The sequence below is a fragment of the Coregonus lavaretus genome (assembly GCF_964263955.1).
Source record: "Coregonus lavaretus genome assembly, chromosome: 7".
NCBI classification, from domain to species: domain Eukaryota; kingdom Metazoa; phylum Chordata; class Actinopteri; order Salmoniformes; family Salmonidae; genus Coregonus; species Coregonus lavaretus.
The window spans coordinates 34,999,808-35,071,896 of NC_139994.1; the positions used below are offsets into that span (position 1 = coordinate 34,999,808).

The 72,089-nt window shown below is 41.9% G+C and overlaps 2 protein-coding genes across 3 annotated transcripts; both read right to left on the reverse strand.

The window, feature by feature from the left end:
- Window positions 1-5,226: 5,226 nt before the first annotated feature.
- snx27a (sorting nexin 27a) lies at window positions 5,227-58,629 on the reverse strand. Its single transcript, XM_084165583.1, has 13 exons — window positions 58,305-58,629; window positions 46,338-46,569; window positions 37,308-37,500; window positions 26,464-26,528; window positions 26,274-26,378; window positions 23,187-23,265; window positions 22,687-22,850; window positions 20,764-20,853; window positions 11,069-11,218; window positions 10,757-10,885; window positions 8,976-9,035; window positions 5,952-6,000; window positions 5,227-5,378 (listed from the first exon to the last, which is right to left on the reverse strand). Exons 1-13 carry the CDS (start codon window positions 58,613-58,615, stop codon window positions 5,311-5,313), a joined length of 1,695 nt encoding a protein of 564 aa, XP_084021709.1. The 5' UTR covers window positions 58,616-58,629; the 3' UTR covers window positions 5,227-5,310.
- An 8,260-nt stretch (window positions 58,630-66,889) lies between these two features.
- LOC311132855 (ictacalcin-like) lies at window positions 66,890-70,081 on the reverse strand. Of its 2 annotated transcripts, none has more exons than XM_084166209.1 (3): window positions 70,001-70,081; window positions 68,812-68,954; window positions 66,890-68,135 (listed from the first exon to the last, which is right to left on the reverse strand). In XM_084166209.1, the coding sequence occupies exons 2-3, from the start codon at window positions 68,947-68,949 to the stop codon at window positions 67,995-67,997; spliced, it is 279 nt and encodes a 92-aa protein (XP_084022335.1). In that variant the 5' UTR covers window positions 68,950-68,954; window positions 70,001-70,081; the 3' UTR covers window positions 66,890-67,994. The 2 variants fall into 2 exon arrangements, with proteins under 2 accessions (XP_084022335.1, XP_084022336.1); XM_084166210.1 differs by having other exon boundaries at window positions 69,988-70,046.
- Between the last annotated feature and the right edge of the window lie 2,008 nt (window positions 70,082-72,089).

A 72,089-nucleotide genomic window follows, 5' to 3' on the forward strand; every position in this document is an offset into this window, starting at 1 on the left:
CGTTGTTGCGTTCAAAAGGGTGGCGTTTTCCACGCTTATGGTAATGTAGTGGTGGCTGAATCTACAACAACAGTGTCAAGCTGCTATCAGAGGAGGACACTGACCTTTTAATAATACCGCAACAAAAGGTAGAGGGGTGAAAGACCTTTTGAAATACATTCGATCGGGGAGACATGATTATTCTCTTAGAACGGACGTAAACTGACATTATAGAGATGCAGCAAAGTAAGCACAGGTGACTAGCGTTATTATAGCTCGGAGCAAATTAGTCACAAAGACAGCATCCCTGGCATCTCACTGGCTCCTACTCCCTGTAACCATGACGACGGACCGCTGACAACTAGGACACCCCACTCCACTCTACATACAAGTGTGTGCACCTGTGTATGTGAATTTGTATGCATGTGCCCCTGTATTTCCAGGGTATGAGAGCCAACAGACAGCACCTGCTACAGCCTAGGGACGTAGACTGTCAAATGCTTTTTCACAAGAACACATACCATCGCGACGACATCAAAACATTAAAGAACATTAACATGAATATGTTATAAAGGTGAGTGAGTCAGTTTTGTTACGTGGTCTGGGGCGAGGCTAGACTGGGCATGCTCAGACAGCGTGGTGCTGCTAAGGCAACCACATCTAGTCTGATGGCAGACCAATCTGGAGTGGAGGAACGGAACACTGGCACGCAGAACGGATGCACACACTTACACACACACACCTGCTCGTTGTCGCTCTCCCCTCTCTCAAAAACACACACGTTTTGGTAGAGCATCTGCTATCTTTAGGTCATCCATCTCTAAATTGGCTATTACTCTGGCTGTCAAAACGAATAGGCAGCACCTCAATTGCACATCTTCAGCATTTCTTTCAGAATGCAGCGGTGGTGTTTATAATGGAAATGCTAGTGTATCGTTTTGTCATTGGTCATTCTCTCGGGAGGCAAGCAGTGCAGAACCATGCAATTAAGAATGGTAATATCTTACACCTGTCAAACTTTAGTAATATCCTTCATTTCAACAGTTTCTGCTACAGAGAGGGAGGAGGAGAGAGCGGCTGAGGCATGGGAGGGGTGTGAGCTAACCTTACACAGCCTGAACAGGCTGCAAGGCAGCGCTCGCTAGGGGTGGGGAAATGCCTCCCATCAATCTATCTGCAAAGCTGTCACCCTGCACAACCCTCTCTAGGTTACGTTCCAAGTGGGACCCTATTGCCTATGTAGTGCACTACTTTTGACCGGAGCCCATAGTCAAAAGAAGTGCACTACATCAGGAATATATATATATATATATATATATATATATATATATATATATATATATATATATATATATATATATTACCAGTCAAAATTTGGGACACAGCTTCTCATTCCAGGGTTTTTCTTTATTTTTACTATTTCCTACATTGTAGAATAATAGTGAAGACATCAACACTATGAAATAACACATATATAAATCATATATTGAACAAAAAAGTGTTAAACAAATCAAAATATTTTTTATATTTGAGATTCTTCAAAATAGCCACCCTTTGCCTTGATGACAGCTTTGCACACTCTTGGCACTCTCAACCAGCTTCATGAGGTAGTCACCTGGAATGCATTTCAATTAACAGGTGTTCCTTCTTAAAAGTTAATTTGTGGAATTTATTTCCTTCTTAATGCGTTTCAGTCAATTAGTTGTGTTGTGACGAGGTAGGGGGGGTATACAGAAGATACCCCTATTTGGTAAAAGACCAAGTCCATATTTTGGCAAGAACAGCTCAAATAAGCAGAGACATTACTTTAAGACATGAAGGAACTTTGAACGTTTCTTCAAGTGCAGTCGCAAAAACCAGCAAGCGCTATGATGAAACTGCCTCTCATGAGAACCACCATAGGAATGGAAGACCCAGAGTTACCTCTGCTGCAGAGGATAAGTTCATTAGAGTTACCAGCCTCAGAAATTGCAGCCCAAATAAATGCTTCACAGAGTTCAAGTCGTAGACACATCTCAACATCAACTGTTCAGAGGGGACTGTGTGAATCAGGGCTTCATGGTCGAATTGCTGCAAAGAAACCACTACTAAAGGACACCAATAATAAGAAGAGACCTGCTTGGGCCAAGAAACATGAGCAATGGACGTGGTGGAAATGTGGCCTTTGGTCTGGAGTCCAAATTGGAGATTTTTGGTTCCAACCGCTGTGTCTTTGTGAGATGCGTTGTGGGTGAACGGATGCTCTCTGCATGTGTAGTTCCTACCGTGAAGGATGGAGGAGGAGGTGTTATGGTGTGGGGGTGCTTTGCTGGTGACACTGTCTGTGATCTATTTAGAATTCAAGGCACACTTAACCAGCATGGTTACCACAGCATTCTGCAGCGATACGCCATCCCATCTGGTTTGGGCTTAGTGGGACTATCATTAGTTTTTCAACAGGACAATGACCCAACACACCTCCAGGCTGTGTAAGGGCTATTTTACCAAGAAGGAGAGTGATGGAGTGCTGCATCAGATGACCTGGCCTCCACAATCCACCAACCTCAACCCAATTGAGATGGTTTGAAATGAGTCGGACCCCAGAGTGAAGGAAAAGCAGCCAATAAGTGCTCAGCATATGTGGGAACTCCTTCAAGACTGTTGGAAAATAATTCCAGGTGAAGCTGGTTGAGAGAATGCCAAGAGTGTGCCAAGCTGTCATCAAGGCAAAGTTTTTTTTTTTTTTAAGAATCTCAAATATAAAATATATTTTGATTTGTTTAACACTTTTTTGGTTACTACATGATTCCATGTGTTATTTAATAGTTTTGATGTCTTCACTATTATTCTACTATGTAGAAAATAGTGAAAATAAAGAAAAACCCTTGAATGAGTAGGTGTGTCCAAACATTTGACTGGTACGGTATATATATATATATATATATATATATATAAATAACAAATTCAGGTAGGTCCCTCCCAGTTTCATTCCGTTTGCGACAGGTTTTGCAACAGAATCGGCGTAATGAATATGCCCCTGGACACGCATGCTCACACCACCCTAATACTGGAGCAATGAGGGGCAGAGAGACAACCTGCATCATAACTGTGGCCATGGCCCCACTTATACGCACAGGTGCACACACACCATCTGTCCTCCTGACACGGTTAATAGACAAACTGTAGAGCAGTACTTAGTGGTTGATTTACAGAGCCCAGCTGAGCAATCTCTATGGAGTGTCCTGGAAGACCTCTTTCTCTATGTCTGCTCAATACTGACTCGACTCAGTAGTACAGTGTAGTACTCTAGTAGTACTCTACCGCTCTCTGCTGGCTGCGATAGGCACTGCACCCAAACACGCACAGCAACACACTGTACTTCCATTCCTGTCTGTATGTTGATCAATACTCAGAGTGGGGGAAATATTAGCTGGTTTCTAGTTTCTCTGAACGTTTAGTTCACAAGGTCAAGCCCCGACTTCATTCAATAGATGGCAACAACACTTTGACGAAAAACACAATTTTACCTCCGAACTTAGAGATTCTGCTGAATCACCACAAACATTTTAAGGGGATAAATGTTCACTCTTTCGGTGGTGAACTGCCAACAGACATCATTCTAGACAAGAGTGTGTTAGATAGGTTAGAAAATGTGAAAAATAGAGCAAGGATGAGAAGCCAAGGAAGCTTTCCACACAGTTAGAATAAGAAAGGAATTAGTTGAGCTCTTCTTATATTAATCTATCACTTCAGCAGGTTTTTCAAAAACATAGCCGTAATGTTTTTATGAACAAACACAATAACACCTTGCATCTCCAGTCAGTTTACTTTTGTTTCCTATGCTTTTGAAAAGCATGAGCTGGCGCAGACCCCAAAAAGTTAGTTAGCTGCTGACTAACAGCGAGTAAACTGTAGGCTATAAAAATAAAGACAGATGCACACATATACAGTGCTATGAAAAAGTATTTGCCCCCTTTCTAATTTTCTCTACTTTTGCATATTTGTGATACTGAATGTTATCAGATCTTCAACCAAAACCTAATATTAGATAAAGGGAACATAAGTGAACAAATAACAACAATTACATATTTATTTCATGAACAAAGTTATGCAACACCCAATTCCCCTGTGTGAAAAAGTAATTGCCCCCTTACACTCAATAACTGGTTGTGCCACCTTTAGCTGCAATGACTCCAACCAAATGCTTCCTGTAGTTGTTGATCAGTCGCTGTGGAGGAATTTTGGCCCACTCTTCCAGGCAGAACTGCTTGGAAGAGTGGGTTTTCAAGCATGAACTGCTCGTTTCAAGTCCTGCCACACCATTTGGTTGGAGTCATTGCAGCTAAAGGTGGCACAACCAGTTATTGAGTGTAAGGGGGCAATTACTTTTTCACACAGGGGAATTGGGTGTTGCATAACTTTGTTTATGAAATAAATATGTAATTGTTGTGTTATTTGTTCACTTATGTTCCCTTAATCTAATATTAGGTTTTGGTTGAAGATCTGATAACATTCAGTATCACAAATAGGCAAAAGTAGAGAAAATTAGAAAGGGGGCAAATACCTTTTCATAGCATCGTATAAGCTCCCAGTAATTTCTTAGGTAAACCACACAATTAATTACTGGGAGCTTATAGAGTGCAAAACAATTTTTTATAGCCTACAGCTTTTGACAGATAACCTTCTGTTTCTTAACCCCCTTACCCAGAAAACATAATCAATCTGATAATGTCCAGCATCAGAGAAAACCATGGTCTCTCCCATTTTAGAATTGCCAGTGACAATGGTGTCCCGCCCACCTATCTTGTTTCCCTGCATGTCAGCTTGCAGTTCAGTAGACCACAGGCACATTGAAGGCATTGGCCCGGGCCAAACGTGTTGCAGAACTGGCTGTCACAATCTCATCGCAGATGTCGGCTGGCTTCCTCGCTGGCGTTTCATCGGTTGATCGCGTCAAAGAGTTCCCTTCGTCCAATGGTGTCGCAGGCTGCTGTGAACCTTGACCAATCGAACTGTACTGTTCTGTTTCCTCAACCAGTGGGGTGGCAGAACTCAGCTAGTGTCCCGCCCCATGTCGGAGGGGTGATGCATGGAGGAAAAATTATATGCTATTCTATGAACATCTAGTAATGACAATGTTTTTTTCCTTCATTGCTCGTCGTCTATCTGAGAATTCCTGGGTTTGTGTGATTTTAAAATCAGTTTCCAGTTGTCATTTGGGGAGTGGATCACCTCAGTTATCTTTTTGTCAGCTTGTCGTTTTTAGTTTTTTTAGTTTCTTTTGCAGATGGCATTCTCGGTTGTGGCTGTGATGGCGTGAGTGGACCGATTCTTGTTCTGGTGGTGGAGTATTTAGGATGTGGCGATCTCGCCCCCTAGATGGCGCCATCCCTTCTGTGTCTCCAGAGCAGGGAGATATTCTAGAATAGAGAGGAGGTTCAAGACACCAAACTCAAACGCTTTCACTTCCTGACAGTGAAGACAGTGTCCACTCTACACTTCTGCTTTTGCTGGTTACTTGCCTTTGCTGCTCTTTACCTTTCCTGTTAATTTGCTGTTCACTTTCCTTTGCTATTCACATTATTTTGCTGTTCACTTGTCTTTACTGTTAATTTGCCTTTGCTGTATGACAGTCTCCCACAGGGTAAATACCTGTCAGTCTGTGTCTATTCAACTTTGTACCTGGGAAGGAAGTGACCTTGATGTGGATCACATGGCTGCTGTTCTTTTATGCTCATAAGAATACACCTGTATATGTGCTCCTGTACACCTCACCTCAGGAGATGATCAACTTTGTTCTGTTCTCACTCATTCTTACCTACTGGGAATGTTGGACGGGGGTGCTTTAAGCTTTCATGTCACTAAGTATAGTGGACTGTTACAACTCGTAAAATCAGTATTTCTCTCACATCCACTCTGTACTGGAAACAGCAGCATTGTGAAAGGTTCATGTGGTTTATGTTGGACAACAAGGCTTTCCAGAGCACACTTACCATTGTTACTGCAGTTCTGGTTGTCTTTGTCAGAGGCCTCCTCTTCAACCTAACATGTGGATAGGGAAAGGAGGAAGAGTGTGAGAAAAGAACCATCGGCGGAGAGAGAGGGAAATAGACAGTGTGCCTAATGTTGTAAAATCCATTGTCTAAAACTCTTACAATGGTGATGATATACAATGGTGAGGGCGGTAGGTAGCCAAGCAGTTAGAGCGTTAGGCCAGTAACTGTAAGGTTGCTGGTTCGAATACCTGAGCCGACAAGGTAAAAATCTGTCAATGTCTCCTTGAGCAAGGCACTTATCCCTAATTTGCTCCAGGGGCGCCATACTACTATGGCTGACTCTGTAAAACAACATTTCAACGCACCTATCCGGTGTATGACAATAAAACATTTATTATTATTTTATTTAACATTGTAAGACAATGGCACGCATCCTATTCAGGAATATTTCTGCCATTGTAATCTTTGGGTGGGTCGCTTAAGTCCCTTTTTTCAGGTTGCCTAAGTCTAAACAGTGTGAAAAAATTAAAAACTTTTTCAGTAAACTTAAACCAGATATAAAGTATGTAGAAAAGATAATGGACCTATAGATTTTTTTACACTAGAATCTTTGAGAACTAATAATCACCAACAAAAAAGCTACAGTCAGGGAGAATAATAAAAAATAACAATGAATTTAGCAGTATTAACTTTGTTATTATGTTTGATCAAAAGAACACTGCATTAGCCATGGCAAAATGCATAGAATTGCAGGAAACTAGCTTTAAAACTAGGGATACTAATGGTTGACCGGTCATGCTTATGGGTCTATATACAGTTGAAGTCGGAAGTTTACATACACTTAGGTTGGAGTCATTAAAACTAGTTTTTCAACCACTCCACAAATTTCTTGTTAACAAAAAGTTTTGGCAAGTCGTTTAGGACATCTACTTTGTGCATGACAAGTAATTTTTCCAACAATTGTTTACAGACAGATTATTTTCACTTATAATTCACTGTATCACAATTCCAGTGGGTCAGAAGTTTACATACACTAAGTTGACTGTGCCTTAAAACAGCTTGGAAAATTCCAGAAAATGATGTCATGGCTTTAGAAGCTTCTGATAGGCTAATTGACATCATTTGAGTCAATTGGAGGTGTACCTGTGGATGTATTTCAAGGCCTACCTTCAAACTCAGTGCCTCTTTGCTTTACATCATGGGAAAATCAAAAGAAATCAGCCAAGATCTAGTTCATCCTTGGGAGCAATTTCCAAATGCCTGAAGGTACCACGTTCATCTGTACAAACAATAGTACGCAAGTATAAACACCATGGGACCACGCAGCAGTCATACCGCTCAGGAAGGAGATGCGTTCTGTCTCCTAGAGATGAACGTACTTTGGTGCGAAAAGTGCAAATCAATCCCAGAACAACAGCAAAGGACCTTGTGAAGATGCTGGAGGAAACAGGTACAAAAGTATCTATATCCACAGTAAAACAAGTCCTATATCGAAATAACCTGAAAGGCCGCTCAGCAAGGAAGAAGCCACTGTTCCAAAACCGCCATAAAAAAATAGGTGGCATCATGAGGAAGGAAAATTATGTGGATATATTGAAGCAACATCTCAAGACATCAGTCAGGAAGTTAAAGCTTGGTCGCAAATGGGTCTTCCAAATGGACAATGACCCGGAGCATACTTCCAAAGTTGTGGCAAAATGGCTTAAGGACAACAAAGTCAAGGTATTGGAGTGGCCATCACAAAGCCCTGACCTCAATCCTATAGAAAATGTGTGGGCAGAACTGAAAAAGCGTATGCGAGCAAGGAGGCCTACAAACTTGACTCAGTTACACCAGCTCTGTCAGGAGGAATGGGCCAAAATTCACCCAACTTATTGTGGGAAGCTTGTGGAAGGCTACCCGAAACGTTTGACCCAAGTTAAACAATTTAAAGGCAATGCTACCAAATACTAATTGAGTATGTAAACTTCTTACCCCCTGGGAATGTGATGAAAGAAATAAAAGCTGAAATAAATAATTCTCTCTACTATTATTCTGACATTCCACATTCTTAAAATAAAGTGGCGATCCTAACTGGCCTAAGACAGGGATTTTTCACTAGGATTAAATGTCAGGAATTGTGAAAAACTGAGTTTAAATGTATTAGGCTAAGGTGTATATGTAAACTTCCGACTTCAACTGTAGGTACATTTGCATAATTTGTGGAATTAAATTGGTGCGTGTGTATTTTTGTTAGTCGTCATGCATCTTATTCATCACACGCACACAGCATACAGAGAGCCTAATTTGAGGAGTGGAATAGCTTACCACCAGTCAGCCAGCGTGAGAGCATCTCAAAAAGCTGGTACTGAAACATGCTTTTATAAACCCAGTCATTGTGCATTGCACAAAAAATAGTAATTGTAAATGCAATCGTGTGCAAAAATGTCTGGGGATGGCACGATTATAAATAGCTACTATTTTTATTCAACTCTTAATTCAAGCGCGCCTCCAATTCATTTATAAAGACACTACTGTTCTATTGGTTTTCATATCAACTTTCTCTTGTTGTCCAGAAGCAAAAAGGCACAATCCTAGTCATATTAGCAACTTATCCTAGGTGTTGCTATTAGATTCCCCAGCTTTCTAAGTTTCAAACTGTCACATATGGAACAGCTCACATTAGGTACGCTATTTAGAATTGCATTTTGGCAAATGTTTGAAAATGACGTTTTATTAGCTGCTTCATTACAGGAGTTGCATGTTCAATAATAGTCTATAGACTTTTGACTGTAAGACAATAGGCATGCTATTGTTGCATGTTTCCATTAAGCTCGTAATGAAAAAAATCTGTTCCTTGTATGCATGCATAGTATTTCCAGTTGGTCACATAATTCTACTGTTTGGAAAAAATTTAACCATTTGTTGACCGGTTAATGAGGGCCCTTGTCAAATGTAGTGCACTATAAAGAGAATAAGGTGCCATTTGAGATACAGCCAATTAGTTGTGTATTGGAGGAGAAGGAAGGGTGTGACTCTTACCTGTTTCCTCCACTTGAGCTCACAGAAGACCCTCTCGAAACACTCGTGCATGTAGTTGAACTGGGGAGAGACGACAAACACACTGTTAGAAGGAACTGTTCCAAATACACTGAACAAAAATATTAAAAACGCAACATTCAACAATTTCAAAGATTTTACTGAGTTACAGTTCATATAAGGAAATCCGTCAATTTAAATTAATTAATTAGGCCCTTATCTATGGATTTCACATTACTTAAAAAGGTATCTGTTAGTCACAGATACCTTTTTTTAAATGTAGGGGCGTGGATCAGAAAACCAGTCAGTATCTAGTGTGACCACCATTTGCCTCATGCAGCGCGACACATCTCCTTCGCATAGAGGCTGTTGATTGTGGCCTTTGGAATGTTGTCCCACTCCTCTTCAATGGCTGTGCGAAGTTGCTGGATATTGGCGGGAACTGGAACACACTGTCGTACAGGTCGATCCAGAGCACCCCAAACATGCTCAATGGGTGACATGCCTGGTGAGTATGCTGGCCATGGAAGAACTTGGACATTTTCAGCTTACAGAAATTGTGTACAGATCCTGCTGTGCATTATCATGCTGAAACATGAGGTGATGGCGGCGGAAGAATGGGACGACAATGGGCCTCAGGATCTCGTCACGGTATCTCTGTGCATTCAAATTGCATCGATAAAATGCAATTGTGTTTGTTGTCCGTAGCTTATGCCTGCCCATACCATGACCCCACCGCCACCATGGGGCACTCTGTTCACAACGTTGACATCAGCAAACCGCTCGCCCACACGACGCCATATACATACGCTGTCTGCCATCTGCCTGATACAGTTGAAACCGGGATTCATCCGTGAAGAGCACACTTCTCCAGCATGCCAGTGGCCATCGAAGGTGAGCATTTGCCCACTGAAGTCGGTTACAACATCTAACTGCAGTCAGGTTAAGACCCTGGTGAGGATGACGAGCACGCAGACGAGCTTCCCTGACAGTTTCTGACAGTTTGTGCTGAAATTCTTTGTTTGTTCAAACCCACAGTTTCATCAGCTGTCTGGGTGGCTGGTCTCAGATGGTCCTGCAGGTGAAGAAGCTGGATGTGGAGATCCTGGGCTGGCGTGGTTACACATGGTCTGCGGTTGTGATGTCGGTTGGACGTACTGCCAAATTCTCTAAAACAACGGAGGCGGCTTATGGTAGAGAAGTGAACATTAATTATCTCGCAACAGCTCGTGGACATTCCTTTAGTCGGCATGACAATTGCATGCTCCCTCAAAACTTGAGACATCTGTGGCATTGTGTTGTGAGACAAAACTGCAAATATTTTATTGTCCCCAGCACAAGGTGCACCTGTGTAATGATCATGCTGTTTAATTAGCTTCTTGATATGCCACTCCTGTCAGGTGGATGGATTAAATTGGCAAAGGAGAAATGCTCACGAACAGGGATGTAAACAAATTTGTGCACAACATTTGAGATAAATAAGCTTTATGTGCATATGGAACATTTCTGGGTAATTTTATTTAAGCTCATGATACATGGGACCAACACTTTACATGTTGCGTTTATATTTTTGTCAGTATAGATTTTTATCAACGATGTCTACGTCCAAAATGGCACCCTATTCCCAAAGCCCTGGTCAAAAGTAGTACGCCATTTGGGACAGACTCCACACCCTCAATTTCTACATCCTGTTATATTCCATTGATGGTTGGCTATCTTAACGCAGCGATCTATGTGAGCTGTCCTAGTGTGTTTTGTCTGTTTATTGTGTATTGTAGACTCACGTATGGTGTGAAGATCTTGACCCAGCGAGGTTTCTTCTCCCCCTTGGCATACTCAAAGCAAAACGCCATGCCTTCCTCGTCAGTGTCCCAGCGCTGCATCTCCACCCACTCAAATGCTATCACCTGGTTCTGATGGGGCGGGAGAGAGAATGGTCAGTACATGCACAGAGTATGAGCCAGCGTGTACACAGACACACACTCAAATAATTTTCCTTTTGTTCTGTATGTGAGAGAACCATGGGACACACACACACACACACACAGTAAAAGTCAGTGTACACACACACACACACACACTCCAATCTCACTCACCTCAAGCGTGCCATCCTCTGTGCAGGCGTGCAGTTTGAAGTGGTGCATGCTGATGGCCGTGATGACGTGGCCCTTCCTCCGGGAGTCACAGGCGCAGTGGGGGAACATGACCTCGTTGTAGCCCTCACAGGAGCGAAGCAGACTCAGGTACTGACAGACATGAGACAGACTGCCATCAACCACACAGGTAGGCACCAAAACAGGCACGCACACATTCAATATACACATTAATGTATTTTTTATTTATTTAACCCATATTTTAACTGGTAAATTGACTTGGAACACATTCTCATGTACAGCAACGACCTGGGGAATAGTTGAAGGGGTGAGGAGGGGGCTGAATGAGCCAATTGGAAGCTGGGGATGAATGATTAGGTGGCCATGATGGTATGAGCGCCAGATTGGGAATTTAGTCAGGACACTACTCTTACGATAAGTGCCATGGGATCTTTAGTGACCACAGAGAATCACGACACCCGTTTAACATCCCACCTCCCACCTGAAAGACGGCACCCTACACAGGGCAATGTCCCCAAGTGATCTGTTTTTAGACCAGAGGAAGAGAGTGTCTCCTACTGGCCCGCTAACACCACTTCCAGCAGCATCTGGTCTCCCATGCAGGGACCGACCAGGACCAACCCTGCTTAGCTACATATTATGTCTGCAATGGACAGATAACGGCGACAAGAAAGGCACGTACAATACACGGGTCAATGACGTGATGTGCATATTTTGGTGTCCAAATGAAATATTTTCCTAAATCAACAACCAATTTATACACATTTTATGTTATGTAACTATGCCCTTTCTCTTTTATTGAGTCCTAAAAGAGTTAATGATTAAATGTGAAAAATAACTCACTTTCGGTGCTGTAAAGTTTTTTTTAAAGTCATACGGAGCGACTGTCCAAAGACAAATGCAATCTATATAAATGTTAATAAAACATCTGAAATCATAACAAAACAGTCGAATAATTATTCTGGCATGATTTTTTAAAGGGTTTATTGCATTATACGTATGTATGGGTAAGACAGTTTAGGCAGAAAGGTTTTAAATACTTTTGCCTTGAAAAATTGCCTTCATGATTATCATTCGGTGCGACTGACAAAGTCACCATTTTGGATCAAATCGCATGATGGTACTCATGTGACAGAATGTGATATTATTAAGATGCCTGTGAGATACCCTTCGGTTAAGAATAAAAGGTTAGCAAGTCTCTCGTAAATGTTTGACAAGTTGACATTTCCACTGTCAGGTTTTACCTAAAAAAAATCGGATCATTCGGTGCGACTGCTAAAAACCAGTAGAAATATAGAATGATCTGAAAAGCTTATATTTTATTTCGATACTCTAGATACATACTTCATGTCAAAGTCAAGTGTTCACATGGGTACACAAGCAGTTGCCTCTAAAATATGTTTATATTAGAAAAGTCATACGGTGTAACCAACATGATCATTAGATATTCCGGTTACACCATTTGACTAAGAAGTTGTCCTAAATGATGTCAATATGTTTGTCTTTGTATTAAGTTATCTATTCATCTATATGTTTTAGTGTACACACAAATACATCATATCTAAACTCAGCAAAAAAAGAAACGTCCCTTTTTCAGGACCCGGTGAGTGCAATTAACTACCAGGTAGAAATAAAAAACAAGTGTTTCGGCCCTCCAGGACCGGAATTGAAGAACCCTGTTGTAAAGGGTTTAAACCAGGGGTGTCAAACTAATTTTAGCTCAGGGGCCACATGGAGGAAAATCTATTCCCAAGTGGGCCGGACCGGAAAAATCATGGTATATATATAACTTAAAAACAACAACTTCAGATTGTTTTCTTTGTTTTAATACGATCAACATACAACATAAAGCTGGAGCCTGAGGACAGTGTGTCCAAAATAGTACAAGCACAACATCACTATTAATCATAAAACACGTCAAGTTTATTTGAAAATTCTAAAGAAAAAGAACACACAAACACACAATGCCTCAGTGATTAACAGAACTGTTTCACAGATCACAGAACTATATCAGGGTGTCATTTCTCAGGCAGAAATGTAGATTAAAATAATGAAATCCTGTTCCCCAAACAAGTGCAAGAACCACAGAGTCAAGAATAGGTTAAATATACAAATAAAATAAAATCAATTAAAAACAATAGCACATCAACATAAAAACATATAAACATAAAGCTGGAGCCTGAGGACAGTGTCCAAAAGCACAACATCACTATTAATCATAAAACACCTCAAGTTATTTGAAAGTTCTGAGGACAAAGAACACACAAACACACAATGCCTCAGTGATTCACATAAGTATATCACAGATCACATAACTATATCAGGGTGTCATTTCTCAGGCAGAAATGTAGATAAAAATAATGAAATCCTGTTCCCCAAACAAGTGCAAGAACCACAGAGTCAAGAATAGGTTAAATATACAAATAAAATAAAATCAATTAAAAACAATAGCACATCAACATAAAAACATATAAACATAAATCTGAAAGCGTTGCTCAAACTCCCGTAACAGTCCAGTTATTTTATCTTTGAACCGCTTCATGTCTGCCACATGTTGGGTCGCGCACACATTTTTCAGACAGGGGAAGTGAGCTGCATCACCACCGGCAAGTTGCGTCTCCCACAATGACAGCTTCAACTTGAAAGAACGTATGCTGTCATAATACTGCGTGACAACTTTGTTGCGCCCTTGCAGCTGTTTGTTCAAGTTATTCAGGTGCTCTGTAACATCCACCATAAATGCATGGTCCGGCATCCATTCTGCGGAATGAAATTCTAACACTGGTTTGCCCTTTTCTTCCATGAACTGTTCAATTTCTTCTCGTAAATGAAAGAAACGCCTCAGCACAGCACCTCGGCTTAACCATCTTACCTCAGTGTGGTATGGCAGGCCATAGATGTGGTCTTTCTCTCTGAGAAGGCTGTCAAACTGACGGTGATTCAGGCTTCTGGATCGGATGAAATTAACAGTTTGGATGACCACCTTCATGACGTTATCCATCTTTAATGACTTGCAACACAAAGCCTCCTGGTGCAAAATACAGTGAAAAGTCAAAAAAATCACGTCCTCCATTTGCAGATTGCACTTTCTCTCTGAACTTTGTCACAACGCCTGCTTTTTTCCCGATCATTGAGGGCGCACCATCTGTAGCCAGGCTGACAGCGCGGGACCAGTCCACTCCGACCCTGTCCAGCGCGCCGACGAGTGCGGTAAAAATATCAGCTGCTGTCGTTGTATCTGTCATCGGCACCAACTCCACGAACTCCTCGGTGACGGTCAATGTGTCATCAACTCCGCGGATGAAAAAATGGCCAGTTGTGCAACATCTGTAATGTCCGTGCTTTCATCAATTGCAACCGAAAACGCAATAAATTACTTTACTTTTTGCTTCAACTGGCTGTCCAAATCCACTGAAAGATCGGAAATCCTGTCTGCAACTGTGTTTCTTGTCAGGCTGATATTTGTAAAAGCCTGCCGCTTTTCAGGGCACACAATCTCCGCTGCCTTCATCATGCATGTTTTTACAAATTCACCCTCACTAAATGGTTTTGAAGCCACTGCGATTTCATTAGCAATGAGGTAGCTAGCTTTCACTGCAGCGTCACTGATGTCTCGGCTGTGAGTAAACACAGACTGCTGTTTCTTCAGACCCGCCAACAGTTCATTCTTCTTCTCTCATCTCCGCTGTCCTTGAAAGTTGTCATATTTGTCGGCATGAAGACTCACATAGTGGCGACGAAGGTTATATTCTTTCAGCACTGCAACATGCTCTGAACACACCAAACATACAGCTTTCCCATTCAATTCCGTGATTAAATAGGATGACCATTTTTCTTGGAACACTCTGCACTCTGCGTCCACTTTTCTCTTTTTTGACAGAGACATATTGGGGCAATGAGGGTGCCAAAGCACATAATGTTAAAAGTAGAAGCCGTAATAAATATCGCGGGCAAAACAAAGTAGCTCATTGGCTGCACGTGCTTGACCTACTTGCTCTGCCCCGGTATAAACAGTTTGCTTGCTTAACACAATTGCTATTGCGCCATCCAGTGGACGCAATTGGAACAGCAGTTTATTTTATTGAAAAATTGCAGCGCATTTTTATACTAAAAAAGAAACAAAAAATAATAATAAAAAAAAAAAATCTTCTTTTTTTTTTTTTCAAAATCATCTCGCGGGCCGGATTAAACCCGTTTGCGGGCCTGATCCGGCCCGCGGGCCGTACGTTTGACACCCCTGGTTTAAACACCGTTTCCCATGCTTGTTCAATGAACCATAAACAATTAATGAACATGTACCTGTGGAACGGTTATTAAGACACTAACAGCTTACAGACGGTAGGCAATTAAGGTCACAGTTATGAAAACTTAGGACACTAAAGAGGCCTTTCTACTGACTCTGAAAAACACCAAAAGAAAGATGCTCAGGGTCCCTGCTCATCTGCGTGAACGTGCCTTAGGCATGCTGCAAGGAGGCATGAGGACTGCAGATGTGGCCAGGGCGATAAATTGCAATGTCCGTACTGTGAGACGCCTAAGACAGCGCTACAGGGAGACAGGACGGACAGACCACGTGTAACAACACCTGCAAAGGATCTGTACATCCGAACATCACACCTGCGGGACAGGTACAGGATGGCAACAACAATTGCCCGAGTTACACCAGGAACGCACAATCCCTCCATCAGTGTTCAGACTGTCCGCAATAGGCTGAGAGAGGCTGGACTGAGGGCTTGTAGGCCTGTTGGAAGGCAGGTCCTCACCAGACATCACCGGCAACAATGTCGCCTATGGGCACAAACCCACCGCCGCTGGACCAGACAGGACTGGCAAAAAGTGCTCTTCACTGACGAGCCGCGGTTTTGTCTCACCAGGGGTGATGGTCGGAGTCGCGTTTATTGTTGAAGGAATGAGCGTTACACCAAGGCCTGTACTCTGGAGCGGGATCGATTTAGAGGTGGAGGGTCAGTCATGGTCTGGGGCGGTGTGTCACAGCATCATCGGACTGAGCTTGTTGTCATTGCAGGCAATCTCAACGCTGTGCGTTACAGGGAAGACATCCTCCTCACTCATGTGGTACCCTTCCTGCAGGCTCATCCTGACATGACCCTCCAGCATGACAATGCCACCAGCCATACTGCTCGTTCTGTGCGTGATTTCCTGCAAGACAGGAATGTCAGTGTTCTGCCATGGCCAGCAAAGAGCACGGATCTCAATCCCATTGAGCACGTCTGGGACCTGTTGGATTGGAGGGTGAGGGCTAGGGCCATTCCCCCCAGAAATGTCCGGGAACTTGCAGGTGCCTTGGTGGAAGAGTGGGGTAACATCTCACAGCAAGAACTGGCAAATCTGGTGCAGTCCATGAGGAGGAGATGCACTGCAGTACTTAATGCAGCTGGTGGCCACACCAGATACTGACTGTTACTTCTGACTGTTACCCCCCCCCCCCCCCCTTTGTTCAGGGACACATTATTCAATTTCTGTTAGTCACATGTCTGTGGAACTTGTTCAGTTTATGTCTCAGTTGTTGAATCTTGTTATGTTCATACAAATATTTACATATGTTAAGTTTGCTGAAAATAAACGCAGTTGACAGTGAGAGGACGTTTCTTTTTTTGCAGAGTTTACTTTTAAGTAAAAACACCAGTTTTTGTAGGATAAGGGTGTTTTGTCCGTTTTATAGTAGTGCACATCAAGCTGCTAATACTGAACATTTGTTTATGTAAATAACAACTATCCTATCAATCAATCTATCTATATTAATTGAGGGTCAATTTGCAGATGTGTTTATCAAGTAAATGCCTTTATTGTCAGGACACAGATTACTGCGGACTCAGTTGCAAGGGATAGGTGATTATTTTGTGTTACTTCAATTTCCTGTCTTCGCCTCTTTGCAAAATACCTTCAGAGATCCAGCTGTGTTTCACTCAGTTTTACACAAAACAGTGAAGGTGCTGCCTGGGGCACATCACGATTGACTTAAAAAAGGTAAGTGAACATTTTGTAGATTCTCTTAAAATCGAATAGAATCGCACGAGTAATATTACATACTATCCTTTTAATCTTGATAGTCTTGATTTTTTAAAATACGCCCAGCATTTTAACTGTATTTCATTTGCAGATGCCTTTATCAAGCAAAGACTGCACGTTTCAGAGCACGGATAAATGCTGACCCACTTGCAAGAGAGGCGATTCTTGCCAAACGAAGAGCAAGGTATTGTTGTTTCATTACTTAATAACCACACTATTTCTTAAAAATTACTGGTGACAAAATCGCTGTTATTCTCCCACATGGAGTTGCTGTTATGGCTTTCTGTCCCTCAAACGAGAAGTTGCAGGCGAGATTTTGTCGCTAGCTAGCGAAATCAAGCGGAAAAATAGCAGATTCTTACCAAATGACGAGCAAGATATTGTTTAATTAATTCATTACCACCCTATATTTAATGACTGGCAGCAAAATCTTTGTTCTTCTCCTACATGGAGGTGCTGTTGTGGCTTTCTGTCCCTCAAACGAGAAGTCTTGCTTCTGCAGCAGACCAAGCATCTGCAACACCTATTTCTGTGCTGTGGAAATGAACTTCAATGAAGAACACCATCAGGAGAACACCATCAGAGGCACAGCAAGATGAAGCTGCGGCCAAGTCAACACTTGCTGAAAAGTCTAGGCAGATTTGTCATCGTCAGCTACGAAGACCGCCCCTTTGTGGGCCAGGTGCTGAAGGTGATTGGGAGGAAGTGCAGATCACTTGTTTGCAGCAGCATGGAGTGAGGAATGTTTGTCTGGCCCTCTGTGCCATTCATTACCTTCTACTATGAAGGAGATGTGAAGTGAATAATTAGTGAGCCCGAGCCCTTCAGCTCAATAGCATCTCGGTTGTCCGACACAGACTAGGCTGCTTTCGTGTCACACTAGCGCAACAACATCAAAACACGCTGTTTTAAGAATGCAAGTTTGATTATTGTCAACTTCAATGAGTTTGTGTTATAACTTTTGCTAGAAAGTGCTAATTTCTTTGTCTTTATGTTTGAATCTCATGAATTGTTTGCATAAACATTTAATCTTGCACTGTTCTGCACAAACTTAATCACATCTGTTGATGTTTTAATATTGGAATTAGAAAAACTGTCTACGCAATGTGGAGATTCATGTTTTTAAAAGATATGGCACAGAAACATTTTACTTTTCTTAAAATTGTAATGTAGAATACTGTTTTTTATGCATTTTATATATTTTTTATTATAATGATTCTTAACATTGTTTAACATTGTACAAAAAATCATCATAATGCATCATTTTAATCCTGTTTTTAGAAGTTCATTGTCATGTTCATGATGAAATGTTTCTGCGTGATAATCATGAGTCACATTTTTTGTATTTTATTAAGCATTAAAAGGCATCATTGTTGTTTAATAAGAAACCATGTTTACTCTTAATGTGTGTGTGTTTGATTAAGAGGGAAACAGAGAGAGAGATCTGCCTAAAAAATGACACCATAACAAAATAGTAATGCGGTGCGACCAGCAATGACCATTCGGTACAACCAGTGTTTTTAGAGTTAAAAAAAACAATTAATATGTTATTGTTTCAAAAATGCAGAGAGAAGCTCAGTCTATAAGAGAAAAAAATTCATTTTTGTAAAATGTTATATGGTTTTCATTTATTTAACAGAAGTTGTAGTTGACAGTCATTCAAAATGAGGGGTTGTACAGTGAAAAGTGAAATATATATTTATATATTTATTATACTGTTAATGTTGAATATTTGAGACCATGTACAGTTGAAATCAGAAGTTTAGGTTGGAGTCATTAAAACTAGTTTTTCAACCAATCCACAAGTTTCTTGTTAACAAACTATAGTTTTGGCAAGTCGGTTAGGACATCTACTTTGTGCATGACAAGTAATTTTTCCAACAATTGTTTACAGACAGATTATTTCACTGTATCACAATTCCAGTGGGTCAGAAGTTTACATACACTAAGTTGACTGTGCCTTTAAACAGCTTGGAAATGTTCAGAAAAAGATGTCATGGCTTTAGAAGCTTCTGATAGGCTAATTGACATCATTTTAGTCAATTGGAGGTGTACATGTGGATGTATTTCAAGGCCTACCTTCAAACTCAGTACATCTTTGCTTGACATCATGGGAAAATCAAAAGAAATCAGCCAAGACCTCAGAAAAAAATGTGTAGACCTCCACAACTCTGGTTCTTCCTTGGGAGCAATTTCTAAACGCCTGAAGGTACCACGTTCATCTGTACAAACAATAGTACGCAAGTATAAACACCATGGGACCACGCATCCGTAATCCCGCTCAGGAAGGAGATGCGTTCTGTCTCCTAGAGATGAACGTACTTTGTTGCGAAAAGTGCAAATCAAATCACAGAACAGCAAAGGACCTTGTGAAGATGCTGGAGGAAACAGGTACAAAAGTATCTATATTGACAGTAAAACGAGTCCTATATCGACATAACTTGAAAGGCCACTCAGCAAGGAAGAAGCCACTGCTCCAAAACCACCATAAAAAAGCCAGACTACGGTTTGCAACTGCACATGGGGACAAAGATCGTACTTTTTGGAGAAATGTCCTCTGGTCTGATGAAACAAAAATCTAACTGTTTGGCCATATTGACCATTGTTATGTTTGGAGGAAAAAGGGGGTACCTTGCAAGCACGAGGGTGGCAGCATCATGCGGTGGGGGGTGCTTTGCTGCAGGAGGGACTGGTGCACTTCACAAAATAGATGGCATCATGAGGAAGGAAAATTATGTGGATATATTGAAGCAACATCTCAAGACATCAGTCAGGAAGTTAAAGCTTGGTCGCAAATGGGTCTTCTAAATGGACAATGACCCCAAGCATACTTCCAACAAAATCAAGATATTGGAGCGGCCATCACAAAGCCATGACCTCAATCCTATAAAAAATGTGTGGGCAGAACTGAAAAAGCATGGGCGAGCAAGGAGGCCTACAAACCTGACTCAGTTACACCAGCTCTGTCAGGAGGAATGGGCCAGAATTCACCCAACTTATTGTGGGAGCTTGTGGAAGGCTACCCAAAATGTTTGACATAAGTTAAACAATTTAAAGGCAATGCTACCAAATACTAATTGAGTGTATGTAAACTTCATTCTTAAAATAAAGTGGTGATCCTAACAGGTGAAGAACTGAGTTTAAATGTATTTGGCTAAGGTGTATGTAAACTTCCGACTTCAACTGTATATATTCATATTTTACTCTTCTTTGTTTGAAATAATGGTCAGAAAACATTTTTTTTTTTTAACTGTTCTTCATGGTCCCACTGAATGACTTTTTTTAGGAGGACAATTTAACAATCGCATAAAAAAATAAATAGTTTTTAACAACTATTCTTTGCAACAAATCCTGAAAGTGCATAGGTAACACTCAAGGGAACATAAAGTGTTTCAAATTAAATCGTTTTCCCTTTTCACATTTTTCACTTTTGAAAACCTTGTACATCATTGACCCACACATTCTCATACTGTATGTTAGGCACATGCACATGAGTTATAATAATCTAATATATGCAATTTTTAGCAGACGCTTTAATCGAAAGCGGCTTAGTCATGCGTGCATACATTTGACGTACGGAACCCGTGCTCTACCAACTGAGCTACAGAGGACCACTTGCAATGGAAGAGAATAGAAAAGGGACTAACCATGGCCATCTTGCGCTGCTCTGCCAGTTTCGTCAGCTGGTAAGAATTGTCTTCTGTTTTGATGAATCCCTTCTTCACGTCATCCAATGCCTTAGCAGACAGAGAGATAGTGAGAAAGGGGCTTTGTTAGAGACCACATTTCATCTAATCTAGCACTGACCTCAGAGCAGTGGCACTGGGACGCAGATGTGGAAGTAGTGGGCGGTAATCTCATTGGAACAGACCACGGATCAGTATTGTACAGTAGCCTACCACTGACTCAGGACCAGTAATACAGCAGAGCATAAAATTAACACCTGCCAAATGCGGATAGATTTAGGTATTGGCGGGTAAGAATGTCTTTCACCAGCCACGTTGGCTTTCACCAGCCAACTTGAAGGGCTCTAAACTGCGAGCATTACATTCGCATAACGAATACAAATAGAGTCACAAAAGTCAAGTATGAGCACATGTGCGAGTTGCGATTTTCTAGCAAGAAAATGCTGCAGTAGATGTTTTTAAAGTATTTCTGCTGTTTCGTTTCATACAGTAGCTGCTAAATGCACAAAGAAATACAAATCCTATATCCCACCTCACGCAGCAACACTCCCTGGCTGGGTAGCTTTCTTGGCTATTTACATTGGTTTTGTTCACAAGCTCGGTTGTATTTCAATGTTAGTTTGAGTCTTCTGCTTCAACTGAGTCTGCTGCTTCAGCCTAATCAGATCCCAAATCTCAGACACACACTTGACACAACTTGAGTGGCCCCGTTACCATGGGAACCCCCCGCACTTAAAGGGGCAGCTGAATATTTTGTCTCATCTGACAGTTTGATTAAAAGTATTTTGGCTGGTAAAAAAACATCTGAGTGGCTGGTAGACCAAAAAGTTCCTTTTAGGCCCTGAATACAGTAACCCAGGTAATAATAATTGATTCAACTTTTATAGCTCTTTTCATTACAGAAAGAAGTGTTTAACACTTTTTGGGTTACTACATGATTCCATGTGTTATTTCGACTGTAGAAAATAGTAAAAATAAAGAAAAACCCTGGAATGAGTAGATATATTTACAGTACCAGTCAAAAGTTTGGACACCTACTCATTCCAGGGTTTTTCTTTATTTTTACTATTTTCTACATTGTCAAATAATAGTGAAGACATCAAAACTATGAAATAACACATATGGAATCATATATTGACTAAAAAAGTGTTAAACAAATTGAGATTCTTCAAAGTAGCCACCCTTTTCCTTGATGACAGCTTTGCACACTCTTGGCATTCTCTCAACCAGCTTCATGAGGTAGTCATCTGGAATGCATTTCAATTAATTTGTGGAATTTCTTTCCTTCTTAATGCGTTTGAGCCAATCAGTTGTGTTGTGACAAGGTAGGGGGGTATACAGAAGATAGCCCTATTTGGTAAAAGACCAACTCCATATTATGGCAAGAACAGCTCAAATAAGCAAAGAGAAACGACAGCCAATCTTTACTTTAAGACATGAAGGTCAGTCAATCCGGAAAATGTCAAGAACTTGGAAAGTTTCTTCAAGTGCAGTCACAAAACCATCAACCGCTATTATGAAACTGGTTCTCATGAGGACCGCCACAGCAAAGGAAGACCCAGAGTTACCTCTGCTGCAGATAATACATTCATTAGAGTTAACTGCACCGCAGATTGCAGCCCAAATAAATACTTCACAGAGTTCAAGTAACAGACAGATCAACATCAACTGTTTACATTTACATTTAAATCATTTAGCAGACGCTCTTATCAAGAGCGACTTACAGTTAGGGGAGATGTGTGATTTCATAGTTTTGATGTCTTCACTATTATTCTACAATGTAGAAAATAGTAAAAATAAAGAAAAACCCTTGAATGAGTCCAAACTGACTGGTACTGTATGTGTAAAAGATAGTTGGAGCGACAATCAAAAGGGAGCCCTTACCTGGTGGAAGCAGTAGTGGACGGCCAGCGTGTTGTCCCTGAGCAGCTCCTCCTCCTGAGAGGTGAAAAGCCACTTGCGGAGGGCCAGGCAGGTGCCCGGCACGGCCGACGTGTAGTTCTGCACATACAGCTTGTGGGGGAACTCGTTGGGAGCCAGTTTTCGCACTAGGGAAAGCAGGTGAAGAGGAGAGGGGCAGTCTAGTTACTTCCATACCCCTAAAACAATATAGTTGTCTACAAACTGACTGGAGGGTGCATCTCAATAGACTAGAGAGGTTTCGCTTCCTCGTCTCCTTCCACTCGTTTCAGATCGGTGCAGTTGAATGGAAGGAGACAGGGTGAGGAAGCCACTTTAGACTACCGAGATGCAACTGTACTGATCAGAAGAGTAAAGGTGTAAGGTAAATGGGTCGGTACATGGAGTAGCTGTGGACTACAAAAGAATGAATGAATAAACAGATGAATGGATGGATGGATGGATGGATGGATGGATGGTCTTACCAAAGGAGTGGTTGATGACTTCAAAGAGGGCAAAGTAGCTGGCCATGATGCTGTCCATACCAACTTTCATCACTAAAGCCTGGGGAATGGAGAGAGGGAAAACACAGTGGAAGCCTATCAGTTATTGATATTTAAGCACCATTCAGTCACATAAGAGCCATGCATTGATATTGATCTAGTGTTATACACTCTGGTCCTGGGAGTGCAAGCCTTTGTCCCAGCCCAGCATTAACCCAACTGATGATTCAACTAACCAGGGTCTTGATGAATATCTCCATGGCTAATCGATCCTGTTTAGTGTACTTTTATATACTTCTTTTAATGTGTGATTGTATTGCTTTTTATCCTGCTGCCATCTTGAAAAGCGCTTAAAAAACAAAACGTACTATTATTATTATTAATAATATAGAAATTGATTATATCAGGGGTGTATTCAGTGGTGTACTGAATGTTGCAAATATAAATGGAATGAAGAGCTGATGATTCCCTATCATATCTGACACAGCAATCATATATTTAGTACAATTTCTATGTTCTGTAATGTTACATCCTCCTGAACAGAGCCCATATTTACATAGTGTCTCAGAGTAAGAATGCTGATCTAGGATCAGTTTAGCCTTTTCTATCATAATTAATAAGACAGGGGGGACCTGATCCTAGATCAGCACACCTACTTTAAGATGCTTTGTGAATACAGGCCCAGCAGGCCCCAGGTATTGCAGCGCTGGGGTGTAACGAAAGCCAGCAAACACTGTTGCCCTCTAGGCAGGGCTCTAAATAAAATAAAAATCATAGACTGACAAAGAAATGATCAGTCTATAATTTTAATGGTAGGTTTATTTGAACAGTGAGAGACAGAATAACAACAAAAAAATCCAGAAAAACGCATGTGAAAAATGTTATAAATTGATTTGCATTTTAATGAGGGAAATAAGTATTTGACCCCCTCTCAATCAGAAAGATTTCTGGCTCCCAGGTGTCTTTTATACAGGTATTGAGCTGAGATTAGGAGCACACTCTTAAACTGAGTGCTCCTAATCTCAGCTTGTTACCTGTATAAAAGACACCTGTCCACAGAAGCAATCAATCAATCAATCAGATTCCAAACTCTCCACCATGGCCAAGACCAAAGAGCTCTCCAAGGATGTCAGGGACAAGATTGTAGACCTACACAAGGCTGGAATGGGCTACAAGACCATCGCCAAGCAGCTTGGTGAGAAGGTGACAACAGTTGGTGTGATTATTCGCAAATGGAAGAAACACAAAATAACTGTCAATCTCCCTCGGCCTTGGGCTCCATGCAAGATCTCACCTCGTGGAGTTGCAATGATCATGAGAACGGTGAGGAATCAGCCCAGAACTACACGGGAGGATCTTGTCAATGATCTCAAGGCAGCTGGGACCATAGTCACCAAGAAAACAATTGGTAACACACTACGCCGTAAAGGACTGAAATCCTGCAGCGCCCGCAAGGTCCCCCTTCTCAAGAAAGCACATATACAGGCCCGTCTGAAGTTTGCCAATGAACATCTGAATGATTCAGAGGAGAACTGGGTGAAAGTGTTGTGGTCAGATGAGACCAAAATTGAGCTCTTTGGCATCAACTCAACTCGCCGTGTTTGGAGGAGGAGGAATGCTGCCTATGACCCCAAGAACACCATCCCCACCGTCAAACATGGAGGTGGAAACATTATGCTTTGGGGGTGTTTTTCTGCTAAGGGGACAGGACAACTTCACCGCATCAAAGGGACGATGGACGGGGCCATGTACCGTCAAATCTTGGGTGAGAACCTCCTTCCCTCAGCCAGGGCATTGAAAATGGGTCGTGGATGGGTATTCCAGCATGACAATGACCCAAAACACACGGCCAAGGCAACAAAGGAGTGGCTCAAGAAGAAGCACATTAAGGTCCTGGAGTGGCCTAGCCAGTCTCCAGACCTTAATCCCATAGAAAATCTGTGGAGGGAGCTGAAGGTTCGAGTTGCCAAACGTCAGCCTCAAAACCTTAATGACTTGGAGAAGATCTGCAAAGAGGAGTGGGACAAAATCCCTCCTGAGATGTGTGCAAACCTGGTGGCCAACTACAAGAAACGTCTGACCTCTGTGATTGCCAACAAGGGTTTTGCCACCAAGTACTAAGTCATGTTTTGCAGAGGGGGTCAAATACATATTTCCCTCATTAAAATGCAAATCAATTTATAACCTTTTTGACATGCGTTTTTCTGGATTTTTTTGTTGTTATTCTGTCTCTCACTGTTCAAAGAAACCTACCATTAAAATTATAGACTGATCATTTCTTTGTCAGTGGGCAAACGTACAAAATCAGCAGGGGATCAAATACTTTTTTCCCTCACTGTAAAAAACAAAACATAATCCCACTTACATTATAGGGTATTGTGTGTAGGCCAGTGACACAAAAGGTCAATTATATATTTTTTTAATTCAGGCTGTAACAACAAAATGTGGAAAAAGTCAAGGGGTGTGAATACTTTCTGAAGGCACTGTAGCTATTCATAACAGTAGCTAGCTAAACTAGGTAATGCTTTGTTAACTTTATTAGCAGTATGTTTTGAGAGCTGGAAAAATGCACGCACCATAGCACCGGTGTCCAGTGGTACCATCGGTGGCTGCCAACTCCTCTCCCTCTCTGCCTTGTTCGTGCTTTGTGGTGTCCCTCCAATAATGGCTTGAATAATAGGCTAGTTCAATGAGTTTTCTAGGACGAGATCAATTTCTCTAGGGTACTCGGTAACAACGGTACAGCGAAGCCTAATCATTACAACAATTATTATCTAGGTGCCCCGGTGCTCCCAAAATAATAATAATATGCCATTTAGCAGACGCTGTTATCCAAAGCGACTTACAGTCATGTGCGCATACATTTTTACGTATGGGTGGTCCCGGGGATCGAACCCACTACCCTGGCGTTACAAGCGCCATGCTCTACCAATTGAGCTACAGAGGACCAAATCAAATGTCAGGTCACACAGCAAAATATTTAGGAGCATATACAACCAAAATGGTCACACTTTAGAGCCCTGCCTCTAGGACAACAAGTGAGGAACTGCTCTATAAATGGTTCTATACCTGGTAGACTTGGTCGGTCGTGCTGTTCTTGCGCACTCTGACAGAGATGGTGGTCTTGTCTGGCAGGGCTATCCGCAGCTCCACGTCTGAAACTCCATTGTAATTCTGACAAACAGAGAAAGGAAGGGTGAGTATCGGTTTGTTTTAAGATGCTCTCCTGCTGCTACGGAAACTGTCCGCACAAACGTACCTCATCTGATTCAGAAAGGAATTCCTGCATGATGTCACTCTCCCCAATCACCCGTACTGAACAAACTACAGAAGGAGAAAATAAGATAGAGAACAAAAGGTAATCTTACCATATTGCATTCACGTGGACACTTTGAAGTTCGACAAAATGTGTACTGCAGTTATATTAGCGGTACATACACATTCCAGGGCATTCCACAAGTATTCCAATGATTTGCTATCTGTCTGCAGGAGATAGCTCTCCATCTCGGAATTCGACACACTGCATTACAGCATACGTGGTTTCTCACTTCTCCAAACGCTCAGATTTCTGTGCTACTTGTTCCTCCAATGAACTCACACAGGCATTCCAAAAATAAGGCACGTGCTGTTTTTCATCTCCTCCAACACTGACATATGGAAGGGGTCTAATACCACAGAATTAAATAGAACTTAATAATAGTAATATATATGTAAAAAAATACATCTACAGTGGGGGAAAAAAGTATTTAGTCAGCCACCAATTGTGCAAGTTCTCCCACTTAAAAAGATGAGAGAGGCCTGTAATTTTCATCATAGGTACACGTCAACTATGACAGACAAAATGAGGAAAAAAAATCCAGAAAATCACATTGTAGGTTTTTTATGAATTTATTTGCAAATTATGGTGGAAAATAAGTATTTGGTCAATAACAAAAGTTTCTCAATACTTTGTTATATACCCTTTGTTGGCAATGACACAGGTCAAACGTTTTCTGTAAGTCTTCACAAGGTTTTCACACACTGTTGCTGGTATTTTGGCCCATTCCTCCATGCAGATCTCCTCTAGAGCAGTGATGTTTTGGGGCTGTCGCTGGGCAACACGGACTTTCAACTCCCTCCAAAGACTTTTGTGGTATTATTTCATGTATCATTAAGGCAAATGTAGGGAGAGGTCAAAGCAGAGACATTTATGTGTTTATCATGGACTCCCTGCAGCTGGTCTGGGTGTGTCAATGACATGTGATGGCTGTGTGGAGATTGGAGTAACAATGGACCTAGTGTTATCATTTGTTTTGCTTATGACCTTATGACCTGACACATGGCCACATGCACATAAACTCAAGGGCCAGGGAGGATGGTAAATGATAAATGCCTTAATGTATGTACGTATATTATTTGTAAAGAAGGGGTCTGCAACCATATAATGAGATTAGGGAAAGGGTCTGCTACCAATATAATGCGATTAGGGAAGAGGCTTCCTGTGGAAAAGCGCCCATGACCTTTTGGAGTACATTACAGGTGACATCTGGACGTTGAAAGCTAAGGTAGAGTGGTACTAAAATAAGTTAATCATTTGCCCTAAGGGGAGGGACTGTATATGCTATGTAACATGATTATGCATTTGTGTGTATAAAAGGGAGCTCTAAGCTAAAGGAAGACAGTTGTGGCTCCATGGACCAAACTCGGCTTTGTTCTTCAATAAAGTCTAAATTCTTAAATTCACAGGCTCCGATGTCTTGAGAGATATTTTTGAGTTGATTATCTAGTCAAATGTTTCTACAACATATTTGGCGACCACGAAGGGACCTGATAGGGATCAGTGACGGTATACATTTGCAGTTGTGAAACGGCTTGGACGGACCATACAAACAAAAGCGGCCGCTTTTAAAAGGTAAGCCAAGTTCTTACTAATATAGTATAACGTTTGTGTGGTCTGATCCGGGGCTCGGCAACATCTAAAGAAATACCAAGTAGGTCTCTCCAAATTTAAGAACCAGAAAGTTAGACACTAGGAGCTTTTGAATTTAAGAATACATGTCGCTGTTGTTTGTCTGAACCGTCTGTTCAATTCATTTGATTCATTTGATTCATTTGATTCATTTGATTCATTTGATTCATTTGATTCATTTGATTCAGTTGATTCAGTTGATTCATCTTGCTGATTGCTCTGTCTGGGTCATTTCGACACAGGTGGTTGTACGGCTTGTTGAGCGATCAGACAATAACATGTTAAGTCCTACAGATACCGCTTTAGACGTGTTGGGGAAGTGAATCGTCTTGAGGACTGCTTAGGTAGGCAGAAATCCTGTGTAATACCGCTTATTTTTCTGTGTTGAGGAAGTGTAACAGAAAAAATAGGGCAGAATTGACAGGTCGCTTAGGAAAGCGTAGTAGAATCCAGGTGTGTAGAGGAAGTGTAACACCTGGGCTAAATAATAGAAACCTGTGGATACCGCTTTGGAGGGCTGAAATTGGCACTCCAGAGGTCTGAACGGGCAGGTAGGGAATCATCCTGTGTGTGGTGATGCCAAAATTAGGTAGGGTTGATCAGGTAAAAAAGTTGGGTCATCCGGCGTAGGTGACACCATAAATTGGAGTAACACCGGTCATCCTGAGTAGGTGAAAGGGTTAAATAGCTACAAGGGCTTCAAAATATAGAGAAAGTGTTAAATAAGAGTAGGTCTGCTCATCTCGTATGGTGAATGGTTTGCTTGTGCGGCTGTGAGTCATTCAACTGTCTGATTCATTTGGGCACAAGTGGCTGCTCATCTGTGTGAATGAGAATAATAAGAAACCCTGCAAGTAAATAGCCTTTCTGTAAGGAAAGGAACTATATTTGAGGTCGTTTGAAGCTTCTGTCTGATGGAGAAAGGGTGTGCCCAATCTCGCATTAGGAAAGAGAAGAGTGAATGGAGCGTGGATATTCATTGACCAACTGAGTGTAGAAAATTCACGTTACCAGGAGGGGTAGAATAAATCCTGTTGGAGGAACAGGTCACGTTTATTGGTGTGGTCATATGACGTCTATGCATTGTATTTTGATAAATCTGTTAGGGTATGTTTCTGACATTATATTTAGAAACTTTAGAGGTGATGCAGTATTATGATAAATTGATTACAGTAAAATAATAACTAGGATAGGGTTAACATTCCAAATTTGGGCCCTTTGATAGAATAACATATTCCTGTAGGTTATACAAAGTAATTAAGGGCGTTTAAGAACAATATAAATTGGAATATAATGAATTTTATGTGAGTGTGATTTAATACGAGGGATTGCATAAAATTATAGGTGTTGACTTGCTCAAACACGTAGACGTACGTGGAAATGGGAGAGAGTATATAGGACAGGTGGTAGAATTAAACATTATAATAAACTAAATATTATTTCAGAAGCATATATATAATTCATTTGGTTAGGTCGTTAGATCTGTTTCCAAATCAATGAATGTGGGGTTTGACTTGTTGACTGCTAAGTTGATTACGTTGAGCGTGTGAGATCTGTGTCCTTCAAAGCTATTTTCTGATAAAGTGTGATATGTGTCAGATACTAAAACTACTGACCATTATCATTGGAATAAAGGAGGATTAACTTGTCATTTCAATAAAGCATAGATTCTGCATCGCTGAACAGAGTCTAGGTTTTCTAAGTATAGTTTAGCTATAGTTGTGGGTTGTTTAGATTGAAGGAACAGTCAGGATAAGATTGGAAGATCGAGTAGCCTGTGTCTTTTCAGACTGAAGGACTCACTTATTCAACGGGAAAGGAGGAGTGTCTATAGTCTAAATCAGAAAGGACAGTTACATTTGAATAGCGGACTGGCAATTTGGATAAGAGATTTGGCCATAATTTGAATTGTTTAGGTAGACAGGAATGAAAGTAAGATATTTTAATATTATGAATATACAGTATTGTTAGTTATTGTTGAGAGGTGAATAGACTATACTAAAGGCATGAATTAGTTTCCGGTAAAAAGAGAGTCATACTTGTTTGACTGTATCGAGCTGAAAGGGTTATTTAAAGAAAGTTTGAATAGTTGGATGGAAAACATCTATTTGACAAAATTTTAATTGTTATTACTTTATTCTATGGTTTGCGTCACCAGTGGTGTATGCGAATATTTGGTGAATTGTAGAATGATAATGTATTTTCATTACGTAAACCAGGGGATGCAAGGAGCTTTGGCTTTTATGCTGAGGGAATAGCATCAATTTATAGTGGGTTCTGGATTTGTTGAATAAACAAACTTATGTTTTAAACAAAAGTAATGCAATAGGCTACAATTATAAAATTATCAGAAAAAGGCACTATGCGCTCATCTGTGGTCCGCTGTAGCTCAGTTGGTAGAGCATGGTGCTTACAACGCCAGGGTTGGGTGTTCGATTCCCAAGGGGGGCTAGTATAAGTATAATAATGTATGAGCACACTAATTGTGAGTCGCTTGGAATAAGAGCATCTGCTAAATGACTAAAATGTTAACGGAGAGGAGACTACGTGGTAATAATTTTTAGTCATTGAATTAGGTTTTGCTAGATTAAACGAGTGACAATGGTGAAATATGTCTATAAATCAATTGGATTCTGATAAATGGATGATTTCAATATATGATGGTAAACTACAGCAAGTGTTTGGTGTTACTTGTAGCTTACTTAGAAAGGATAGTTAATTCATTCTGTAATGGCGGAGTGATGGTTTAATTGTGTGGCTATGATTTTAGTTGATTACAGGAGAAATAGGATATAGTTTGCTACGCATGGAGAAGTGAATGTCTTATATGGTAATAGATCAATTGAACCAAACATGACGTTACTACGGCAATTTAATATGGTTAATGTTGTTAAGTGGGGTGTTTAAACCCTATGATAGAGGTAAATGCAGAATGCTGTTTGAAAGTGTTTTATTTCGTCTGCTAGGAAAAACTGAAGAATTTCAATTTTTTCTGTGGATGTTAAACTTGCTGAAACGTGAGAGCGCTATAAGGGACATTATAGGTTACGTTAGGTGTACGGAGATCGCGTGTTTTGTGGGAGGTCGTGGAATGTTATCGGCAGGAGATTGCTAGCTAGTTAGCGGTGAAAGCTAGTGTGGTTTTCGTTGGGTGACGTCACTTGCTCTATGAACTGGAAGTAGATGCTTTGTGTGGCACTGGTGGAGCGACGGGTAACAGTGCTTCGATGGTCAATGTGTGCAGAGGGTCCCTGGTTCGAATCCAGTAGGGGACAGAAAGCAAATATTTTACATTGATGTTGTTGATGTGAATTACTGGTTTCATTGATAACATTATAGGAAAATGTTGTCCTACCAATCCATGTTGAATAGGATAACATAGTAATTGAAATTGCATATTGGTGAATTTGATGTTTTATTGGTTTTTACTATAAATAAAATAATTTGTCATCTGTTGAGGTACCGTTATGAGGGAAAGGGTGATGAGACAGGTTGATTTGATATTGAATGGGATTGTTTAAAAGAAGTAATTATTTCTACTTAGGAGAATGAGAATATGATATTAGGTAGTATTGCTTTGTGGAGACGATTAACTAATGAAGAACATGTCTCGATAGTTGAATAAGGAACGATATTTGATAATTGATCATTTTATTACGACATTATATAGTTTGTTTAAACAGCAGTGAGTTATGATGATGTTTTATTACTTCAGATAACGATAAATTGTTTATAGTACATTGAACCTGGGGAGGTAGTTGTTGCTGTTGACTTGATGGATTAAGTAGACATCTTTTTATGGGTTTTGGATTATGAAACAATAAGTTTGTATTTGGGGGAAAAAACAAACATCAATGCAACAGTTTGCGACGTTTAAAGTACTAAAATGGGGTTATAGGTTTATAGTGGAAGGTGTAGTTAACTTAATAAAATGGGTTATTATATAGTGTCTTCTAAGTGGGAGTTTTCTTTTAAGGATTGATGGGAGTCTCCTATAATATTATGTTAGGGGTAAAGTAGGACACGACGTATCAAACAATTTTAAATCGATGCTGGGGTTAATGATTGTTGATGAGATAGGACTGGGGATATATGTATGATGTTTTGTGTGTAATTACTATCTTTGGATTGTTGATTATATGTTAACGACATGTATACTTTCTCTTCCAGGAACAAGGGGATTTCTTTATTGGGAGGTTAGAAAAGTCTGTCGGCTAGGGTGGAGCTAGTTAGTAAAATTAAGTAGTTTTATTTTTAGGTTATCATAGGGAGCTACAAAAATAAATAAGGCCTGGCCATTTTTGTTTGTTTATTGTTTTATTATATGGTGTTCAAATAACCACAAACAAACTACTTAGTATGAAATGTTAGCTGTATAGGATTTTTATTTCTATTTGGGGTTTTTTTGACAGGATGGAAGTGAAATATCTTAAAGGGGCATACACATGTAATTTGGGTTTTATTTACTACTGAGGGATAAGTAAATATGTATGATTTATTTTGAAAAGAGCTGTACTAAGGAATTACAACATTTATGAAAACTCTTGATGGTTGTTAGGAGTAGTATACTATTGGATGAAACAATTAATTGAATGATTTCAATGACCTCTGAAATCTGTCCTGGCTTTATAGTGTGACCTGATCACCCGCACTATGAATTCTAGAGGCATGCTGAATTAGGGGGTTGGATAAAATAAGGATAATTGTGAAGAAGTTTATAATTTGGAAAAAATCCTATATATAAATTAGTCCAAACAGGACAAGCATGAAGTGAGAGAGTTAGTCCTGAAGGAGAGGTATTCCTTGAATAGTGTTATGGGATACAGTTAAGTAAAGATATGCTCAAGGGTTGTCATTTTAAGGTTAGATATTATTTTAGGTTTGATAGGCAATATTGTTGTTGTTTTGTTTTTTGTACACATGAATCACGATGTGATGCATGTGTCCAAGGGGGGAAGTTGGGATTACAGAGGTTTTAATATTTTATAATGGTTTTGTGGGGAAATATGCAAGGTGTATTAAGGATATGAGCAGTAGTAATAATGTGTTATGGGTTAGGTTAAATCTTTTTTGTCTTTGTGATAGGAGGCATGAAATAAGTGGACTACAACAAGCTGGAAGCAGGTGTGCTTCATAATCTCAAGGCTTCTCTTGACGGATGAGAGGACATGAGTAGCATACTGTGTCTCACCTAACCTAACAATGTTCTTAAGATTTTATTTTCATGGGTGAAGATAACTCTGCCCAACTGAGTAGGATAATCTGAGTATTTTCTGTGCCCTGGAGACTATGTGATGGCAAAAGACTACAAAAGAAAGAACTGGAAAGACCCTAGGTGTTGGGCCTGTACCAGGTGTTGTTGGCTACCTTAATGATGGTAAAAGTGGTGGAGACAGATACTTAGATTCATGTTTCCCACTATAGGAGTGTTCCAACCTCAGCCATTGGGTAGCATTGTTGTCTTTTGTGTGTGTCTGTGCTTGTGTTTTTGCAGCAGTAACTCTGAGCTTCTCTATGAGAAGGCTGATAGAAGGACACTTTTCACAGACCGATGTCGATAGATTGAGAGGGACTCTGGCTGATCCGGAGACCCTAGTGACGGGGGAAGGTTAACAATTGAAGTGACCATACACATCGTTGTCCAGGTTATACCAACGATGGTACTGATAGAGGGGAGTATTGGGTATCATCTTAACCATTGTACCAGAGTGAGGGAACTGAGGATTGAGAGATTTCAGATCTCCAAGATGCACCAGATATCCTTATCATTCATTTCTCTACACTTGACTAGTTACCTGAGAATAAGGGGAATGGAGTACTGATAATAATAAAGAGCAGAAGGAAAAGACACAGAAGGGATCACTATTAGAATACAAGGGTTAAAATATTATTGGTGTGTGAGAAACCAGCACAAAGAGTATGGGGAAGTCACATGGGGTAGTGTGACCTTAAGATAATGAAAGAAAGAGACAGGTGAATCATAGACATAAGGAAAACAGTCCAAGACTTAGATAAACAATTTGATGTAGTATTTGATGTAGATTTCCAGGGGAAAGTGTTATTAGAAGAGAGAAGTGTAAGCAAATTGTTAGAATAGGAACAAGGAAAGGGAAACACTAGATTAATGTCAAATAGAGTATGAGAAAAATATAGGAATGTTACAATAAAACAATTGGGTTATATAATTTGGGAGAATTCAAGGGAGAATGTGAAACATAATGATTTTTCATGTAGACAATGTTAATAGGGATTTTTTGGATTGGAAATTAACTCAACTGGACTGTTATGATCTGTCCTTTCCTGAGGTTGCTACGGATGGTGTCGTAATGCATTGCAGAGATCAATTGGCTCAGAACGGTGTAAACCTCAATAAAAACCAAAAATCCTCTACTTGGCTGAAGAGGAAACAACAAAGGCGTTGAAGAGGTTCCTGTCCGACCCACCCCTGTCAGGAGAACTGAATCCAGCATCAAATCAAAGCAATATACTGGTTTGCACATGGACAAAACAGGATGATGGTGGAGGTGTGGCGGTTCAGGTGTGACATTGGAATTGGGACATTGTTATGGGTAATTCAAGATGAACTATGAACTACATAATGAAGAATAATGAAGACGCCAGAAGATTGAGTGCCGGTGGAGGAAGGGAGTGTTAGTTGAGGTAGTATGTTGATTAAGGAGGTATTATACACTACTAAATTTATAGTAATTTGGACAATGCATTAGGGTACTGATCTGATGTAATTCTTGTTATGAGGAAGTTAATGCTAGAATTATTATAATATAAATATACATTCGGCTAGTATCAATATGTGCCAAGGTGAGAGTTTTAACTTTGAATGATGGAACAAAGGTGACTAATTAAGAATTGTCATTTTAAAGTTGTTTTGGGTAATTCATTTGATTATGATTATAATTTATAAGTGGACTGACTGATCTGAATAACTTATTAATATTAATGCTTAATAATGTCGACATGGCAATTAATTGATTAGATATGGATATTGATTATTTTGATTGTTATAATACTTGTGATATGAGTGATTAATCTTTGTATTGATGGGACAATATTATAATGTCCCAAAGGGGGGATATGTGGTATTATTTCATGTATCATTAAGGCAAATGTAGGGAGAGGTCAAAGCAGAGACATTTATGTGTTTATCATGGACTCCCTGCAGCTGGTCTGGGTGTGTCAATGACATGTGATGGCTGTGTGGAGATTGGAGTAACAATGGACCTAGTGTTATCATTTGTTTTGCTTATGACCTTATGACCTGACACATGGCCACATGCACATAAACTCAAGGGCCAGGGAGGATGGTAAATGATAAATGCCTTAATGTATGTACGTATATTATTTGTAAAGAAGGGGTCTGCAACCATATAATGAGATTAGGGAAAGGGTCTGCTACCAATATAATGCGATTAGGGAAGAGGCTTCCTGTGGAAAAGCGCCCATGACCTTTTGGAGTACATTACAGGTGACATCTGGACGTTGAAAGCTAAGGTAGAGTGGTACTAAAATAAGTTAATCATTTGCCCTAAGGGGAGGGACTGTATATGCTATGTAACATGATTATGCATTTGTGTGTATAAAAGGGAGCTCTAAGCTAAAGGAAGACAGTTGTGGCTCCATGGACCAAACTCGGCTTTGTTCTTCAATAAAGTCTAAATTCTTAAATTCACAGGCTCCGATGTCTTGAGAGATATTTTTGAGTTGATTATCTAGTCAAATGTTTCTACAACACTTTCTATGGGGTTGAGATCTGGAGACTGGCTAGGCCACTACAGGATCTTGAAATGCTTCTTACGAAGCCACTCCTTCGTTGCCCGGGCGGTGTGTTTGGGATCATTGTCATGCTGAAAGACCCAGCCACGTTTCATCTTCAATGCCCTTGCTGATGGAAGGAGGTTTTCACTCAAAATCTCACGATACATGGCCCCATTCATTCTTTCCTTTACACGGATCAGTCGTCCTGGTCCCATTGCAGAAAAACAGCCCCAAAGCATGATGTTTCCACCCCCATGCTTCACAGTAGGTATGGTGTTCTTTGGATGCAACTCAGCATTCCTTGTCCTCCAAACACGACGAGTTGAGTTTTTACCAAAAAGTTCTATTTTTGTTTCATCTGACCATATGACATTCTCCCAGTCCTCTTCTGGATCATCCAAATGCACTCTAGCAAACTTCAGACGGGCCTGGACATGTACTGGCTTAAGCAGGGGGACACGTCTGGCACTGCAGGATTTGAGTCCCTGGCGGCGTAGTGTGTTACTGATGGTAGGCTTTGTTACTTTGGTCCCAGCTCTCTGTAGGTCATTCACTAGGTCCCCCCGTGTGGTTCTGGGATTTTTGCTCACTGTTCTTGTGATCATTTTGACCCCACGGGGTGAGATCTTGCGTGGAGCCCCAGATCGAGGGAGATTATCAGTGGTCTTGTATGTCTTCCATTTCCTAATAATTGCTCCCACAGTTGATTTCTTCAAACCAAGCTGCTTACCTATTGCAGATTCAGTCTTCCCAGCCTGGTGCAGGTCTACAATTTTGTTTCTGGTGTCCTTTGACAGCTCTTTGGTCTTGGCCATAGTGGAGTTTGGAGTGTGACTGTTTGAGGTTGTGGACAGGTGTCTTTTATACTGATAACAAGTTCAAACAGGTGCCATTAATACAGGTAACGAGTGGAGGACAGAGGAGCCTCTTAAAGAAGAAGTTACAGGTCTGTGAGAGCCAGAAATCTTGCTTGTTTGTAGGTGACCAAATACTTATTTTCCACCATAATTTGCAAATAAATTCATTAAAAATCCTACAATGTGATTTTCTGGAATTTTTTTCTCAATTTGTCTGTCATAGTTGACGTGTACCTATGATGAAAATTACAGGCCTCTCTCATCTTTTTAAGTGGAAGAACTTGCACAATTGGTGGCTGACTAAATACTTTTTTCCCCCACTGTATGTGTAATATGATGCCTGTGGTGTTGGAGCTATAGGCACTATCTGCATGTCAGCATTGCAAATTATTGAAGGGAATTGAGGTTGCCATCCTGAACCTTCTGTGAGTATTTTCCTTATTTACCTCTCCTCAATTCCCTACAGGTATGCTCTACTCTTTTCTACCTCATTCTCTACCTTTGCTTCCTTCTCCTCTCGCTCACCTCTCTCCAGGTACTCCTCCAGGCCCCTGCGGCGTGTGTCCAGCTGCTGCTCAGACAGGGAGAAGGGCCACTTCCCTGGGATCTTGGGGAAGGTGTAACTGGCAAACTCCCTCTTCAGGTTCTGGTTCAGGATAGCAAACTCCCGGTAGCGCTTGGAGCACAGCTGCCTGCCCGAAATGTACACATTGTACACCTGTAGGGGACAGACCGAGGTGAGTGGGAAGGCGCAATGACAGAAAACTGGGAAATGATGCACAGTATTCACTTGTAAAAGATGAGACATGTACACAGGGCTCTAAAGTGCGACCATTTTGGTTGCATATGCTCCTAAATATTTTGCTGTGCGACCTGGACTTTTAATTTGGGAGCACCAGTGTGCCTGGTAGATCAGCTTTAATATTGCAGATAGATTGTAGCTTCCATCAATGTAATTGTCAGCATCCTTTCCAATCCCCTATACAGGGGTATTCACCCCCCTTGGCATTTTTCCTATTTTGTTGCCTTACAACCTGGAATTCAAATGGATTTTATTGGGGTTTGTATCATTTGATTTACACAACATGCCTACCACTTTGAAGATGCAACATTTTTTATTGTGAAACAAACAAGAAATAAGACAAAAAAACGGAAAACTTGAGCGTGCATAACTATTCACCCCCCCAAAGTCAATACTTTGTAGTGTCACCTTTTGCAGCAATTACAGCTGCAAGTCTCTTGGGGTATGTCTCTATAAGCTTGGCACATCGAGCCACTGGGATTTTTGCCCATTCTTCAAGGCAAAAGTGCTCCAGCTCCTTCAAGTTAAATGGGTTCCGCTGGTGTACAGCAATCTTTAAGTCATACAACAGATTCTCAATTGGATTGAGGTCTGGGCTTTGACTAGGCCATTCCAAGACATTTAAATGTTTCCCCTTAATCCACTAATGTTGCTTTAGCAGTATGCTTAGGGTCATTGTCCTGCTGGAAGGTGAACCTCCGTCCCAGTCTCAAATTTCTGGATGGCTGAAACAGGTTTCCCTCAAGAATTTCCCTGTATTTAGCGCCATCCATCATTCCTTCAATTCTGACCAGTTTCCCAGTCCCTGCCAATGAAAAACATCCCCACAGCATGATGCTGCCACCACCATGCTTCACTGTGGGGATGGAGTTCTCGGGGTGATGAGAGGTGTTGGGTTTGCGCCAGAAATAGCGTTTTCCTTGATGGCCAAAAAGCTCAATTTTGGTCTCATCTGACCAGAGTACCTTTTTCCATATGTTTGGGGAGTCTCCCACATGCCATTTGGCGAACACCAAACATGTTTGCTTATTTTTTTCTTTAAGCAATGGCTTTTTCTGGCCACTCCTCCATAAAGCCCAGCTCTGTGGAGTGTATGGCTAAAAGTGGTCCTATGGACAGATACTCCAATCTCCGCTGTGGAGCTTTGCAGCTCCTTCAGGGTTATCTTTGGTCTCTTTGTTGCCTCTCTGATTAATGCCCTCCTTGCCTGGTCCGTGAGTTTTGGTGGGCGGCCCTCTCTTGGCAGGTTTGTTGTGGTGCCATATTCTTTCAATTTTTTAATAATGGATTTAAATGGTGCTCTGTGGGATGTTCAAAGTTTCTGATATTTTTTTATAACCCAACCCTGATCTGTACTTCTCCACAAGCATTGAAGGTCCCCAATTACACAGCGGCCTCCATTCTTAAATGGAAGAAGTTTGGAACAACCAAGACTCCTAGAGCTGGCCGCTCGGCCAAACTGCGCAATCGGGGCAGAAGGGCCTTGGTTAGGGAGGTAACTCCAGAGTTACTCTGTGGAGATGGGAGAACTGTCCAGAAGGACAACCATCTCTGCAGCACCCCACCAATCAGGCCTTTATGGTAGAGTGGCCAGAAGGAAGCCACTCCTCAGTAAAAAGGCACATGACAGCCTGCTTGGAGTTTGTCAAAAGGCACCTAAAGGCTCTCAGACCATGAGAAACAAGATTCTCTGGTCTGATGAAACCAAGATTGAACTCTTTGGCCTGAATGCCAAGCATCACAGGGCGGCAGGTAGCTTAGTGGGTAAGAGCGTTGTGCCAGTAACCGAAAGGTCGCTGGTTCTAATCCCCGAGCCGACTAGGTGAAAAAGCTGTCGATGTGCCCTTGAGCAAGGCACTTAACCCTAATTGCTCCTGTAAGTCGCTCTGGATAAGAGCGTCTGCTAAATGACTAAAAATGTAAAAATGTAAATCACGTCTGGAGGAAACCTGGCACCATCCCTACGGTGAAATATGGTGATGGCAGCATCATGCTGTGGGGATGTTTTTCAGCGGCAGGGACTGGGAGACTAGTCAGGATCTAGGGAAAGATGAATGGAGCCAAGTACAGAGAGATCCTTGATGAAAACCTGCTCCAGACTAGGGCGAAGGTTCACCTTCCAACAGGACAACGAACCTAAGTACACAGCCAAGAGAACGCAGGAGTGGCTTCGGGACAAGTCTTTGAATGTCCTTGAGTGGCCCAGACTTGAAACCGATCGAACATCTCTGCAGAGACCTGAAAATAGCTGTGCAGCGATGCTCCCCATCCAACATGACAGAGCTTGAGAGGATCTGCAGAGAAGAATGGGAGAAACTCCAAATACAGATGTGCCAAGCTTGTAGCGTCATACCCAAGAAGACTCGAGGCTGTAATCGCTGCCAAAGGTGCTTCAACAAAGTACTGAGTAAAGGGTCTGAACAATTTCTAAAAACCTGTTTTTAGAAATACATACACAGTGCATTCGGAAAGTATTCAGACCCCTTGACTTTTTCCACATTCTGTTACGTTACAGCCTTTGAAATTGTTGCATTTATATTTTTCTTCAGTATATAAAAAGGTGCATTTTTATGGTGAATATTAGCTTCCCCAAACTTGAAACTCACGTGGCGCCTATGTATGCCAGTAAAGCGGATTAATGTGCTTAATTTTAAGAATTGAGCAATAAATATAGCAGCACGAGGAAGCTGAGATCCTCTTTTAAATAGTGGCCAATCAAAACTCTACACCACTGTGCAATCGCATGTGAAAACAAAGTACTTAAGTAAAAAATGTTTTTTGGGGGGCATCTGTACTTTATGACAACTTTTACTTTACTATATTCCTAAAGAAAATAATTACTTTTCACTCCATACATTTTCCCCTCACAGCCAAAAGTACTCGTTACATTTCGAATGCTTAACAAGACAGAAAACATTTTCAATTCACGCACTTATCAAGAGAACCTCCCTGGTCATCCTTACTGCCTCAGATATGGCGGACTCACTAAACATAAATGCTTCATTTGTAAATGGTGTCTGAGTGTTGGAGTGTGCCTCTGGCTAGCAGTAAAAATATATAAAAAGTAAATACAAATCCAATTCTGCCATCATGTTATCTTAATACAGTTGAAGTCGGAATTTTACATACACTTAGGTTGGAGTCATTAAAACTCGTTTTTCAACCACTCCACAAATTTCTTGTTAACAAACTATAGTTTTGGCAAGTCGGTTAGGACATCTACTTTGTGCATGACACAAGTAATTTTTCCAACAATTGTTTACAGACAGATTATTTCACTTATAATTCACTGTATCACAATTCCAGTGGGTCAGAAGTTTACATACACTAAGTTGACTGTGCCTTTAAACAGCTTGGAAAATTCCAGAAAATGATGTCATGGCTTTAGAAGCTTCTGATAGGCTAACTGACATCATTAGAGTCAATTTGAGGTGTACCTGTGGATGTATTTCAAGGCCTACCTTCAAACTCAGTGCCTCTTTGCTTGACATCATGGTAAAATCAAAAGAAATCAGCCAAGACCTCAGAAAAAAAATTGTAGACCTCCACAAGTCTGGCTCATCCTTGGGAGCAATTTCCAAACGCCTGAAGGTAACACGTTCATCTGTACAAACAATAGTACGCAAGTATAAACACCATGGGACCACGCAGCCGTCATACCGCTCAGGAAGGAGATGCGTTCTGTCTCCTAGAGATGAACGTACTTTGTTGCGAAAAGTGCAAATCAATCCCAGAACAACAGCAAAGGACCTTTGTGAAGATGTTGGAAGAAACAGGTACAAAAGTATCTATATCCACAGTAAAACGAGTCCTATATCGACATAACCTGAAAGGCCGCTCAGCAAGGAAGAAGCCACTGCTCCAAAACCGCCAGACTACAGTTTGCAACTGCACATGGGGACAAAGATCGTACTTTTTGGAGAAATGTCCTCTGGTCTGATGAAACAAAAATAGAACTGTTTGGCCATAATGACCATTGTTATGTTTGGAGGAAAAAGGGGGTAACTTGCAAGCCGAAGAACACCATTCCCAACCGTGAAGCACGGGGGTGGCAGCATCATGCTGTGGGGGTGCTGTGCTGCAGGAGGGACTGGTGCACTTCACAAAATAGATGGCATCATGAGGAAGGAAAATGATGTGGATATATTGAAGCAACATCTCAAGACATCAGTCAGGAAGTTAAAGCTTGGTCGCAAATGGGTCTTCCAAATGGACAATGACCCCAAGCATACTTTCAAAGTTGTGGCAAAATGGCTTAAGGACAACAAAGTGAAGGTATTGGAGTGGCCATCACAAAGCCTGACCTCAATCCTATGGAACATTTGTGGGCAGAACTGAAAAAGCATGTGCGAGCAAGGAGGCCTACAAACCTGACTCAGTTACACCAGCTCTGTCAGGAGGAATGGGCCAAAATTCACCCAACTTATTGTGGGAAGCTTGTGGAAGGCTACCCGAAACATACGAAAAATGTAGTTTACTGGGCGACTTTCACTTGAGTCATTTTCTACTAAAGGTATCTTTACTTTTACTCAGGTATGAGAATTGGGTACTTTTTCCACTACTGCGATTCCGTAATGACTGGGCTTATAAGAACACGTTTCACTAGGCTCTGTGCTCTCTAACCGTGTTCCAGGGGTCCTAGGCCTATGGGCTACGTTTTGAGTAACTTGGCCACTTTAGTTGTGATAAAAACATTATCAAAACATATAAGACAATGGGCTAGGCTACATTAGCGACTGGCAGTTAGAAAGTTTGGTAGGCTACTAATGACCATCAGCAGCATCAGAGCGCAGTTTTGGAGAAGCCTAGTTACTGTTACTAAACGGTCACGTGGAATTTGACTGTGGTCATGACTCGTGACTGCCGGTGTGGTCATCGTAACAGCCTTAGTCCACAGAAACCCACACAGTCGTGAAGACGGCACGGCAGCGCATCTTCCCTCTCAGGAGGCTGAAAGTATTTGGCATGGGCCCTCTGATCCTCATAAAGTTCTACAGCTGCACCATCGAGAACATCTTGACTGGCTGCATCCCCGCTTGGTATTGCAAATGCACCGCCATCGACCGCAAAGCGCTAAAGAGTGTGGTGCGAACAGCCCAGTACATTACTGGGGCCGAGGTCCCTGCCATCCAGGATCTCTATAATCAGGCGGTATCAGAGGAAGGACTGAAAAATGGCCAAAGACTCCAGCCACCCAAACAATAGACAGTTCACTCTGCTACCGTCCGGCAAACGGTACCGGAGCATCGGCTCTTGGACTAACAGGCTCAGAGCCAGCTTCTACCCCCAAGCCATAAGAATGCTAAATAGTTCATTAATGGTTACCGGCACTATCTTGCACTGACCCTACGCACATTCACCATCAGAAAGTATTCAAACCCCTTGACTTTTTCCACATTTTGTTGTGTTGTGGCCTGAATTTAAAATAGATTGAATTTATATATTTTGTGTCACTGACCTACACACAATACCCTATAATGTCAAAGTGGAATTATATTTTCAGATATTTTTTACAAATTAATAAAAAATGAAATCTGAAATGTCTTGTAACAACACATCTGCCACACTGATCCTCAACACGGGGGCCCCTCAGGGGTGCGTGCTCAGTCCCCTCCTGTACTCCCTGTTCACCCATGACTGCATGGCCAGGCACAACTCCAACACCATCATTAAGTTTGCCGACGACACAACAGTGGTAGGCCTGATCACCGACAACGATGAGACAGCCTATAGGGAGGAGGTCAGAGACCTGGCCGTGTGGTGCCAGGACAACAACCTCTCCCTCAACGTGACCAAGACAAAGGAGATGATTGTGGACTACAGGAAAAAAAAAAAGAGGACTGAGCACGCCCCCATTCTCATCGACGGGGCTGTAGTGGAACAGGTTGAGAGCTTCAAGTTCCTTGGTGTCCACATCACCAACGAACTATCATGGTCCAAACACACCAAGACAGTCGTGAAGAGGGCACGACAAAGCCTATTCCCCCTCAGGAGACTGAAAAGATTTGGCATGGGTCCTCAGATCCTCAAAAAATTCTACAGCTGCACCATCGAGAGCATCCTGACTGGTTGCATCACCGCCTGGTATGGCAATTGCTTGGCCTCCGACCGCAAGGCACTACAGAGGGTAGTGCGTACGGCCCAGTACATCACTGGGGCCAAGCTTCCTGCCATCCAGGACCTCTATACCAGGCGGTGTCAGAGGAAGGCCCTCAAAATTGTCAAAGACTCCAGCCACCCTAGTCATAGACTGTTCTCTCTGCTACCGCACGGCAAGCGGTACCGGAGTGCCAAGTCTAGGTCCAAAAGACTTCTCAACAGCTTCTACCCCCAAGCCATAAGACTCCTGAACAGCTAATCATGGCTACCCAGACTATTTGCACTGCCCCCCCACCCCATCCTTTTACGCTGCTGCTACTCTGTTAATTATTTATGCATAGTCACTTTAACTCTACCCACATGTACATATTACTTCAACTACCTCAACTAGCCGGTGCCCCCGCACATTGACTCTGCACCGGTACCCCCCTGTATATATAGCCTCCCTACTGTTATTTCATTTTACTTCTGCTCTTTTTTTCTTAACACTTTTTTTGTTGTTTTATTTTTACTTTTTTTGTTAAAATGAAATGCACTGTTGGTTAAGGGCTGTAAGTAAGCATTTCACTGTAATGTCTGCACCTGTTGTATTCGGCGCATGTGGCCAATAAAATTTGATTTGATTTGAACCCCTTTGTTATGGCAAGCCTAAATAAGTTCAGGGGTAAGAATTTGCTTAACAAATCTCATCAGTTGCATGGACTCATTCCATGTTCAATAATAGTGGTTAACATGATTTTTAATGAATACCTTATCTCTGTAGCCCACACATACAGATAATTGGAAGGTCCCTCAGTCGAGGAGTGAATTTCAAACACAGATTCAACCACAAAGACCAGGGAGGTTTTCCAATGCCTCGCAAAGAAGGGCACCTATTGGTAGATTGGTAAAAAATATTTATAAAAAATATTTATATATATATATATATATATATATATATCCCTTTGAGCATGGTGAAGTTATTAATTACCCTTTGGATGGTGTATCAATACACCCAGTCACTACAAAGATACAGGCGTCCTTCCTAACTCAGTTGCCGGAGAGGAAGGAAACTGCTCAGGAATTGGTGACTTTAAAACAATGGCTGTGATAGGAGAAAACTGAGGGTGGATCAACAACATTGTAGTCACTCCACAATACTAACCTAAATGACAGCATTTACAACTCTTCATATTTTTAAGTATGGTAGTGGCTGCATCATGTTATGGGTTTGCTTGTCATTGGCAAGGGATTTATTTTTATTTTTTATAAAAAAACAGAATGGAGCTAAGCACAGGCAAAATCCTAGAAGAAAATCTGATTCAGTCTGCTTTCCAACAGACACAGAGACAAATTCACCTTTCAGCAGGACAATAACCTAAAAAAGAAGGCCAAATATACACTGGGAGTTGCTTAACAAGAGGACATTTAATTTTCCTGAGTGGCCTAGTTAGTTTTGACTTAAATCGGATTGAAAATCTCTAGCAAGACTTGAAAATGGCTGTCTAGCAATGATCAACAACCAACTTGACAGAACTTGAAGATTTTTAAAAGAATAATGTGCAAAACTTTTACAATCTCTTAGAGACTTACAGCTGTATTTCGTTGCCAAACGTGATTCTAACATATATTGACTCAGGGGTGTGAATTAGATATTTCTGTATTTCAATTTCAATAAATTAGCAAACATTTCTAAAAACATGTTGTAACTTTGGCATTATAGGGTATTGTGTGTAGATGGGTGAGAAAAAAAAAATATTTAATCAATTTTGAATTCATGCTGTAACACAAAATTGACACTCCAACACAAAACCCACACACATTCACCACACACACACACACACACACACACACCATTTGCTGTTGCTACTCTGTTCTTTATTTTACACGAATTATTATCTATCCTGATGGCTTGTCACTTTACCCTGCCTTCATGTACACATCTACCTCAAATACCTCATACCCCTGCACATTGATCTGGTACTGGTACTCCCTGTATACAAAACATAAAGAACATCTGCTCTTTCCATGACATAGACTGACCAGGTGAATCCAGGCGAAAGCTATGATCACTTGTTAAATCCACTTTAAAATCAGTGTAGATAAAAAGGGGAGGAGAGGTTAAAGATGGATTTTTAAGACAACTGAGACATGGATTATGTATGTGTGCCATTCAGACAGTGAATGGGCAAGACAAAAAATGTAAGTGACTTTGAACTGGGTATGGTAGTAGGTGCCAGGCGCACCAGTTTATGTCAAGAACTGCAACACTGCTGGGTTTTGCACTCTCAACAGTTTTCTGTGTGTATCAAGAATGATCCACCACCCAAAGGACATCCAGCCAACTTCACACAACTGTGGGAAGCATTGGAGTCAACATTGGCCAGCATCCCTGTGGAACGCTTTCAACACCTTGTAGAGTCCATGCACCGACATATTGAGGCAGTTCTGAGTGCAAAGGGGGGGGGTGCAACTTAATATTAGGAAGGTGTTCCTAATGTTTGGTATACTCAGTGGAGGTCGCATTGTATATGTGATAACTGACAAAGGCCTACACATTTTGGTATGGCAGAACTCTGCACTGCAAAAGACACAGACTAAACTTTTCTAAAAGCCCATTCTCTAGTAAACTAGGCCTGCCAGAAACCTCACCAAACTTTTAATTTTTTACTCACCACAAACCTCTCGGCATGCTGCTCCACGTGCTTGAAGGTGGGGATGGAGATGGGCACGGCCTGCTTGTCGCTGTAGTCATAGCTGAGCTGGGCCGCGCTCTCGTCCACGGCCTCAAGGCCGTCTGCCTCCTGGGGCGGCACAGACAGCACAGAAAGCAACAGCTCCCTCGCCCCGGCCCGGATCAGATCCACCACCTGCTTGTGGGTGGCCCCCTCCACGCTCACACCATTACTGTGGGACGCAGAGTGAGAGATGGCGGGATGGGATCAGTCGGTGCTCATGTTATGCCCATTAATGGTGGTAGTTTTTGGTTAGGCCTATCCTCCAACACCTTCCTCGAAATTATACACGGTTGCCTTATTCTGTCTAGTTAGAGTGACTAGTGACAACGCTCCATGGTATAACTCAGTAACCTGCTAAACTTTTACCATTGATATACAGTCGTTGTCAAAAGTTTTGAGAATGACACAAATATTAATTTTCACTAAGTCTGCTGCCTCAGTTTTTATGATCGCAATTTGCATATACTCCAGAATGTTATGAAGAGTGATCAGATGAATTGCAATTAATTGCAAAGTCCCTCTTTGCCATGAAAATGAACTTAATCCCAAAAAACAATTCCACTGCATTTCAGCCCTGCCACAAAAGGACCAGCTGACATCATGTCAGTGATTCTCTCATTAACACAGGTGAGAGTGTTGACGAGGCTGGAGATCACTCTGTCATGCTGATTGAGTTAGATTAACAGATTGGAAGCTTTAAAAGGAGGGTGGTGCTTGAAATCATTGTTCTTCCTCTGTTAACCATAGTTACCTGCAAGGTAACACGTGCCGTCATCATTGCTTTGCACAAAAAGGGCTTCACAGGCAAGGATATTGCTGCTAGTAAGAATGCACCTAAAATCAACCATTTATCGGATCATCAAGAACTTCAAGGAGAGAGGTTAAATTGTTGTGAAGAAGGCTTCAGGGCGCCCAAGAAAGTCCAGCAAGTGCCAGGACCGTCTCCTAAAGTTGATTCAGCTGCGGGATCGGGGCACCAACAGTGCAGAGCTTGCTCAGGAATGGCAGCAGGCAGGTGTGAGGCGAAGACATTTGGAGGATGGCCTGGTGTCAAGAAGGGCAGCGAGGAAGCCACTTCTCTCCAGGAAAAACATCAGGGACAGACTGATATTCTGCAAAAGGTACAGGGATTAGACTGCTGAGGATTGGGGTAAAGTCATTTTCTCTGATGAATCCCCTTTCCGATTGTTTGGGGCATCCGGAAAAAAGCTTGTCCGGAGAAGACAAGGTGAGCGCTACCATCAGTCCTGTGTCATGCCAACAGTAAAGTATCCTGAGACCATGCATGTGTGGGGTTGCTTCTCAGCCAAGGGAGTGGGCTCACTCACAATTATGCCTAAGAACACAGCCATGAATAAAGAATGGTACCAACACATCCACCGAGAGCAACTTCTCCCAACCATCCAAGAACAGTTTGGTGACGAACAATGCCTTTTCCAGCATGATGGAGCACCTTGCCATAAGGCAAAAGTGATAACTAAGTGGCTCGGGGAACAAAACATCGAAGTGTTGGGTCCATGGCCAGGAAACTCCCCAGACCTTAATCCCATTGAGACTTTGTGGTCAATCCTCAAGAGACGGGTGGACAAACAAAAACCCACAAATTCTGACAAACTCCAAGCATTGATTATGCAAGAATGTGCTGCCATCAGTCAGGATGTGGCCCAGAAGTTAATTGACAGCATGCCAGGGCGGATTGCAGAGGTCTTGAAAAAGAAGGGTCAACACTGCAAATATTGACTCTTTGCATAAACTTAATGTAATTGTCAATAAAAGCCTTTGACACTTATGGAATGCTTGTAATTATACTTCATTATACCATAGTAACATCTGACAAAAATATCTAAAAACACTGAAGCAGCAAACTTTGTGAAGACCAATACTTGTGTCATTCTCAAAACTTTTGACCACGACTGTACAGTACCAGTCAAAAGTTTGGACAAACCTACTCATTCAAGGGTTTTAATTTATTTGTACTATTTACTACAGGAAATATGAAATAACACATATGGAATCATGTAGTAGCCAAAAAAAGTGTTAAAACATTGTCCTGTTGAAAAACAAATGATAGTCCCACTAAGCCCACACCAGACGGGATGGCGTATCGTTGCAGAACGCTGTGGTAGCCATGCTGGTTAAGTGTGCCTTGAATTCTAAATAAATCACTGACAGTGTCACCAGCAAAGCACCCACACACCTCCTCCTCCATGCTTCATAGTGGGAACCACACATGCAGATATCATCCGTTCACCTACTCTGCGTCACACAAAGACACAGCGGTTGGAACCAGAAATCTGACATTTGGACTCATCAGACCAAAGGACAGATTTCCACCGGTCTAATGTCCATTGCTCATGTTTCTTGGCCCAAGCAAGTCTCTTCTTTTTATTGGTGTCCTTTAGTAGTGGTTTCTTTGCAGCAATTCGACCATGAAGGCCTGATTCATGCAGTCTCCTCTGAACAGCTAATGTTGAGATGTGTGTTACTTGAACTCTGTGAAACATTTATTTGGGCTGCAATCTGAGGCTGGTAACTCTAATGAACTTATCCTCTGCAGCAGAGGTAACACAGGTCTTCCTTTCCTGTGGCGGTCCTCATGAATGCCAATTTCATCATAGCGCTTGATGGTTTTTGCGACTGCACAAAGTTCTTGAAATGTTCCGTATTGACTGACCTTCATGTCTTAAAGTAATGATGGACTGTTGTTTCTCTTTGCTTATTTGAGCTGTTCTTGCCATAATATGGACTTGGTCTTTTACCAATAGGGCTATCTTCTGTATACCACCCCTACCTTGTCACAACACAACTGATTGCCTCAAACGCATTAAGGAAAGAAATTCCACAAATTAACTTTTAACAAGGCACACCTGTTAACTGAAACGCATTCCAGGTGACTACCTCATGAAGCTGGTTGAGAGAATGCCAAGAGTGTGCAAAGCTGTCATCAAGGCAAAGGGTGGCTACTTTGGGTGAACGGATGATTTCCGCATGTGTATTTCCCACCAGAATGCATGGAGGAGGTGGTGTTATGGTGTGGGGGTGCTTTGCTGGTGACACTGTCTGTGATTTATTTAGAATTCAAGGCACACATAACCAGCATGGCTACCACAGCATTCTGCAGCGATACACCATCCTATTTGGTTTGGGCTTAGTGGGACTATCATTTGTTTTTCAACAGGACAATGACCCAACACACCTCCAGGCTGTATAAGGGCTATTTTAACAAGAATGAGAGTGATGGAGTGCTGCATCAGATGACCTGGCCTCCACAATCCCCCGACCTCAACCAAATTGAGATGGTTTGCGATAAGTCGGACCGCAGAGAGAAGGAAAAGCAGCCAACAAGTACTCAGCATATGTGGGAACTCCTTCCAGACTGTTGGAAAAGCATTCCAGGTGAAGCTGGTTGAGAGAATGCTAAGAGTGTGCAAAGCTGTCATTAAGGCAAAGGGTGGCTATTTGAAGAAAACATATATTTTGATTTAACACTTTTTTGGTTCCATGTGTTATTTCATCATTTGATTTCTTCACTATTATTCTACAATGTTGATTATTTAATTTATTTTTAATAAAGAAAAACCCTTGAATGAGTAAGTTTGTCCAAACTTGACTGGTACTGTATGTTTTACTGTCACATACACCGGATAGGTGCAGTGAAAATGTTGTTTTACAGGGTCAGCAATAGTAGTAGTACAGCGCCCCTGGAGCAAATTAGGGTTAAGTGCCTTGCTCAAGGGCACAGACAGATTTTTCACCTTGTCGGCTCGAGTATTCGAACCAGCGACCTTTCGGTTACTGGCCCACTAGGCTACCTGCCGCCCTACAAGGCGGCCTACAAGTTTACCCTGTGGTGACATGCCTCCCTCCTTAACACACGGTGCAGAGGCCAGATGGCAGCAGCATCAGGTGCCTCGGCTAATCTGCCTCTGAGAACCAAGGGGGTTGAGGGAGGGAGGGCAGGGGAGCGCCTGCCTGCCTGCCTGCCTACCACACACACTGATCCCGTCATTACTTATTTATTTTAGTAATAGCAAACAAGAAAGTGAGACAAACAAAGGCTGAGGGGTGGAGGGAGATGGAAGAGAAAGCAAAAGGCAACAAGACTAGAGGGGAAAATCAGTGTTTTCCACAAGTACATAGTAACCAGCCAAATAGAAAAAGCAGCCAGCCATTTTTTTTGTCGAAGGAGCTCTATTTTGGTGGCCTCCGGTACATTCTAATGCCTTGATACCATCTGAAATACAAAGCAAAATTATTTAATACTTTATCGAGTTTACCTCCCAAATTGTAAAGATTTGTTGTGGTATTGTGTAGAAAGACATGACTTTACAATTTAAATTATTGAAAATGTATGAATTCAGTGTTGTTGTTAGGGCCGGATTCGGTCGTCAACGAGGTCGGTCGGGGCCGCACTGAAAATGTGTTACATTTCCTCGCTGTCAAAATTTGCTAAACAAATTGTCCTCCATCCATCGTTTTCAGATTTTTCCATGCTCCCTGACTATCTAGATTTAATTGGATGATTTTTGTATTTACTTTTTACTCAAACCACCTGCGGGCTGGATCCGGCCCGAGGGTCGTATGTTTGACACCCCATGCCTCTATATGATCAGGACTATTTTCTATGTAAGAGAACATGAACATCTTTAACATTTAACCCCTCTTCTCTTGAGATTAAAGTTTTACTGCAAGATATGAAATTGCCACAATGTTTGTTCTTCAAATTATTTTATTAAAACAGAAAAATGAAATAGCCCACATTATCTTGAAAAATTTAAGTTTTTGTTTTTACAGGTTTCCGTTTTTTACAGGTTTTTGCTCTTAAAAATCACACGCCCACAACAATGCTTAAACCACATCAGGAGACCACTTGAGGTCTGGGAATAATCTGAGAAATTTTGACTTTTGGGTGTGGTTACCCTTTAATTGAAGTGCACACCTAGCAAGAGGCTGTTTAGCTGTGTTTTTGTAGCGCACATATGATAGAGTTAGCAAAACAAATACCCACTGGATTGATGAAAATAATCATTCTGCCAGGTAAGCACAGGCTACTTTGTAGTTAACATTTGATTGAGAAGGTTTCTGGGAAAACCTTTATATCTACCAGAAGACTGTTTTCATTAGCATCATTGCTAACAGCTACACAAAGTGGTATTCTCATTGCCTCTTCAGAAAGTTGCAGGAAATACGAATCACTGATGTTCATGTCTTATGATAAACTTGGGCAAATGAATACATTTTCAATACATTTAGTGGATTCGCTACTAAGGTCAATACATGCTTTTATATTGTTGAATTCCGTTTTAATGCCTGGATTCCATGAGGGCCCTAATTACCATATGGATCAGAATGATGGTTACGAATTCCCTGCCGATGACTTATCAGCACCTCACAACCCTGAGCTGCACACTCTGCTCCTTATTCATCAGGACCATAGCCTGAGAGTCTAGAGAGTACCCTAAACCTGCTTCTCAAACTCTCTGACCTGTGTGACCTGTGCCCTGATTAGGTTACTAAGAGGCCGGAAATCTGCCCATCCTCTTGACTCTGCAGGTCACACAGAGACCACACAGGGTACTTTCCACACTGCCTACCTGCAGTCCAGTGGAGTATGGCTCCGGGGTATACAGTGGACTAATATCATGTGGATTATACCCCTTCTCTGGAGCCTATGGGAGTGAAGTACAGGAAGAACATATGGTTCGTATGGAGCAGAATATACACTACCGGTCAAAAGTTTTAGAACACCTACTCATTCAAGGGTTTTTCTTTATTTTTACTATTTTCTACATTTGTAGAATAATAGTGAAGACATAAAACCTATGAAATAACACATATGGAATTATGTAGTAAGCAAAAAAGTGTTAAACAAATCAAAATATATTTGAGAATAGCGACCCTTTGCCTTGCCAGCTTTGCACACTCTTGGCATTCTCTCATCAGCTTCATGAGGTAGTCTCCTGGAATGCATCTCAATTAATTTGTGGAATTTCTTTCCTTCTTAGTGCGTTTGAGCCAATCAGTTGTGTTGTGACAAGGTAGGGGTGGTATACAGAAGATAGCCCTATTTGGTAAAAGACGAAGTCCATATTCTGTCAAGAACATCTCAATAAACAAAGAGAAACGACAGTCCATCATTACTTTAAGACATGAAGGTCAGTCAATACAGAACATTTCAAGAACTTTGAAAGTTTCTTCAAGTGCAGTCGCAAAACCTATCAAGCGCTATGATGAAACTGGCTCTCATGAGGACCGCCACAGGAATGGAAGACCCAGAGTTACCTCTGCTGCAGAGGATAAGTTCATTAGAGTTACCAGCCTCAGAAATTGCAGCCCAAATAAATAATTCAGAGTTCAAGTAACAGACACATCTCAACATCAACTGTTCAGAGGAGACTGCGTGAATCAGGCCTTCATGGTCGAATTGCTGCAAAGAAACCACAACTAAAAGGACACCAATAAGAAGAAGAGACTTGCTTGGGCCAAGAAACACGAGCAATGAACATTAAGACCGGTGGAAATTTGTCCTTTGGTCTGGAGTCCATTTTTGGTTCCAACCGCCGTGTCTTTGTCTTTCTTCAACAGGTTGCAGTGGAGGCCTTGGGATAGTCGTATGGAGTTCAGTAGCAGGACGCCGCCTCTCCAATCCCAGCAACGTTACCGTCTACGACTTTGACTTTAGGGTTAGACTATTCTGCCTCTTTTGCAACGGCACAGTTGTCGGGCACGGCGGAGTCTGGGGGAACCCTCTCCCTGGCTCGGGCAGCCTATGCGACTCCAGCAGCATCCCCACGCGGTAGTAAACTTGTTGCTGACCAGACCCTATTCCTCACCGCCTCCAGATCATCACCAGCCAAAGCTACCCGGCGAGCCGTCGCCAGCGGCAGAGGCCCCGTTTGCCTCTAACGCTCTGCCTGTCCCTGAGCTAGGGGATCCTCCATAAGCACCGGCCCTGTCTGCTGCTACCTCTGATGACCGGTCCAGCCCTGACCTGGGCCCATAGGGAGACCCAGCCACACCACTGTCACCAGTTAAGGACAGTACAGTTTCACCTGACCCAGCCATAGCCCTGGTCCCATTCGTTGTGTCCAGGATGCTCCTGCCCAGCGTGCACCACCTGATCCAGCTCCAGTCCTGCTACCGCTGGACTCAAACCCAGATGTGACAGTGGGGGACACACCAGACCTCATCGGGGCCGACCACTCAGACTTCGCCCCCCAGTGTCCTGTCCCAGGGGCACTACCTATTCCTGCTTCTGGGGTCCGAGCTGATCCACCATCTGCTCTGGATCACCAGCACTGCCTCCTGATCTGGCCCCGAGTTTACCGTTGGGGCCTGCTCCAAGGCCTGCCCTGGGCCCTCCTCTGGTTCCTGCATTGGGGGACTTGCCTGTCTCAGTTGGGGGGGGGGCCTGCCTTGGGACCATTGGGCTCCAGCCTGACATTCCAGCAGGGAATTACTTATTTTGTATGCTGCTCATATTTAGGGGTGGCTGTTACGAATTCCCTGCCGGTGACTTATCAGCACCTCACAACCCTGAGCTGCACACTCTACTTCCCATTCCCCACGACCGAAGCCTGAGAGTCTAGGGAGTACCATACAGGTGCCTCTCAAACTCTCTCTGACGTGTGTGACCTGTGCCTTGATAGGTTGTTAGGGAGGTTACTAGGGACCGGACATCTGCCCATCCTCTTGACTCTGCAGGTCACACAATACTTGCAGTCTCCTTCAAGCAGTCAGAGAGAGCAGCAAGCTCATCTCTGTCCTGCACAACAACAGCTGGACTCACTCATATCTCTGGACTTGTGGGATGGTGTGTGTGCCCAAAGTGAGTTGTGTGACATTTGTATATTGTTCTTCATAGTTAGTTACTACTATTGCCTATTGTATGTTGCCCCTCTGTGTTTACTGTGTAATACTCTGCAGGTAGCATATGCAATCTATACAGTCCTTTGCCATTTATTCTGTAAGATTCTGTATCTGCGCATTTGCGCCCTGGTGTATCCATTCGGTATGTGTGTATTCATTACCTCTGTTACAGAACCACTACCATCCCCCATCTTCTTCAGTGTGTTTAAATAAAGTTAATGTGTGTGAACTCTTGGGCTGCTTTATTCCCTTTCTAACCGGGGCGGTATCAGTGGGTCACAAATCAGTAAAATACGTAGAGCCGGGTCGCTCTCTTTCAATGATGCTCTCCTCTACCCATTATTCCTGCAATGATGATTCACCATCGTCATCAATTCTTTTCATAATTCATCTGCAGATAATCGCCAAAAAGCCTACCAGTAGCCTGTGCAAATTAAGGAGCCAAATTAAAGGCTCTCCCACCGATGCTATTCAGTAGGCTACACTGACTGACGAGTCACTCACTTTAGCATCACTCTCTGGCAAGCTCAGACATCCTAGGAAAGGAAACGTAGGAAATACTTTGGTTTACTTGTCCCGATACGATACCATGGACATATAACCACGTTGCATGATTTAGGAATGGCAAAGGGATATAGGAGATCGACTTTATTCAGTCAGTTTGACATCTTTTATAAACTAGTCAACACTTGCTGTTCAGTTGTCAATCAACACACAATAAATAGCCTACTATGCGCCACGACGCCACGTGGCTAAATTGTGGATTTTGACTCATCGTTACCAATTACATTGCATGGGACATGCAAATTCACAAGCATCTAGAGATCTGTATATAATGATGAGATGCTCATGTCTCCTCCCTAACAATTGGAGCCGTTGTCTCAAAGGGGGGAAAGCAGGCGACAAGCTTAGGTAAAAAATAAGACCATAGAAATGCTTCACCTCTTCCTCTCTAATGCATTTCCCTGTCATCACTCGCTTCGTGACTGACAGGTGCCCATCCTATCAATAGATCGCTAGAAGATGTATATCGTTCATTCTAGAGGGAGTGGGCTCGACAGACTAGCGAATTGAAACATTTAAATGAAAAGTACCCTATTTAATACAAAGTGGAAAATGTAGCAATCTGAAAATGAGTCTGTATTGGGAACTTTTCACAAGCTGTTTCAGGGTGACAAAGAATGGGAGACAAAAAAAGGGCTAGAGGGAGATGTAGGCTAACACCTCTCCACAGCACAGCTTTGATGTAGCCCTGATCCTTCTATCAAATCAGAAAAACTATTATCTGTAGCATCTGCCAAATTAATCTCATGAATACCATATATAGAAACTTGAAGGTAGGTGAACTGAATAGGGATAAAGTCAAAATAAAAAGGGACAGTACCAAGAAAGAGTTGCCCAACTTCTGGCTACTTCATGAGAATGTTTCATTTTTCACTCATTGACAAGGGTGGATCTAAATGATTTGAAATCGCAAATAAGATGTTGCATAACTTTTAAGTTTCCCTCAATCAATAGGAGGGTTTGACAACAGCCTAAAGCCATATAGTAAAACAGCGAGTGTGCATGCGTAAACAAACTAACTTTGGTCAACCTACAAGCCTGATCCACTGACGTGAGCTAGAGGTGTAGGCACTGGGGGAATAACTTGACTACACACATCAAGTTTATTTCCAATTGCTGGGGAAGCAGTAGTGGCTGATTAATGTGTCACATGAACACTACTTATCATACGACACAGACAAAGTGCCTAGTTGCACTAGTTGATGGATAAAAACATACTGTTAAGAAGGCAAAGGCTGCATCCCAATGGTACCCTATTCCCTATATAATGCACTATTTTTGACCAGGGCCCATAGTGCACTACATAGGGAATAGGGTGCCATTTGGACACAGAAATACCCTTTTGATGCCTCAGCAAGTTGTCTACCGTTCCTCATTCTTTCTCTCGTTTTGTCATTGACCGAGAAAAGTTTGGTATTGTTTCCATTTTCTTGTTCCTCAAGAGTAAGGCAAACTAACACTCAAATACAAGTAGAAAAATCAGTGCCCTGAACAGACTGTACTGCTTCTGCAATTACATAAACTGAGTAACTTAGCTAGTTACCTAGTTATTGCCGCGTTCAAAACAACTGGGAACTCGGAACTCTCCGACTTCCAAGGGTTCAAACCAACTTGGAATTCGGGACCCCCCCCAAAAAAGATAATAACAGCTCCAACTCGGTGTTGCGACTCAAATCGATTTGAAAGGTCATCCAACTCGGAATTCCAACTCGGAAACTCGGGCCTCTTTCTAGAGCTCCGACTTTCCGATCTGAAGACCACTGACGTCATAATTTCACCTCGTATTTTTCTGAGATCCCAGTTGTTTTGAACGCGGCATGATGAGGAATCCCGAGTTGTATGACCTTTCAAATATATTTTTTCCCAATGGTACCCTATTCCCTATATAATGCCTCTTTTTGTCCAGGGCCCATAGTGCACTACATAGGGAATAGGGTGCCATTTGGACGCAGAAATACCCTTTTGATGCCTCAGCAAGTTGTCTACCGTTCCTCATTCTTTCTCTCGTTTTGTCATTGACCAAGAAAAGTTTGGTATTGTTTCCATTTTCTTGTTCCTCAAGAGTAAGGCAAACTAACACTCAATTAAAAGTAGAAAAATCAGTGCCCTGAACAGACTGTACTGCTTCTGCAATTACATAAACTGAGTAATGTGGTGTAGGAAGACCATATCATTTGCAACTTTTTTAGGAAGGTATGAAAAGTTAATTCCCTCCTCTGAGGTTCTGATTAAAATTAGCTTTTCCTGACTTGAGGTGCTGGCCTTTCCCCAAACATTTTTTAAAACTGGGGTCCAGCCTTGCTCCACCCAGACACACTGACTTGCACACAAATGCACACAGAAATAGGGCAATAACAATGCCCATGGCATGGGAAAACACACTGACCAACACAACTACAAGCAACCCATGACACACAAACACACTTCAAAGCATGATTGACTAGCTACATACAGTCACGGGGGTGATTAGCCTGGTTATGGTAGACTGTCAGACTTAGTAAAACTCCCCTTTCACACAGTTGAGTTGAGTTGGTGAACTGTCTGTCTACAGTTGGTTGATGACAATAACTGACCTACTCACTGTCATTATCCTGTCAGTCATGAGGACACTAGACTGGGAGAGAGCCCTGTCTTTATAATCTCCCATTTAATCAAATTATTAACGTTACCAAGAAACCAATGACAACTCTGACATTCTCAGTTCATGAGCACAGGGTTAAGATCACTCACTGACTGCTCAAACGTACTGTACCTCTGCCAAATTAGCTAGTTAGCTAGCAAAGATCATATTGTTTGTTGTGGTGGTGCGATGATTTTTGAACACACACTACTCACAAATGTGTTCAATGATTGTCGGTCTGGATTTGTTTACTAAAATGCTTGCTAGTTAACGTTTACTAGCTAGCTACAGATAACATTTAAGTCAATTACTGCAGTGAGGTTAACTAGCTAGCAACTTGTTAGCCACTTAGCTAGTTACCTAGTTATTGCCGCGTTCAAAACAACTGGGAACTCGGAACTCTCTGACTTCCAAGGGTTCAAACCAACTTGGAATTCGGGACCCCCTCCCCCCCCCAAAAAAAATAACAGGCTCAACTCGGTGCTGCGACTCAAATCGATTTGAAAGGTCATCCAACTCGGAATTCCAACTCGGAAACTCGGGCCTCTTTCTAGAGCTCCGACTTTCCGATCTGAAGACCACTGACGTCATAATTTCACCTCGTATTTTTCTGAGATCCCAGTTGTTTTGAACGCGGCATGATGAGGAATCCCGAGTTGTATGACCTTTCAAATATATTTTTTCCCAGTCGGAGGTAGTTTTTTCCGAGTTCCCAGTTGCCTGAACGCGCTGAAGTCGGAGATTTCCGAGTTCCCAGTTGTTTTGAACGCGGCATCAGTCATCCCCAGAGGTAACTAGCTAGCCAACTAGCTACCGACCGCTATTATTACGGGTAAAGAAAGCTGACTTACACCTCCAGAATCCTGTCACCCTTTGATATGCCAGCTCGGTCCGCTGCCCCTCCAGGCAAAACAGCACTGACATGCTGAAGAGGTGCGTACAATTCCCCATTGATGCTTCGCAGTTGTCCTCCTTCGCTAACTTGTCCACGAACGTTGAATCCATATCCTGATTCCGACTTTACAATTCTAACCATCCGTGGACCTGACGTCACTTGGGTAGCATTTTCGACTCCAGTACCAACTACCGAACCTGCAGCGGGTCCATTACGGGAAGCCGAAGGGAGAGCCGACCGAATTTCATCGCTTTCAACATCCGCCATCTTCTACTCAATGCCTCCAGTCGGTGTCTAGCGGTTTTAAAACAACAAGAAGAAATACGCTCAGACTAACTCCTCGAGACCGACTCAGAGGGAGTTCTATTAACATGAACCAAGGTGCACCGGTCTATGGCCCGTGACGTGAACGGGCAAAAACGGTGAAGAAGGAGCGCCCTTCTCAAATCCAACAGTAATGCGCTGCTCAGTCATGTTGTCAACAAGGCAGCATGGTGCATCGTCCAGAAACATACAACATATTTTTTCCACAAAACATATGTTCGAATTTTCTAACTAGTTTTGATTGGTAAGGCATCTCAGGCGTTTTTATCAAAAGCAATCACTTTTGCATTGGTAAAACACAGAGTCCTACTCATTACCAGCAATGACGAGAGAGCCTACAGGGAGGAGGTGAGGGCCCTGGCAGAGTGGTGCCAGGAAAATAACCTCTCCCTCAACTTCAACAAAACGGAGCTGATGGTGGACTTCAGGAGACCGCAGAAGGAGCACGCCCCCATCCACATCAACTGGGCCGCTGTGGAGAAGGTGAAAAGCTTAAAGTTCCTCGGTGTATACAATAATAGTGAAGACATCAAAACAATTAAATAACACATATGGAATCATGTAGTAACCAAAAAAGTGTTAAACAAATCAAAATATATTTTAGATTTTAGATTCTTCAAAGTAGCCTTGATGACAGCTTTGCACACTCTTGGCATTCTCTCAACCAGTTTAATGAGGAATGCTTTTCCAATAATCTTGAAGGAGTGGCTGCTTTCCCTTCACTCTGCAGTCCAACTCATCCCAAACCATCTCAATTGGGTTGAGGTCGCGTGATTGTGGAGGCCAGGTCATCTGATGCAGCACTCCATCACTCTCCTTCTTGGTCAAATAGCCCTTACACAGCCTGGAGGTGTGTTTTGGGTCATTGTCCTGTTGAAAAACAAATGATAGTCCCACTAAGTGCAAACCAGATGGGATGGCGTATCACTGCAGAATGCTGTGGTAGCCATGCTGGTTAAGTGTGCCTTGAATTCTAAATAAATCACAGACAGTGTCACCAGCAAAGCACCCCCACACCATAACACCTCCTCCTCCATCCTTCACGGTAGGAACCACACATGCGGAGATCATCCGTTCACCTACTCTTCGTCTCACAAAGACACGGCAGTTGGAACCAAAAATCTCAAATTTGGACTCCAGACTAAAGGACAGATTTCCACCGGTCTAATGTCCATTGCTTGTGTTTCTTGGCCCAAGCAAGTTTCTTCTTCTTACTGGTGTCCTTTAGTTGTGGTTTCTTTGCAGCAATTCGACCATGAAGGTCTGATTCACACAGTCTCCTCTGAACAGTTGATGTTGAGATGTGTCTGTTTCTTGAACTCTGTGAAGCATTTATTTGGGCTGCAATCTGAGGCTGGTAACTCTAATGAATTTATCCTCTGCAGCAGAGGAAACTCTGGGTCTTCCTTTCCTGTGGTGGTCCTCAGAGAGCCAGTTTCATAATAGCGCTTGATGGTTTTTGCGACTGCACTTGAAGAAACTTTTGAAGTTCTTGACATTTTCCGGATTGACTGACCTTCATGTCTTAAAGTATTGATGGACTGTCGTTTCTCTTTGCTTATTTGAGCGGTTCTTGACAGAATATGGACTTAATCTTTTACCAAATAGGGCGATCTTCTGTATACCCCCCTACCTTGTCACAACACAACTGATTGGCTAAACGCATTAACAAGGCACACCTGTTAATTGAAATGCATTCCAGGTGACTACCTCATGAAGATGGTTGAGAGAATGCCAAGAGTATGCAAAGCTGTCATCATTTTACATTTTAGTCATTTAGCAGACACTCTTATCCAGAGCGACTTACAGTTAGTGAATAACATTTTTTTTGTTTGTTTTCATACCCCCCGTGGGAATCGAACCCACAACCCTGGTGTTGCAAACACCATGCTCTACCAACTGAGCTACATCCCTGCCGGCCATTCCCTCCCCTTCCCTGGATGACTAGAGATCCTGGTTCGAATCCAGGCTCTGTCGTAGCCGGCCGCGACCGGGAGACCCATGGGGCGGCGCACAATTGGCCCAGTGTCGTCCAGGGTAGGGGAGGGAATGGCCGGCAGGGATGTAGCTCAGTTGGTAGAGCATGGCGTTTGCAACGCCAGGGTTGTGGGTTCGATTCCCACGGGGGGCCAGTATGAAAAAATTAAATAAAGTAAATAAAAAATAAATAGTGTATGCACTCACTAACTGTAAGTCGCTCTGGATAAGAGTGTCTGCTAAATGACGTAAATGTAAAATGTACAATGTAGAAAATAGTAAAAATAAAGAAAAACCCTTGAATGAGTAGGTGTGTCCAAACTTTTGACTGGTGCTGTACATACAATGCATTCGGAAAGTATTCAGACCCCTTTACTTTTTCCACATTTTGTTACGTTACAGCCTTATTCTAAAATTGACTCAATTGTTTTTTCCCCTCATCAATCTACGCACAATACCCCATAATGACAAAGCAAAAACAGGTTTAGAAAATGTTGGAACATTTATTAAAAATGAGAAAATAAAATATCACATTACATAAATATTCAGACCCTTTACTCAGTACTTTGTTGAAGCAACTTTGGCAGCGATTACAGCCTCAAGTCCTCTTGGGTATGACGCTAAAAACTTGGCACACCTATATTTGGGGAGTTTCTCCTATTCTTCTCTGCAGATCCTCTCAAGCGCTGTCAGGTTGGATGGGGAGCATCGCTGCACAACTATTTTCAGGTGTCTCCAGAGATGTTAGATCGGGTTCAAGTTCGGGCTCTGGCTGGGCCACTCAAGGACATTCGGAGACTTGTCCCGAACCCACTCCTGCGTTGTCTTGGCTGTGTTTTTAGGGTCGTTGTCCTGTTGGAAGGTGAACTTTCGCCCCAGTCTGAGGTCCTGAGCAGGTTTTCATCAAGGATCTCTCTGTATTTTGCTCTGTTCATCTTTCCCTCGATCCTGACTAGTCTCCCAGTCACTGCCGCTGGAAAACCTCCCCACAGCATGATGCTGCCACCTCCATGCTTCACCGTAGGGATGGTGCAAGGTTTCCTCCAGACGTGACGCTTGGCATTCAAGACAAATAATTTAATCTTGGTTTCATCAGACCAGAGCATGTTGTTTCTCATGGTCTGATAGTGCTTTAGTTGTCTTTTGGCAAACTCCAAGCGGGCTGTCATGTGCCTTTTACTGAGGAGTGGCTTCCATCTGGCCACTCTTCCATAAAGGCCTGATTAGTGGAGTGCTGCAGAGATGGTTGTCCTTCTGGAAGGTTCTCCCATCTCCACAGAGGAACTCTGGAGCTCTGTCAAAGTGACCATTGGGTTCTTGGTCACCTCCCTGACCAAGGCCCTTCTCCCCCGATTGCTCAGTTTGGCAGGCCGGCCAGCTCTAGAAAGAGTCTTGGTGGTTCCATACATCTTCCATTTAAGAATGATGGAGGTCACTGTGTTCTTGGGGACCTTCAATGCTGCAGACATTTTTTGGTACCCTTCCCCATGGATCTGTGCCTCGACACAATCCTGTCTCGGAGCTCTACGGACAATTTGTTCGACCTCATGGCTTGGTTGTTGCTCTGACATGCACTGTCAACTGTGGGACCTTATATAGACAGGTGTGTGCCTTTCCAAATCATGTCCAATCAATTTAATTTAACACAGGTGGACTCCAATCAAGTTGTAGAAACATCTCAAGGATGATCAATGGAAACAGGATGCACCTGAGCTCAATTTCGTGTGTCATAGCAAAGGGTCTGAATACTTATGTAAATAAGGTATTTCTGTTTTTAATACATTTGCAAACATTTCTAAAACCCTGTTTTCGCTTTGTCATTATGGGGTACTGTGTGTAGATTGATAAGGAAAACATTTAATTTAATACATTTTAGAATAAGTCTGTAACTTAATAAAATGTGGAAAAATGGAAGGGGTCTGAATACTTTCCAAATGCACTGTATATACTGAGCAAAAATATAAACGCAACATGAAGTTTTGGTCCCATGTTTCATGAGCTAGAAGATAAAAGATTCCAGAAATGTTCCATACACACAAAAAAATGATTTCTCTCAAATGTTGTGCACAAATTTGTTTACATCCCTGTTGTTAGTATTTCTCCTTTGCCAAGATAATCCATCCACCTGACAGGTGTGGCATATCAATAAGCTGATTAAACAGAATGATCATTACACAGGTTCGCCTTGTGCTGGGAACAATATAAGGCCACTCTAAAATGTGCAGTTTTGTCACACAACATATTGCCACAGATGTCTTAAGTTTTGAGGGAGCATGCAATTGGCATGCTGACTGTAGGAATGTCCACCAGAGCTGTTGCCAGAGAACTGAATGTTAATTTCTCTACCATAAGCCGCCTCCAACGTCGTTTTAGAGAATTTGGCAGTACGTCCAATCGGCCTCACAACTGCAGACCACTTGTAACCACGCCAGCCTAGGACCTCCACATCCGTCTTCTTCACCTGCGGGATGGAATGAGACCAGCCACCCGTACAGCTGATGAAACTGAGGAGTATTTCTGTTGTGGGGAAAAAAAGCCCTTTTGTGGGGAAAAACTCATTCTGCTTGGCTGGGCCTGGCTCCCAAGTGGGTGGGCCTATGGCCACCCATGGCTGCTCCCCTGCCCAGTCATGTGAAATCCATAGATTAGGGCCTAATTTATTTATTTGAATTGACTGATTTCCTTATATGAACTGTAACTCAGTAAAATCGTTGAAATTGTTGCATGTTGCGTTTATATTTTTGTTCAATATATATATATATATATATATATATTTATACTGCGGACTCCGGCATTGCTCATCCTAATATTTATATATTTCTTAATTCCATTATTTTACTCTTAGATTTGTGTGTATTGATGTGAATTGTTAGATATTATTGCACTGTTGGAGCTAGGAACACAAGCATTAAGCTACACCCGCAATAACATCTGCTAAATATGTGTATGCGACCAATAAAATTTGATTTGATTACTCCACGTGCTTAATCTAGCCTAGGCTACTTTTGTTTTGAGCCGATTTCGCAGCCGTGTGCTTTGAACGGGGCAACTGACGCACGCCCGGGAGGCAGCCCGGTTACAAAACGAATGCATTCACTTTTCACCCAGAGGAAACTCCTTCACCGGGATATCCCGGGCCAGATAATCGAATCCCCTCAGTTAATTGTTAGCCCGCCCCTTGATCGCATCACGAGACTCCGCTTTTCAATTTCCCCACTCACAGAACCGAAGGCATCGCGGGAACAGAGGTCTATCAGTGTATGCAGATGCTTTCTGTCGATTGAATTCCGGTTTAGTCTACACAAGCATACGTTTATCACCCCCACATGAGGCTGCTGAGGGGAGGACCACTCATAAAAATGTCTGGAATGGAGTTCATAGAATGGTATCAAACACATGGAAACCATGTGTTTGATGAGTTTGATACCATTCCATACATTGATTAAAATAAGCCTCTCATAGGCCTACTGTAATAACTAGTAACATTTTTGCTCATGGGGATTCAGGTGGTAGAGCATGCGGATCTGTCTGTCAACTGAAAACAAATGGGAAAACACACTCAACAGGAACTGATAGAAAGTTACAGGTGGCCACAATCAAAGGCTAAAGTGCGCCCTCATGAGGTTATGCTCGTTGAATGCTCGTTCTACACATAAGTAGGCCAGTAGCTGCTTCAAGTTGGGGACTGCCACACACAGTGAGCTTTTCATGATTCGTTTTTCTACTGAGGTCATATCATTTGGTTTGCAGAAAATGAAACGCAAATGTTTTTGTAATGACATGTTATTTGAATAAAACACTTTTTAAATGAAAGATGACCTACAGCAGTGGTTCCCAACCTTTTTTGGTTGCTGTACCACCAACTGAATTTTGCTCTGCCTGGAGTATCCCTGAAGTACCCCCTCATGTGCATTTTACCATTAGGCCTATGGTCTCATGAGTCTTCTCAAGTATCACCAGGGTAGTACTAGTACCCCTGGTTGAGAACCACTAACCTACAGCATATTCAACAGATAATATTGTTATGAGAATACATGGTACATTGAGTGCACAATGTTAACGTTCTCTAAAATGGCTTTGGAAGCATTGTTTGCCCATGGGCATCAGTTGAACCAGACTCACTGCAGTAATTAATTAATCTCATATTAATTTACTGAATAGACAGTGTTTGTATTGACTTGCTGTGTGTTATGATTATGGAATTGAAAAATAAATAAAAAACAAATGGCCATATACACTTAGTATACCAAACATTAGGAACAGCCCCCCCCCCCCCCCCCCACAACAAAGTGCCTATTTAAAGCCCTCCATCTGTCACTCAGAAACGTATTATAGTGTCTCTGCCTGCCAGCTGAAAATCTTTGCCAGTGTGTGCATGTGTAGGCTACCTGCCCCTCCCCTCCGAAGCATAGGCTACTGTAGTGGTAGCCTACTGACGTTACAAGCGTGATCCAGAAATGAGGGAGAGAGATTTTTAATTAGAGACGTGGATTCACTTTTTGGGGATTTTCGGACAATTTGGGATGATGCACACCTTGTTCAGACAAGTGTGTGCAACATCCTAAATTGTCATAAAATCAAAAAATGGTGGTGGAAAATTATGTTTTATGAAGACAGTACACATTATTCCTGTTTTCCTATTAAACCTAGTTTACATTTTAGTCATTTAGCAGACGCTCTTATCCAGAGCGACTTACAGTTAGTGAGTGCATACATTTTCATACTGGCCCCCCGTGGGAATCGAACCCACAACCCTGACGTTGCAAACGCCATGCTCTACCAACTGAGCTACACGGGAGAAAAGTATGCCTTTGCAGGATGCTTTATGTACAAGCTGGTCCACGGGAGTGTATTACCGGGAATGCAAATCAATCCTAGACGATAGTACAGGCTTCTGATGTTAACATGCAAGAAACCATTGTTGCATCAATGGTTGTAAAGATGGGGAGAGGTCTCTCCGTAATAAAGAGATGCTCTGCTTTTTTGACACCACACTCCACAAAGCAAGTCCTGCAGGCTCTAGTTTTATTTTATCTTGATTATTGTCCAGTCATATGGTCAAGTGCTGCAAAGAAAGACCTAGTTAAGCAGCAGCTGGCCCAGAACAGAGCGGCACTTCTTGCTCTTCATTGTAATCAGAGGGCTAATATTAATACTACACATGCCAGTCTCTCTTGGCTGAGAGTTGAGGAAAGACTGACTGCGTCACTTCTTGTTTTTATAAGAAACATTAATGTGTTGGAAATTCCTAATTGTTTGCATAGTCAACTTACACTTAAGTGATAATGCCCGAGAAGCCAGTGTTTGGAGGATATATTGGCACGGATGTTGTTAGGCCCAAGACGAAGTCTCCGTCCCAATATATCCTCCAAACACCAGCTTTGAGGGCATTATCACTTTTATACATATTTTCATTAAAAACGTTATTTTGATTAATTTATTCATACTATTTCTTCCTTCCACAAGATATAGTCCCGACACAAATCTAGGGTTGCTACCTAAACCGACTGCTCGTTTGTTCTATCGGATCGGTTGCCAAAGACGCGACCCAGTCGTTCGTTCTAAATGTTCCATTGCCATACTGGCTGGCAATGTTCTTATCCCTTGCTTGCTAGCTAGCCAACTACGGCTAACTTACAGTCACGTCAAACAGTGCAGCCAGAATAACAAAAGAGTAGCTGCATTTGCATTTGTTTAAGCTGTTTTCTAGTGACATTTATTTGGATACATCCATAACAATGAGCTAATGAGGCGCCATTTCACCTGGCATGGAAAATGTACTCTCTCGTCAGGACACTGTTGTTCAGAGGAGCTAGCCAACAGCACAGCTAACACAATCACTTCAAACTGAAGCTGGAAAGACTGCAAACTAGCTGCACTTCGTTTCGTTTTACCTTTTTTCAATTGACATTTTTTTGTATATATCCATAACAATGATGCCAGCTGATTCATGATTTCGACTGGCTGAGAAACGCTGCCTGCCTTTCTGTCTCGTCCTGACTCCGGACATGTTCATTACTATGGGACAGCTGGAGATTGAATTTGAATATTGAAACAATGTTGCAAATGTCGAAGAGACAGACAGCAAGGTTTATACAAATCTCTGCTGTTGGAAACTAAATGTTAGTCTAAAAGAAATGTGAGATAATGTCTAGATGCTTTTTATAGTGGAGATCAAGCTTATAAATTGCCTGGCTGGGCTGATGAGACAGTGGATTGCGCAGTTAGATGGAACAGAGTAAATAGGCATTTTAATGTAATAGATTTAGCCGGTGGTAACTTGTGGAATAGACACTGGCTGGAATGCGGTTTTAACCAATCAGCATTCAGGATTAGACCCACCTGTTGTATAAACAGCACTGACATACACACTTACCCCACCAGACATGCCACCAGGGGTCTTTTCACAGTCCCCAGGTCCAGAACAAATTCAAGGTGATGTACAGTATTATACAGAGCCATGAATGAGTGCATGGAACTCCCTTCCATCTTATGTAGCGCAAGTGAACAGCACACCTGGTTTCAAAAAACAAATAAATCAACACCTCACATCACAACGCCTCTCCCCCATGTGACCTACTTGTTAAGTGTATGTGCTGACATGTGTGTACTGATATATGCACACACACACACACTACATGTTAATGTTTTTAAATGTATGTAAATTGTAAAGTCTTTTTTTTGTCTGTAATGTCTTTTTCGTTATGTGTCGGACCCCAGTAAGACTAGCTGTCGCCATTGGCGTCGGCTAATGGGGATCCTAATAAATCCAATTATGCTGATGGCAGAGTCAGGAATAACATAAGCAGCATGAGTCCATGGCCCCATCCTGCCTGGTGTCAACGGTACAGGCTGGTGGTGGTGGTGTAATGGTGTGGGGAATTGTTTTCCTGGCACACGTTTGGTAGTAGTTCACTTCAATCCAATCAAGACATAATTGCTCAACTTTTGGTTGTTTTTGGGAGAAGGAACAATTCATTAAATCAATGATCTAATCTATTGAGTTCTTGAGGAATCATAATCACAACTTTAAACAAAACCTCAGTGAGAAAAACCTGAGTAAGAAACATGTAATATGAAGAAGTGACAGCAGCACACAAAAATTACACCAGACCAGGGCAGGCTGAACATACTCATCTAATTTGTTTATCGATGGACTTTGCATTACAAGGACATTACTATTATCTATTACTGTAATATTACTACTCTAGACTGCTTCACTGTGTTTGCATGTCATTGTCCTCCAAGTGTATCTCCCTCCTGTGAAATCTCTCTGTTTAGTTGAGAGAAAATTGAAGTCTCTTCATGCAGTTCTGTATGATGGCCGCTAGGTGGCGTAAGTGCTCTACTTCTTTATGAAGAAGTCATTGCACATCACCGTGAGGCAGGACACCAGGGTGACATACTCCTTGAAGTCAACAGTGTTGTCTTTGTTAGAGTCCAGGTCCTTGAAGATTCTGTCCACTGCTGACTTGTCACTGGCTTTCTGCAAACAGAGAGAATGCAGAAGAAAGAAGGGGGAGGTTAATAATTTCTCTATCCGATGGGGTCCGTTTCAATATTTCGGGATGCCATTGCTGGAGTTAGCAAGCATTGTTTATTTGAGATGTATTCAGAAACGGACCCCATCTTTCCAGCTTTCCTATTCTGCCCAGCCCAATGAATCTCAGAAGAGAGAGCACTGATCCAGCCTCTAGTGCAGGGGTTTCAAACTCAATTGCTGGAGGGCCTCACCTAGTTGTCTAGGTCTTCACTGGACACAAATTGAAAGGAAATAACAAAAATCAGCAGACACACCCCACTGGGCAAAAACTGGTTGAGTCAACGTTGTGTCCATGTCATTTCAACCCCAAAATTAAATGTGATGATGTTGAATCAACGTGGAAAACTGATTGGATAAAAAAAAAGTTAGCAACATAAGGGAATTTCATATTTTTTTCACCCAACTTTGAACCTAAATCCAATGACATGGTACAATTTTTGTTGATTTCACGCTGAATTCACATTAGTTGACAACTCAACCAAATGTAAATCAAAACTAGACGTTGAACTGACGTCTGTGCCCAGTGGGACGGCCCTCCAGGAATTCAGCTTGACACACCTGCTGTAGTGCAACAAGAAATCTGATCCCAGATCATTAGGACTTGCTCAGTCTCACTCACCCCCAGCATCTCCCCTAGTTCAGCCTCGAGCAGCTCTTTCAGCTCGATCTTGCTGAGGGTGAACTTGTCCCCCTCCTTCCCAGAGTACTTGTGGAAGGAGGCGATGAGGAGAGACATGGCCTGCTGGATCCCAGACATGGTGACTATAGTTGAAGGGGAAACAGAGAGGGACACATAACCTATTAGAAGCACTATATAAAAAAGTTTCTGGACATTATTGTTCTAGCTCACTATAGGTAAAGATATTTTTTGTGCATTCTTTCACTCTCAAAGCATGAAAACTCAATTCGGTGGGGCATTAAACCATTTAAATGAATTCACTGAGAGCGTATGGTTGTTGCTTTGCATCATGGCTTCTGTCTCTTGTGTTTTTCTCTGTATTTTCCATGGAGAGGGAGAAAAATAAACCCTGGTTTCTGCAGAGCCCATGTTAGCACCATATTCCCTACATATCCCTGGTCAAAACAAAGTAGTGCACTACATAGGGAATAGGGTGCCATTTGGGAGGCAACCATGGTCTCTACCACAGGTTCTATGGTGAAAGACACAGGCACTGTTACGGCAACGCCCTGCTCTCCTGGTAATTCACATGACTCCAGATGAGGAAACAGGTAAAGGTCTGGGCAAATCCCATCTGTGGATTACTCTCCTACTTAATAACACTCGACCATATTTTTCCATATGCTGTGTGTTTACCCTAAGAGAGTCTTCTTTAATCTTCTTGTGTGTGTGTGTGCCCCTGCTATTTAGGGTGTGGCTGAGGGAGGAAAGGGTAGAGCCAAGGTAACAATAGCCAGATGAAACAGAGAAAAAATGAAGGAATTAAAGAATGAATGAAGGGAGAGTAAGAAAAAGGGAATGAGAACAGGAGAACCAAATATTGTCGCTTTCCGGAGATGATACATACTGAGTAGTGTGCACAGTGATATGTTAAACCCAACCTGTCCCGTGCAATGTAAAACACAATACTACAGAATGACTGGTTTGCAAGCCTCAGTTATGCATTGTAATAAGACAACCACAATAGGAACCAAAGAAGGACATTTCGTTTTAAAGTGAGCGAATATCAAGAGAAAAATGAAAGTGCCCAAATCAAAACATACTAAACGAGGATTACATTTAAAAACTCTGCAGTAACATTGAAGTTTAAACATTAGTTAAGAAAACTAAGATTACATTTTCTACTCACCGAGATGTAGGAAGAATGACAAAGCAAAGTAGAAAGTTAGTGTACGGAGAGAGTGAGAGACTGATGGAGAGAGGGATGTAATGAGTGTTTCATACATCACCACACCCTCCACCCCTCCCTCTATCTTGCTCCTTAAATTCTCTTCCCCCTCTCTCTTTCTCTCTCTGGTACATTAACTATTTTACTCTTCTCTTCATTCATTCATTTATCGTTCATTTATCATGTTACCTGATAGTGTTAACAGTCTGAATATTTACATCACATTGCATAATAGTGGATGTTTAGCTTGGTGCACCTGACATGGTCTAAATCCTTGCATTATATCCAACCATTAATTCCCAAGACTTTAGATGCAATACAATACATTCACTGCCGTTCTCACAATATAGGTAAAACAACGCATTTAGATAAAGTTTACTTTGAGCTTATGACCAGCATCCTATGGTTGTATTGTATGTTGACCAGAGAGTGGATTTGCTTAAGAATTATTTTGATTGCAAAGTATTAAAGCCCATAATTTATTATTGGCTGCCAAACAGGCCTACTTTTGTAACTTGTTCGTAATGCAAATGGGTGACGCTAACATTGAATCTGCCAACTAGTATGTCTTATTGATACTGCGTTATTGACAACACGTTCTTGATACTGTGCACTGGTGGTTTAAAGTTCACATACAGTGTAGTGTCCTACAGACTTGAATTACATTGTACTTATGGATAAGGACAGTCATACTGTAGATACAGTATACTGATGTACATATAATATGAGTTCCATTCGAACAGTAAAGATAGCACATTGCAAAGTTGACTATATGAGAACACATTCAACTTATTTAAGTGTGGTAAGGCAGCAGATCTATAATTACATTTCACTCAGGATTGCGTCCCAAACGGCACCATATTCCCTACATAGTGCAATACTTTTGATGGGCCCTGGTCAAAAGCACTATAAAGGGAATAAGGTGCCATTTGGGATGCAGGTTATGACTGGATATGTGTTTAACAGAGGGAAATGAACACAGCTTCACAGCTCTGCTTGTCTGTGTGAATCATGCAGTATCATTTATATAATTACAACATGTCCCAAAAGCCTGCGGTTTCCTTGGTCACAATTAACTTCAGTCTCCAGTTAGATTCTTAGACGCATTTAAAGGAATTGCTTCACAACTTCACCAAACATCTTTCAACTGGGAGGCATGGGCTGTATTCACTAGAGGATAAATAGTTTACAATATGTATAAATGACGTAATTGATTGTGATTTGCATCAAATGTAATGGGATAAACATAATCTCTGTAAAGCCTGGACTTGTTTAGTGCCACTGAGGTAAACTGTAATGTACTGTACCTTGAGTTACAGTACTATAATACTACTGTATTTACTGAGAAGAAAACACTTTTACTCGCCAACACATATTACATCATTTCTGTATTGTAGCTCTTCACATTAATCTCTGGTTTTACTTGCACTAAAATATATGACATTATATGACACACACACACACACACACACACACACACACACACAAAACAGGCCTAGGCAGAGTCTCTGTCCGGTGCTCTTTCTTTGTTGCTTTGAGAAATTATCATCAACTTCATCTTGTGATACTCTTCTAAAGCTTGCAAGAAGAAGAATAGAAACCCTGACCCACACACTGTTGCAAGATTCCAACAGTTTGTTGAGTTCAACATTTTGAGTCAGAGTAATTCGTCAGGCTTGGTTCTGTTACTGTAAAGCTTGAATTGGAGACAGAGAAAGATGTGCTTTATGTACCACTCCCATAACTCCCTGCATGCTTTTAAAAATGTGCATCTAGATTACTGTGTGGGGCTGGTTCTCCTTCAAATCACTCATGTGTGTATGTGTGTGTGTGTGTGTGTGTGTGTGTGTGTGTGTGTGTGTGTGTGTGTGTGTGTGTGTGTGTGTGTGTGTGTGTGTGTGTGTGTGTGTGTGTGTGTGTGTGTGTGTGTGTGTGTGTGTGTGTGTGTGTGTGTGTGTGTGACTCAGTGAGGAAGCTGAATGTGTGTGTGTATACTAGTTCCAGTCAAGTTCTGCAAACAGAGTTCCTCCTGACTCACTGGATAAACCTG

Bases quoted from the DNA above. Each gene is read 5' to 3' on its own strand.
- snx27a (XM_084165583.1), bottom strand. From the start codon at position 58,615: ATGGCGGATGTTGAAAGCGATGAAATTCGGTCGGCTCTCCCTTCGGCT. The intron at 23,266-26,273 runs GTATAGAACCAT...TCCATTCCCCAG, and splicing joins CGACCGACCAAGTCTACCAG to GCTTTAGTGATGAAAGTTGG. The intron at 11,219-20,763 runs GTTAGTCCCTTT...CATGTCTGTCAG, and splicing joins AGCAGCGCAAGATGGCCATG to TACCTGAGTCTGCTTCGCTC.
- LOC311132855 (XM_084166209.1), bottom strand. From the start codon at position 68,949: ATGTCTGGGATCCAGCAGGCCATGTCTCTCCTCATCGCCTCCTTCCAC. The intron at 68,136-68,811 runs GTGAGTGAGACT...CTCTGTTTGCAG, and splicing joins AACTAGGGGAGATGCTGGGG to AAAGCCAGTGACAAGTCAGC.